This window comes from Camelina sativa, chromosome 15 (assembly GCF_030686135.1).
Source record: "Camelina sativa cultivar CO46 ecotype springtype chromosome 15, ASM3068613v1".
Lineage (NCBI taxonomy): Eukaryota > Viridiplantae > Streptophyta > Magnoliopsida > Brassicales > Brassicaceae > Camelina > Camelina sativa.
This window is the reverse complement of record NC_141894.1, coordinates 30,055,490-30,126,820: the sequence shown is the minus strand read 5'-3', so window position 1 is coordinate 30,126,820 and position 71,331 is coordinate 30,055,490. Positions and strand designations below refer to the sequence as shown.

General features: G+C 38.3%; 8 protein-coding genes and 2 non-coding genes across 11 annotated transcripts in view; 5 read left to right on the top strand and 5 right to left on the bottom strand.

Moving 5' to 3' along the window:
* Positions 1-5,694: 5,694 nt before the first annotated feature.
* Positions 5,695-6,132, bottom strand: LOC104748868 (uncharacterized). Its single transcript, XM_010470449.1, has one exon. It carries the CDS (start codon positions 6,130-6,132, stop codon positions 5,695-5,697), a length of 438 nt encoding a protein of 145 aa, XP_010468751.1.
* Positions 6,133-9,160: 3,028 nt separating this feature from the next.
* LOC104748867 (GDSL esterase/lipase At2g19010-like) lies at positions 9,161-12,506 on the bottom strand. Its single transcript, XM_010470448.3, has 5 exons — positions 12,177-12,506; positions 11,496-11,620; positions 10,059-10,283; positions 9,705-9,951; positions 9,161-9,573 (listed from the first exon to the last, which is right to left on the bottom strand). Exons 1-5 carry the CDS (start codon positions 12,415-12,417, stop codon positions 9,365-9,367), a joined length of 1,047 nt encoding a protein of 348 aa, XP_010468750.1. The 5' UTR covers positions 12,418-12,506; the 3' UTR covers positions 9,161-9,364.
* Positions 12,507-23,157: 10,651 nt separating this feature from the next.
* On the bottom strand, positions 23,158-24,072 carry LOC147927342 (uncharacterized). Its single transcript, XM_087486706.1, has one exon. It carries the CDS (start codon positions 24,070-24,072, stop codon positions 23,158-23,160), a length of 915 nt encoding a protein of 304 aa, XP_087342832.1.
* A 10,819-nt stretch (positions 24,073-34,891) lies between these two features.
* Positions 34,892-34,998, top strand: LOC147927341 (small nucleolar RNA R71). The gene has a single exon (XR_015583152.1). It is a non-coding gene; the product is annotated as a small nucleolar RNA R71 (small nucleolar RNA).
* A 2,655-nt stretch (positions 34,999-37,653) lies between these two features.
* Positions 37,654-38,310, bottom strand: LOC104747747 (uncharacterized). The gene has a single exon (XM_010469437.2). The coding sequence runs from the start codon at positions 38,299-38,301 to the stop codon at positions 37,879-37,881; it is 423 nt and encodes a 140-aa protein (XP_010467739.2). The 5' UTR covers positions 38,302-38,310; the 3' UTR covers positions 37,654-37,878.
* An 18,063-nt stretch (positions 38,311-56,373) lies between these two features.
* Positions 56,374-56,823, top strand: LOC147927340 (uncharacterized). Its single transcript, XM_087487413.1, has one exon. It carries the CDS (start codon positions 56,374-56,376, stop codon positions 56,821-56,823), a length of 450 nt encoding a protein of 149 aa, XP_087343539.1.
* A 444-nt stretch (positions 56,824-57,267) lies between these two features.
* LOC104747746 (thioredoxin domain-containing protein 9 homolog) lies at positions 57,268-58,813 on the top strand. Its single transcript, XM_010469436.3, has 4 exons — positions 57,268-57,388; positions 57,490-57,765; positions 58,229-58,387; positions 58,473-58,813. The coding sequence occupies exons 1-4, from the start codon at positions 57,368-57,370 to the stop codon at positions 58,647-58,649; spliced, it is 633 nt and encodes a 210-aa protein (XP_010467738.1). The 5' UTR covers positions 57,268-57,367; the 3' UTR covers positions 58,650-58,813.
* Positions 58,814-62,100: 3,287 nt separating this feature from the next.
* Positions 62,101-63,821, top strand: LOC104747745 (peroxidase 16). Its single transcript, XM_010469435.2, has 4 exons — positions 62,101-62,386; positions 62,487-62,675; positions 62,983-63,148; positions 63,235-63,821. The coding sequence occupies exons 1-4, from the start codon at positions 62,177-62,179 to the stop codon at positions 63,639-63,641; spliced, it is 972 nt and encodes a 323-aa protein (XP_010467737.1). The 5' UTR covers positions 62,101-62,176; the 3' UTR covers positions 63,642-63,821.
* A 4,321-nt stretch (positions 63,822-68,142) lies between these two features.
* Positions 68,143-68,885, top strand: LOC104747744 (transcription factor bHLH146). Its single transcript, XR_015582458.1, has one exon. It is a non-coding gene; the product is annotated as a transcription factor bHLH146 (transcript).
* A 950-nt stretch (positions 68,886-69,835) lies between these two features.
* The window catches only part of LOC104747743 (ATPase 1, plasma membrane-type-like), a 5,858-nt gene continuing 4,362 nt past the window's right edge, over positions 69,836-71,331 (bottom strand). For both annotated transcript variants that reach the window (XM_087488894.1, XM_087488893.1), the window contains 5 exons: positions 71,107-71,267; positions 70,810-70,983; positions 70,540-70,722; positions 70,263-70,444; positions 69,836-70,173 (listed from right to left, as the gene is read on the bottom strand). In XM_087488894.1, coding sequence (XP_087345020.1) covers positions 70,077-70,173; positions 70,263-70,444; positions 70,540-70,722; positions 70,810-70,983; positions 71,107-71,267 — 797 coding nt within the window. In that variant the 3' untranslated portion in view covers positions 69,836-70,076. The remainder of the gene's footprint in view (positions 70,174-70,262; positions 70,445-70,539; positions 70,723-70,809; positions 70,984-71,106; positions 71,268-71,331) is intronic.

Sequence of the window (71,331 nt, the reverse complement as noted above, 5' to 3'; positions counted from 1 at the left end):
GATTGAGCTTGGTAGAAAGTGTTAGGTTTGAACTGACAAGAGTAAGACCTTGTGTAGTTCTAGTTTGCATTTTTCAAACTAGATAGGACTAGGTGGTTCACTTGTTGGGTTTGGGACTTGGCTGTTATGAAAAGAAAAGAAAGAAAAGAGAAAGAAAAAGGGTAGAGTCTTGTGTTTAAGCAAAGTCTAGTGAAAGGATGGGAAGAAAAGTGTTGTTTAAGATGGTTCTAGTTATGAAAAGAAAAGAAAGAAAAGAAAAGTTTAGCAAAATGCTTATATGTCTTAAGAATAAGAAGAAAAGAGAACCATAGCAAATAAGTAAGAATCCCCCATCCCACTAGAAAGATCAAATAAGAAAGCATCTCCTAAGACTTGAAAACCAAAAGAGAAAAGGGTTAAAGAGAAAAGAAGAAGTAAAGGGTAGCACTAGGATCATTTGGGTTTAGATTGCTAGGATAAACACTTTGGGTGCCTTTGGGTAGACAAGGTTTTATTCTTGTATGTGTCTAGGTGTTCTTACCTTTAGCATTCTTCTAAAGCTCAATCCATTTTCATGAGAGAACCTTGATATTGACAAGCCCTACTCTAAAAAGAGACCATCTTTGTCTCAAAACCCTTTATTGCCAAGCCAAATGAGTTTAAGCATTGCATATAATTGATTCATGTTCTTGTTTAATGAATGTTAAAGGAAATGGTTGATTTGAATGCATGTGGATAACTAAGGCTCAAATCAATAAAGGTTGTGATATGCTTGTCTAAAGTCTTTTATTCCAGCTCATTCAACTTGCATCATAGTATTAGTAACTTGGACATTGATTCTAGATGGTCTATTTGCAAGCTTTAGGAGCTGAGATCCCACTTTCAAACCTCACTTACCTTCTTATGTCTTGCTTATTTGCTTGAGGGCAAGCAAAGACTAAGTTTGGGGGTGTTGATGTTCATATATTTTACCTTGTTTTCCCTTAGTATATTCACATCTTTTGCATCTTTTGCTATCCATTTTAACCATTATTGCATAGCTTTAGGACCAATCATGCATTAGAGTTTAGTTGCATTGCATTTGCATCTTTTCATGCATAAACAGGTGATTTTGGAGCTTAAGGAGCATGGATGCAATGCTGAGGAGAAGTGAAGCAATCATGAGGAGGAAACAAGAGAGTTAAGGCTGAAGAACCAAGGTCCAGAGTCCAACTCGACCGCACACTCGACCAGACACTCGACCATGTGCTGAGGAGGACTCGACCGAGTGGAGATTGCACGAGAGAAGCCAGCTGGACCTGCCACTCGACCGAGCACTGGTCGAGTTGACCGAGCCGTTGACTACTTTGACTTTTTGTATTTTAGGGCTTCCACTCCTCTCCTATATAAAGCATTGTACCTGCAGCCACCAAAAGAGTCCAGCTTTTTAGATATTCTCTAAACCTAGTTTTTACCCTTTTGGGAATTATTCTTTTTGCACTTTTATTTTTCTTAGATCTTGTACTTGAAAAAGACTAAATTCCTCAATATTGTTAGTTTCATAACTTTCTTAATATTGAGAATTTGAGTTTGATCCTTTGATTAATATTGAAGATCTTTGTTTCATCTATCTAATAATGCAAGTTTCAATATTTTCTGGGTTTTTGACTTTGTTCATCATGTATTGTTGTGAGTAGTTTGCTTAGGATCTTGAGGATGGGTTAGGATGGATTGATCTTGTGGTTTGTGTGATTAGGTCAAGCTTGATTGTTGTAGATCTCTTCTAGGCTAGATGTTCTTAATGCTGATCCTGAACTGAGAGGTTAGGATCTGATTTCAAGCTCCTTAGCATCACACCAATGTTTAAGAAGCATAGATAAGGCTAGATCTAGAGCTTACCATTAGGCTTGCTAAGAGATTAGAGGTCTTGTTTGGTTTGAGATGTATTGCTTAATGCCTGCTTGTGTAAATTCTTTACTGTGTGAGAACAAGTCTAGAATTGCATAGGTTTGATTGTTTCTTGACCATGAGAGTGGGAGAAACTTGTCTTAGATTTATATGTCTAGAGGTTAGCTCAAAGTTTGCTTGAGGTTTGTTGACCAAGTTAGATAACCACAATGATTAGTTCATCCCATGAATCCATCCTCAGGACCTTCTTTGTTTATTGATTTTAAAGTCTTAATCATGTTGCTTGCTTGTTGATTGATTCGTATTTGCATTGCTCTGTTTTTATTGTGTTGCTCTGTTTTCCGGATTTAGCTAACTCGACCTCTCACTCGACCTACACTCGGTCGAGTGCTTGCTCGAGTTCATCCCCAGAACTCTGGTTTATGATTTGTATTTCATTCCTGTTTCATTCCTGTTTCATTCCTGTTGCATACATTTAGTTTTCAGTTTATTGATTGTCTTGCATTAGTTCATTAGTAGTAGTCTCTATTTCTGTTCTTGCTTCATTACTGTTCAATCATTCAGTTTCATTTGCATCTAGTTCTTAGTTCTTGTAGTTTATTTTCTGCATTTTACATTTCCATCTTAGGATTGTTAGTGACAAGCAATCTTTACATTTGTCTTAACTTAGATTCATATGCATATCTTAATTGTTCACAAACACTCATTTAGGATTGATACTTCTTATACTGCAACAGCATAAGGGGAATTGAAACACACATCCATCATTCCATTCATATCACCATTGCTTACATTCATCATCATCATTCACAATTCACCACACAATATACTTGTTTCAGGTACTATGAGGGTATGAGTCCCCACTTTCAAACCTCACCCTCTTACTTCCTTGCTAGAGGACTAGCAAGAAATAAGTTTGGAAGTGTTGATAACTCTCTAATTTACATGTTTTATATACCCTTTTTCATCCATGTTTTGCATTATATATACCCTAACCTTAGCATTTTTAGGTCCTTAACCTTAGGAATTTGCATTTAGGCCATTTAGAGTGTTACATTGTTGCATTTGTGCATTTTGGATGAAAATAGGTGCTTTGGAGCCCAAAAAGGGGAAGAATTAGGTAAAACCCGATCATGTACCCGATGAAGTGGTCGTGTGAGAAGAACAGTCCCAACCCTAACCCGACCAAAGAGGATCTGAGAGCAGGAAGAACAATATGAAGACCTACCCGAGCATCCACACAACTCAAACCTCGTGCAGAACCTCGTGCAGACCTTCGGGCAGAGCTGGGAAGCTTGGTCAAAGGGGTTTCCATATATAAACTCCCTCCTTATTTTCTTGCCGAGAGGCGGCATACACTCACAAACCAGAGAACGAGAGCTTCTGAGAGAGAGAGAGAGAGAGCGCAATTTACAGTTTTCAAGCTTCGTTAGGATTTTAATTTTACTTCTTTTAACTACTTTTTCATTTCCTATTCTTATTTTTCATTACTTCAGTTTTCCTTTTTAATCCAATGCAATTCTTATTCGTTTATGTTTTCATATTGCTTGCCATGAGATCTGAATAGTGAATCAAAGTTTCTAAGGATGGGATAGGCGAGTATGTGTTTTTGATCGATTATGATATCTTAGCCTGATTGTTTTTATGAAATTTCCTTTCTAGATTGGTATGCTTAATGCTATTTTCAGACCGAGAGGTTGAGATTAGATCTAGGGTATTTTGCCATCGAGAGATGTTGTTGAAATGCTTGAACCAACTAATACTAGAGATTTACTCACTTAGCCTAAGAGATTAGATGTGTAAGGAGTTTATTGACAATAATGAATCGGATTTTAATGTCTGCTTAGTCTTGTTTCTCCAACGAGGGTTGGGTAGGGGAGTGATTAAGGTTGATTATTTCTATCACGAGAGTGTTTTTGCAAGGTTTAGAGATTCATTGTCTAAGGAATATTTTGCTTGAGGCATGTGAGACATCCCAAATTGATCAGGAGCACTTATGAGTCCATTACCCCATCCATAGGAGTTTTCATACTTGATTGTTTAGCCTTTTATCTATAACTCGACCCATTACCCGAACTGGTATTCGATCACCATCCTCGTGTATACCCTCGAGTTGTTCATCTTTGCGTTCTTGATTTCTTTTTTTATTCGATTACCCACTCGATCCGGTACCCGAATGCTTGCATCGTGTACTTAGGTCGTGTAGCAGTTTTTTTATTTACTTTTTTTATTTTTATTTTAGGTTGATAGTCGAAAACCCATTTTATTGCTTGGCTTGACTTGCAATGTTCTGATCATATTTTATCTGCTAACATCACAACCATTTGGATTGATAATCCTGTGTACTACAACTGCATAGGGAATTGATACCCTGGGTGAAAATCTTGTTATCACTTATCCTTGATAGTGACATTGTTAATCCCACGGTAGTCTATGCACAACCGCATACTCTCATTCTTCTTTCTGACAAACAATATTGGGGCTCCCCAAGGTGATGAACTTAATCGGATGAATCCCTTTTCAACTAAATCCTCCAATTGTGTCTTGATTTCAGCTAACTCAGCTGGGGACATTCGATATGGTGCCTTAGCAATTGGGATAGCACCCGGCTCCATATTTATAGTTAAAGGAAGACTTCTTTGTGGAGGCAATCCTTCCATTGGCCTGAACACGTCCTCATAATCCTTGATTATATCTATGTACTCAACCTTCAAGTCTTTTATGTCATCTCCCCCAACAGCGGTAAGAGTTACAAGATAAACGCTCTCCCCTTCAATCGAGTTCCCAACTCTTGAGGCTGATACAAAATATGCCCCTTTGCTTGGGCTAATCCCATGGAAGATTAAAGGTGGATGGCCTCCTCTCTCCATTATCACCCTACTCTTACTGCAGTCAAGATAAGCTTTGTATCCTGACAGCCAGTCCATACCCAAAATGACTTCAAATCTTTCCAACGGCAAAACCAGGAGATTTGCCGGAAGATTTGGTCATGCACAACCACTAACACTCCTTTCAATATCCTTTGGGTCTTCAACGGTGGTTGATTCCCAGAAGTGTGAACAACAACACTCACTTCCTCTTCCTCAAACCCTTTCTCAAACTGGTCGACCACCTCAGTTGTCACAAAACTGTTGGTCGTCCCAGAGTCGAAAATACATGCGCGGGTTACCACCCACCAATAATGTTCCTAATGCATAATAAAAAAAAATGCATGCAATACCAATAATACAACTACACAAACACACATAACAAGGAGATTAGAACCCATAAAAATCTTTTATGGGACCTTTTTGGGATCCTAAAGGTTTGGCAGACTCTATTCCTAAGGCATACACATTAGCCAGGGTTGCTTGCTTCTTTGTTGGGGGTTCCTTAATGGTCACCGCAAGCAAAGCTCGGGTTTTAGGTTGAGCGTTTGGCTTGTTTGGCTTCATAGGACATGAGGTCGCGTAATGGCCAGTCTCACCGAAAATGTAACATGTGACCAATGCATGTTTGGGAGGCTTGGTCTCCATAACTGTCGGCAGGATCGGGCAAAGTGTACGACCTGGCCGAACATGTAACATCCTCTCGAGTCTATGTTCGCTGCAATACGTCCACCTTGGTTCACAACCATACTACCTTTGCCACAGTTGTTATTCCTTTTTCAATTGATCTCTTGTTAACTCCTTCAAGAATTTGCCACCCTCCCTTGTGGCGTCATCTCTTCCTTCTTTTCCCGTACCATTCTACCTCTAGTTCAATCCCTTCTTCAACGTTTACGGCTATCTCTTCAAGTTTGGTGACACTTGCATAGGTCACAGCTTGTAGCCTACTCGACATCACTGGTCAGAGTCCCTTGAGGAATCTTCGAACGATGGAGGCTTCATCACCATTTCCATTATAGAAGTATTTCTGAAGTCTCGTAAATACTTGACCATAGTCTCGAACGCTCCTTTCCCCTTGCTCTAGCCCTATGAATTGCTTCTCCAAACGATCACGGGACTCAAGAGGAAAGGACTTGAGCTCGAACTCTTTCTTAAACGTTTCCCATGAGATTGGTAAGCAACGATAGCGAGAAGCCACCGTATCCCACCATGCTCCTGCGTCTTCCTCCAGAAGGTTAACTGCGATCCGCCTTCTGTACTCCACGGGACATTCTGACGTCTCAAAATGCATCTCCAGATTGCGTAACCATCGGTCCGCTTGCACATTGTTGGTCTCTCCCTTAAACTTCCGAACACCTAAATCTCTCATCATCTTCACCAGCTTCACAAACTGGCCCATTGGCGTCTCAGCTTGCTGGTCCCCATGATTTTGTTACTGCTGTTGGTTGATCATATGAGTCAAAAGATTTTGAATCATTGAGAGAGTCTGTTGAGTTTCAGACACTCTTTGCTCCCCATTATTTCCTCCATGATCTCCTTGATCTCTCCTTGCCATTGCTGGGTTTGAGTATGCAGTGAACCGCTCGATAGGTCTGTATTGCTGAGTTCGCGGATATGCAAACTCCGGTGTGTCATATTGCATGGACTCCATTGGAGAATACCTTGTTGTATATCCGCAATAGTTCCAATTGAACATGTCACTCACATTTGGTGTGTGATGATCATGAACAAAACCATAAGTTGGCTCATCACCGAAATACAGACTGCATTCTTCTGGCTCAAACGGCTGAACCCAACTATCCTCTTGACCAAACGGTTCTTCCCACCTCTCCTCTTGCTCTGTTGAAGAGTCTCTCGATCTAGTTCCTCTCGAACCTCAACCAAATATCTGCACTTATCGATAGCAAGGTAACTTAATCCCATCTACTTAAAGTGCTGAACAAACCGGATTTCCTAAGTGCCCTAATGGAACCATTTGACTCGATAAATCATTAAAAAATTATGTGTCCTGCAAGGCATCATAACCATGCTTTGACCACCGTTGTAACGCTTCCAAACCGTCATATGGCCAGAACGCCCAGAATGGCCCTTGGACGCTACTTTGGAAATAGTCACCAACGGTCCAGTCGAGGTTCTTAAACCCATTTAGACCCTTAGCCAGTCCGTCGGTGTTATTCCCATCACTTTAGACATCACTTAGGCTTGCCAACCCTCATGACGCCCAAGTGTTGAGCCGACCCAGACTAAGTAATTATCAGACATTACTCGTACACGAAATACAAAACCGATTTCTTTCATCAAGTAAAATATTTCACAAAGTTAACAAAAAGACTCGTAGAGTTTTGTGGCCAGGCCTAATGCCAAAGAGATTATACATGTTTTTAACATATAAAACATACTTTTCTTTACACAAAGGCACAAAAACTACTCTAGGCTCCTATCGTCCAACACGCCTTCTAGCTTCCCTCTAGTGGTTACCTGCAAGGCAAAATACTATCGTAAGTAATCTAAGATTACTTAGTGGGTCTCAGGGGTCCTTTTAGAGGATTAGATTCCCATCCCAACCCAAAGATGTCAAGAATCAATCACCACATCACAAACAATCAGAGAAAGGATGCGGAAGGTAATAAGCCAAGAAAATAACCATAAGCAAGCAAAACTTGAATAAAAGATAGTTTTTAAACAAGTTTTACTAGGGCTCGGATATGTTGCCTTCCATCCCACTTCCTTTTTATACCCGCATTACAACCACAAAGGCATGCAACCGGTACAAACACCAACTATATCGTCGTGTAGACAGCCTTAGCCAAGGTAGCGAACCAAGTCCATTGAGCTCTTCGCAACAACATGCAACACAATAACTAAGTCGAGGCTGCATGTTGAGACGATTCCACAAGGAAGGTCAGTCATATCCCTATTCTTAGTGCGCTTATGGCTAGTCGGACCTCCCGTCACGAACACCACGCACTAAGACCATCCAACAATTAACAAGTAAGTTTATGGTATTAAAGAACACATAAACAACAAGTAACAATGCAAAACCTCACATGCAATAGATCAAATGAACGGATAAAAGATCACAAACATGATCTACCATGGAATTCACTACAACACTTCACCAAACAAATTAAAATGCAAAACTTCAAAAAAATCTACCAAAAAAATCAAGAAGATGCAATCTAAATGCACATGCAAACCGAATCTAGAATGTGTTCTCCCAACTTCGAACTAGATCTCAAGCTTCTCCCTGAACTCACAGATTTTTGAAGAACTCAAGCTTCTCCAACTCAACCCTTGCTAGCTTCAACACTTCTCGCATACGCAGCTAACAATCAGTCCAAGCTTCTCACACTTAAGCAGAAATCTCTCAACTTTTCTCTACTCTCTCAAACAGCCTTTGGGCGAAAATTCTCTCTTTCTCTTCTCCAAAAATGAGAAAGACGGATGGTATTTATAGAGAGTGTGGGCAAGCTCCTTAAGCCACACACAGGGGTGATCTGTCACCACCACATTTCTCCACTCTGACACTTGTCATTTTTGTGGTGACACCTTGAGAGTGAGGTGTCACTCTCCTGCTTCTCCAGATCACAAAGTGGCGCCTAAGAGAATATTCCCTCCACTTTCTCCCATTTTGTGATCAATTAATCACTTAGTGGAATCTTTTGTACTTAGTACTTAATTTTTAATTGATTAAATCATTTAGTGGGTTCTCCTCCACTAGTTCTATTTTTTTATGATTTAAAAATCCTCCTAAGTGGGTTCCTTCCCACTAATACCCATCGCATCCCGGACATGGTCCAGTTTCGACGGCCTTTGGTAAGCTGACCTATCCGTCCCGCATACGCCTGTACGACCGACCATCTGGTCGATTTTCACATCGGGTTGCTGATCGATTCACTGATCGACTGCCGGTCGATTGTTATCTCTTCGATCATCTCTCGGTACTTCTTTTCAGTTTGGTTTGTCGTTACTTCCACATCCGTCCGGCCCGTACCACGTAGTACAGCTGAACTGTTCCAATAATGGAAATCAACTACTTGGATTAACAAAGATGATAAAAAAGAAAAAGATAATCCAAGTATGTGTATTGTGTCCATTAGTTTAATTTCAATGCATTACTTGATAATTATTAATCAAGATTAGGTTCAAATAAGATAGGGAATGAAATCAAATCACATCATGCTTCGACTAAGTTTCAAATGGTATAAGTATTGAAGGTGTGGTTCAGTTCTACTTTTCAAACTCAAACCAACAAGCATCAAAAAGCTAATAAGGAGGCATTGAATTTATCCTAGTTAATCAGCGAGTTTACAAGGCTATAGTCATCATAATCCCCAATGCATATATATAAACAATCCTGTATGTATTAATCTAGACTCAATCCTATAATGCATCAGAATTGCATTAATCTAAAACTAACCGTTAAATGTAACAACATTTCAACTTTTATGAAATTAAATCCATATACAAAGATGTGAGTGTTTTTTTTACTTTCCACTAAATGAGACGGAGATTAACCTCACAAAAACTTTTGTTATTGAGTTATATATACACATTCACTATTCCTTGTTAAAGATCTACCAAAATCAAAATGTCATCAAATTTTCATGTCAATGTGTAGGAGCTAGCCACTATTCCTTTACAAGTTGGGCGATGCTGTACGGTTTAGTTAGGAGTCCGTCGAACGAACCCTTTGCCACTACCATATTGGTGGCTTCCGAGCTATGAAGATCATCCCAAAAGACATACTCAGTCCTGTTTGCACAAACTGGCTTGTTGGGGACACAAAGTTCGTCCCCGGGGGTTACGGTGCAACAACCCTTGTGTCCAACCTTAAATCCTATATATGAAATCACAAGAGCGTGAAAAAATTAGTTCAACTGTCATATTAAAATTAAAATATTCTTATATAACAGAGGGAAGGCTAAGGGACCAAAACTTGTTATCAGTCATGAGTTCAATATGGTTTACCTAGAAAACTGTAGGCTAAGGGATCTCCACCGGAGAAAAGATCGACAAAAGTAAACTTTGAACCTTTGACCTTCTTATTAAAGTCCATGACAAGGTCGTCAAGGTTCATATTAAAAATCTTCACTGCTTCGTTCACTTCGCGGGAACAGCTATTACCGTCACTGTGGGACTTCATCATCTTTGGTGTGCACCCGATCTGACTGAGTCCGAAAAGTGCCACATTCCTGGCTCCTAGACGGTGCAAATTCTACATGCACATAATCAAAATAATTACAAATCAATATAAGAATATAATTGAACGAGTATCTTAAAATTATGTTAGATGACAAACATATCTAAGTGGTACCACTTTACCCTCAAGTGAGAACGGTAGATAATAATGAGAGAATATGCGTATTGTTTAGGAGTGTAGCGACGCTTAGTGGTGTACGGCTTTGACATGAAGTAATTGTTGATGTAATCGTTGCTTCCGATGTTGATTGCGTAGAGACATTGTTGCAGTTTTTCTGATGGTACATTTGCTTTCTTTATCGCCCTCTTGTGATTTTGTATTTGCTTTCTTAGACTGATTCTACCTCCCTATATATATAGCCAGATATCAATAAATAATTTGGGTTTATTCCTCTATAATTAGTGTTTTGTTATCCTATACTATATTAATTGAGAAGTACAAATATGAAACTAACCTTAAAATGTGTAAAAAATTACATTCAATTGCCATTAGAAAAAATTAATTAAGCTTAATTAACTAATTTAAATAAATATAATTAAAATAAAAATCAAAAACACTCACATATCAAATATTAAAAAATCTAAAAAAATATTTTCTCTTTCTAATAAATTATGGACGAAATTACTAATTACTTTTTTAGAAAAATATATAAACCAATCAGAATTTGAAAAACTAAGATTTTATATCCAAGTATATAATACAATTATTTTTCCCTATTTTTAATAAATAAATTCGAAGATTTTGTTAAGATTTACAATTATGATTCTCCTATCATATTTATTTTATTTTATTTACAAATTGTTTAGAACTTTCATATAATACTTATAATTAATAAAATGCATATTTTCTGCATATGTTATGATTTGAATTTTTTAAAATGAAGATATATTACTCAATGTATGAAAATGTGTGTTTTAATTTCCGTATTGGCGGGTTGGTAAAACTAAATTTACATATAGATGATAAATTAATAATTTTTATTTACTCACAATTATAATATTAAAATTATTATTTTATATTTCACAAAATATGATGCAAATACAACAAATAAACAATATAAAACTGTAATAATACGTCAAAAATAAAATACTTTAATATTCTAAAATAATTAGTATTTAAATAGACTAATATATTTATATAACAATTAAAAATAAATATTATCTCAAAACAAAATATTTTTTTTTTAAAAAATAAAACAATAATTTTTATTATTATATTATAATTTTTTTTGAAAATGTTAACCCGTTCTTTAAGCACAGGATATATCCTAGTTTAAAACATTAAAGTACTACAATTAAAAGATTCCATCAAAAGTTTACAGTTAATCCCGTCTGAGCAAAAGTAGTGTTACGATAGATAACCTCCGGGAAAATCCTCCCATGCATTACAACTTAAAAAAAAAAACTTTAACAATAAAACTACTGAAACTAAACAGTTTCCAAAGAAATGTGTGGTTAGAGCTAAGCTAAGTAAGTACTATAGTTTATGAGATTTTAAAGGCAAGTTATTTATCACCAAACGAAGTCTACTTATAAGTTTGTCTAGTTCTTACTTCTTACCAAATGTTGGCTAGTTTCTTCACGAAGTCCACCTCCACCGGAAGCGTAGTTAATCCCGGTGTGAGCTTGATTCGGTGATGAATCGGCGAATGATGGTATGAAATCCTTAAAACCCGATAGTTCACCTAACGAGAAAAAACATCATTATTCTACACAAACACATGTAAAGAATATGCATACGTATATATAATATGTGACATATAATTTTAAGAAATTTTAACATCGAATATAGTAATATAATACAAATAATAAAAGTATAAAACTGCATAGAACCTACAAGTATTTGAGCTGACTATATGCATGTATATGTCTCTCAAATCTCAATATACGTAATTATTACGCATATGAATGAAAGACAGAAGGTACGAAATGGAGAGACTGGCTTTTGATGTCACAGTTTAACTTTTTAGTGTATTAAAAATAAAAATGATACTTGAATATATGTGTTAACCTATTAAAGATATTTGTTATTCTCTTGTATCTGGTGACATTAGTGTAAAAATGGTTTACAAATATAATGTTATTTTATGAAGTATTTATTTGATGAATACCAATTCTCACGTCTCTATTACGATTTTTTTTTTCATTTGTTTATGATTTTTTAAAATCTTTTCTTTCTCAATTTTCAAAAACTATATAACGGATATATACAAACGTATACTGAATGAATTGGGAACTAACCGATAATATCCGGAATAGTGCGGCCATTGGTAAACCGGCCGGTCGGGCCATTGGGAAAATCAATACCATATGGTGAATAGTTGACTTTGGCCTTGGATTTCAAGTTATTATTGTTGCCATTATCGGAAAGTGAGTCCCCAAAGATGAAGAAACACGGCACTTGTTGCCCGTAGACCACCGTAGCCGCCGAAGACACAATGGCCGCAACTATCCAAAAAGCTTTAGACATTCCTATAACCATTTGTTTCAAAATTAGAATAACAAGAAACTGAACAGAGGAAATATTTATTGAGGAAAAGAAGTATGAACTGTATTTTTTTATTGAAGTTGTGATATAAGAGAGGCCGGAAGTTTAAGTTTAATTTTGAAATTGATTCTATGAAGAGTATTAAAAGGCTATTTAAAGGAAGGGGTAATGAGATAATTAAGGGAGACTACAATATTTTGTTTTTGGAGAGGATCTTTAGTTAACCTGATAATTTGTGATAGTGAATCTACTATGATTTTAATTGAAGAATTATCAAAATAATTTGTTTAAGTTATCCGTAATTCCGTATCATCAAAGCATACTACAAGTACTTTTTACTCATTTGTTTCACAAAAGTGTAGTTTATGTTCATACTAGCAATTGACCCGCGTGTAGCGCAATAGTTAGATTGACCCGCGCGTAGCGCGATAGTTAGATTAAGGTGTATTCTAAGTTTTGTTGTGTATATTTTTTTTGGTTTTTGTAAATTCATCTTTACGTTTATTTTTGTATTTAATTTTGGTTGTTTATGTTGTTTTGTTAGATATTTTAATAAAAATATGTTTTGTAGTAAGTATAATTTAGTTTGCTGGTTTTAAAGGAAAAATTGAGATCATCTTGTTTGTTTATAATGCTTTAAAAAAAGTTATTATTAGAAGTTAACATTGTTTAGTTGAAGTTGTTATTTTGCTATTTTCCATTTTATGGTTGGATTGTTATTTAATATTTTCATATGTATTTTGTAAACTGTTGGAGTAATTTTTTTGCCAATGTTTTAGTGTTTGGAGTGAAAAACATTGTGGATTTTATTAAGAAAAATAATTAAAATCAATAACTTACATTCCTCTTTTTAGGCTATTTTTGTTTGTTTCATTCGGACCCAATTTATATGTAAGGCTTATAATTTGTGGGTTTATTGGGCCATTATTTATATGTTATTGAGTTGAAATTGATTTGTTCTTTTTCAAAATCCGATGTCCTCGAGAAGAGCAATTTTCCGATCTAGAGGTATGTTTGAAGATTGAACTTATGTCTTTGATGTTCGTAATCATTTTTTTCAGGCATTCTTATCGAAATCGTTTTCCCTTAATTTTTTTTTTTTGGGGTTTGTGTATTTGGTTGATTCCTTGCTTGCTTCGCTTCTGTTGGGGATATTTGGTTATCCCCTGTTGATTTTGTTAAAGGTGAATGTGAATTGGGTTGCAAATTTGTTTATATGAAAATATGTTGGCTTCTTTAGGTTTCCTAATTAAGTTGTGAGTTGTTTTGTGTTATTGGTTGTAATTTTTTTTCCCGTTTGTCCTGTGAGTGATTTTTTCGATTCGATGTGATTTGTCTTTTGGGGAAAATTAATTTTCTTGTTTATCTTGCTGTAATTTTATAAAGTTCAGGTTGTTTTTTTTGTTTCTTTGGTTGTCTTTTTCATATAATTTTGTGTTACGGTTATCTGATTTTGGCATTCATATATCTGAATCTTTTTAGTTTATTAAATGTATGTTCATCTCTTTGCGTCTTTGTCTTTGGTGATGGATTTGTGAAGTGCTGCCAAATAATTTTAATTGATTTCTAGTTGTGTTTCCTTGATTCTTTGAAAGTGTTGCTTGGGTTGCCTTGTTTTGATATTTGATATTTTAAATTATGATCAGTTTAATAGAAATCTTTAACTATATTATTACCACTAATGAAAAATTATAGTATTGTTTTCTTGTTTTAACATTTAATTTATTTTACATAATTATTTTTATTGAAAGTTTTGATTAATTATAATTAACAAAAAATATGCACTAAATAAATATTTTAAAATATAAAAATTGAATTCATAGGATTTAAAAATAGTGATGGGTCTAGAGACTTTGAATGAAATAGTGTTGGGCCTACATATTTTAGATGAAATTTAGTTGATCAGTTTGTCATGTGTATGATTGTTTAAAGGGCTAATTAAAATCAGTAAGGCCCGTAAAATTAAAGAAGAAGTGGCTGACGTGACAGCTGAAGTGGCTGCACCAGAAGTGAGAAAAGCTAACTTTATATATATAGATTTACTATAATACTAGTAACATAATTATGATTTAATTTAAAAATTTAGTTTCGGTAATACTAAATTATAAATTTGGTTAAAATACTCATAAGAAAAATATTTAAAAATTATAAATATATAATTATATTTTCACCTAAAGAAATTGGTGATCTAATGACATTGACTGCTTATAGTATGCGCTATTTATTCTTCGTATAATTAGGTCACTGTGATCCGACAAAACAATTCAAATTAAAAATACTTATAGTATGCGCTATTTCTTCTTCATATAATCTTTTATCATATAAAGCATAAGTCACCTGATCAGTCAAAATCTGACCCATAGATTTTTATTTTATAAATTAATTTTAAAAAACAATATTAAACTAAATAAGAGATCGTGTAAAAAAGTAGAAAAAAAAACCAAAAAAAATTATATCATATTTTAACAGAGAAAAAAAAAAATAGAAACGCAATTGTAAACCATGTATCAAGCCCATAAACGAATAACCCTAGACCAAATATTTTATTTATCGTTTTTATTGTATTTTTGCTCATCGAGAATTCTATAAAGCTATAAACAAAAAAAACTGTAAATCATCTTTATTTCCCTAATTTTACTCCCATTAGTACCTCCGCATTCAATCTGACTTATAACTGATTCATCTCTTATTTAATTCCAATTAATTCGACTTCTTCTCTGTTTCTCTATTTTCTTTTATCTTTCTCTGTATAGCTCTCCATCTATGTTTTTGTGGTTACCATATAAACCTACAGTTAAAATTCTCAGGATGGTAAATGTTTAATTTTTTTTTCATATTCACTCATTTTCTCTACTCATATTAATTCGGATTTTATCTATTCAGTTGGAAGATGCCTCTCGATGATCTCATGTTTCACATCTAAACTCTATAGAAAAAGAATGGAAGATCGTTTGAAAAAAAAAAACAATGGAAGATCACATCTAATATCCCTGACAATGACAAGGATTGTTTTAGTAAATGGTAAACCTGGAATAATTCTCGGCATCAAGGTTATTATTGTAGATGAAAGGTTCATAAACGTTTGGGTTTCCCGCACATTTTCATTGGTATGTTTTATTTCTGTATTTTTACATTTCATTTTACACTGAAATTATTATGCATATTTTTATAAAGGATAACTGAAGGGGTAATGTGTAATTTTTTTCTTTTTTGTTCAGATATTATGGAGAAATTGTTGGTATGAGTGAGTTTACTGAGAAAGAGAATATGTAATATTCCGAAGTTGTTGTTATTCAACTTAGAGATCTCAGGTTAATCATATCATAACTTTTATGATAAAATGGTTATCTCAAATTACTAAACATTTTATTCTTTGATATCTCTTGCAGTCAAACTATCCTTGAATGTTGTACTTTTTCATGCTGAAGATGCCATGGTAAGTTGGTAACAAAGCCCACCGTATACTAATTTATCATATAAACTCTTTTGTATGTCACCGTGTAACAAAACATCTTTATTTTATAGGTAAATTATCTGTCCAAAACTACATATTTATGAATTAAAAATGATGTAAGCATATTCTTGGGTTCGAATGGTAACCGCGGATTTAGTAGTGTGAGACAAAAAATTTGCTAGTGCGATGCGGTTCGGTATGTGCGGAACAAATATATTTGCGGGACAACTGCGGTTAAAGCAAAATAAGCGGTACAAAATAATGTTTGATTGGTGAAAAACTATTTGTAGTGCGGATTTCATATTATTTTATTAATAACTAGTATAATTCTATATTTTAATTTATTTTGTATTACAAATTTTTTTTATATAGATATAACATAAGATATAATTGTATTATATTTTCATAGATTTTATAAATAGATTTTTTTATACAAAATATATCTAATATAAGTAAATATAACTGTATAAAACCTAATATCTCTAATTATTAAAATAAAATATTATTTTAATATTATATAACAATGATATGAAAGGAAAGAGAGTAAAAAAGAGATCCTAATACTAGATATAACTTATATATCTATCATAGAAGTATATATTAGTGGAAGAAAATTAATAGATATATAATATTTTAACAGTAACAAAAATTAAAAATTAAAAATATATATAACCAACTGCGTTATTTGTCCGACCGCTAGATAAAACTTGTTTTGCTTTCTAAAAGCGGTCCATAGCTTATTTGTCTTCCCAAAAACCGCACTCATCACACTTTTTTTTCTATTTTGCAAAACCACTAATTTATAATAAAGATGTTGAATGGTAAACAAAGTGCGTTTTTCAAAATCTGCTTTTCAATTCCGCAAATAGGAGGCTTCCATTCAAGGCATTGTTTGATAACTTAAAACGTTGCAGGATGCTCCATAGTGATTCTAACGATGCTCTTAGAGTTTCTCCAACTCCATGACACCTCTGAGCCAAAAAGTAAAAGGATTCATTCCCATTAAGCAGCTGGAAATCTATTGATCAGATTACTACAATCTAAGGTAAATTTGTATATTCATCTTTGTTTTATATAAAGGGGCGATATACTTATCTTATTTTTTTATTTCACAACACTAGGAAAGTACTTGCCTTACTTTTGCAAGAATTTTGACACATAAGTCTTTCATGCGACACTTGCAACAAACAAGAAACATCGACACGTAAGCTATTATTGGCCTTAACAATTTTATCAAGTTATGAGACTTTAAGAATAATGTTTCTTTCTCTTGATCAACAGGTACAAAATACAAGTTAAAGTAGTTGATCATACAGTAGATAAAAAAATTGGAAGACCAAGTCTAGCTGGTGCCTGGTGAGTCCGTTGTTTTTTTCCTTTTTGCAACAATAAACATGGACAAATTAGTTATTTTATAGAGTCTGATGACATAGGCTTAATTATAAATATATTTATTTTTTGTTAATAAAACTATAATATTTTGCGGTATTTTTTACTTTATCTAAGTTTATAGTAATAGTAATAATTTAAAATTTAAATTAATACCAACAGTGCCCATACGTAGTAACAAAAAAAAAAATTAAAGTTTAGCTGCAAAATTTTGCTTGCTACGTCACAAATGTGTCAAAAAATTTACTATATAGTAAAATAGCACACAGTTAAGAATTTATTATATAAGTTCACCAGTTTAAATTTCGTGCGTATAGACGGGTCAAATACTAGTCTGATATAATTAACATGAGGTTACGAGACTTTTTATTTTTTATAAACGGGGAGTGATCCAAGTTTTACTACCTACCAACTAATTTTAATGAGTCAATGTAGCCATCAAATAATCATTATTTTAAGTTTGGTGCAGTTAAATGGCATGTTATTTATATGATGAATATTTTGATGGCAGAACAAACTAAATAGATGCAATGAGCAGAATAAGCATTTACGAATGAAATGAAATGAATGGGTTACAGAAGTGAGAAGCCAGAAGGATATGAACAATAACTAGTTTAAGTTATCCGAACGGGTTAAGATATACTTTTTGGATATAATGATCATTTTCGGATCTCTCAAATGAACCTATATAAATAACAAATTTTATTTTTACTAACAAAGAACGTGTGCGAAACAAATGTAGGCGTTGTCTAGAGTTGGCTGTTTTGATTCTTTAACGTTTGTGAGACTTTTAACATTACATATGCTTACGAATCTAATGTGATGCTAATGTCTTGTTCATCCTTAAAAAAAAGATGAAATGAAACTCCTTTCGTATATAGTGCCAATCAATAAGTACATCAGAAGTTCAGAATCTTATTATATAAAGTTGGTTTTTGAAAATTAGTCATTAACAGGATTTTGAAAGTTAGTCATTAACAGGATTTTGATATGTGTCAAGTTTTTTTTTTTTTTTTAACAACAGCTAACAAGATTGGTTCAAACGAACCAATGCGGAGGGAAATTGTTTACAAAGGTAACTAAGTGCGGAATAGAACAAACACGTCGTGCCAAATTATTGCTTTACCATTCTGAGAACGAGGAACATAGACTAACGAAAACGTACAGCAGGCGAAGACACCATCTTCACCAAATCGAAGCAGTCGGTAAGAAAAATAACATACTCGTTGTCCGCCCCTATCATGCAGCGCATCGCCCAGATGAGAGCTTCTATCTCAGCATGAAGAGGTGAAAGGCTGCGACAAATGTTGGCTGCTCCCATGGTAGGGTCATCTCCTCTTGGCGAGATGCAGAACCATCCTCTCCCAGCAAACTGATCTTTCTCCTTCCATGAGCCATCTACAAAGCAGAGATAACTTGACAAAGGCCTAGAAACCCCATAACCTCCATTCCCAGAGGGTTGACCCACAAAGATGGGATCTACCGCGAGGCCAATGGCCTCCGCCTGAGCCATAAACCAGGCTTGAGCCTCGTCCTTCGCCAACCGCAACAATGCAAGCGGGTTGGAATCCAAATTACTAAATAGTTTATCATTTCGTGCCTTCCAAATGTACCACAATATCCATGGAAAAATCTCATGTGAAGGAATATCCTTGAAACGCCAAAAGAGGAAATCCAAATTAGTCAGGACAGAAGTCGAAGGGAAAACACCCTGGGCTGTCGGAAACTGTGACAAAGCCCAAACCTGTCGTGCAGGATGGCACTCAAAAAGAGTATGATTTATTGTCTCCTCCTCATAACCACACAAGCCACAAACAGGATCATAGCTTATACCACATTTCCGAAGATTAGCTATGACCGCTACACAACCCGAAAGCACTTGCCACATAAAGTGGCGGAGTTTTGGGGGACAGCGAATTTTCCACACGAAAGCCTGTAAGGGAACATAGTCCGGCCCAATGACTTTTGGTACTACCGTAGCCGGGATGTGTGACCGTAGGATATGATACCCAGACTTTACCGAATATTTACCAGACTTGGTAAAATGCCAGCCTAATGAATCCGGTTTATCCGGCTGTTGTAAAGGGATGGCAAAAATTATAGCCACATCTTCCGGTAAAAAAGTAGCCGTAAGCTGAGCCATGTCCCAGGAATTAGAATTCCTGTCGATAAGATTTTGAACGGAAAGCAGAGGATCACCGGGCAATCCTGTGCTTAATGCTGGTCTCAGGGATTGAGCAGGAATCCACGGATCGTTCCATACAGAAATGGAAGTCCCTGACCCTACTCGTTTAATAAGTCCTTTATTAACCAGAGAGCGAGCAGAAATAATACTCCGCCACCCATAGGACGGCGAGTATGACTTAATTGGATCCAAGGGATCAGAGTGTCGATAATATCGACCCTTAAACACACGTGCAAAAAGAGAATCTGGGACTGAGATTAACCGCCAAAGCTGCTTTGCAAGCTGTGTGGTATTGAAATCATCCAAGCAACGGAAGCCCAAACCTCCTTCACTTTTATCCTTGCATAGTTTATCCCATGCCACCCAATGTAAACCCCTGGATTGTCCAGACGAACTCCACCAAAGTTTGAAATCGCACTAGTAAGCTTCCTCGTAACCTTCTTAGGTAACCGAAAACACGACATCACAAAAGTCGGGACAGCCGTAGCAACAGATTTAATCATTACCTCTTTACCGCCCTTTGATAGAAGTCTAGCAGGCCAACCACTTGCGTGTGATTGTAACCTATCCTGAACATAAGAGAAAATTTGTGTCTTAGCCCCTCCTAAGCTTTCCAGAATGCCTAAATAAGAACCCATACCACCCAAATTAGTAATCCCTAAGATTCCCTTTAATTCCTCTCGGAGAGCATGGTCCACCGTATGGCCAAATTGAACCGAAGATTTTTGAAAATTGATTTGTTGCCCGGAGGCCCACTCATACTTCTGGACAATCCCGAGCACCACCGCACATTGTTCTTTTGTAGCCCGACAGAAAAAGAGACTGTCGTCAGCAAACAAAAGATGAGAAATGGCCGGACTAGCAGTCGAAACCTTAATACCAGTAATAAGTTTCCGCTGCTCTGCTCTATAAAAGTGTGCTATAAGCACCTCTGTACAAAGGATAAATAAGTAGGACGCTAACGGATCTCCCTGACGTAAGCCCCGACAAGGAGTAATAGAACCATAAGCCTGACCATTAATCAAGACCTTATATTGTACCGAAGTTACACAAGACATAATCCAGGAGACCCACTTATCACAAAAACCAAACTGCCGAAGTAAAAGCTCAACGGAAGACCATTCCACCCGGTCATAAGCCTTGCTCATGTCCGTCTTGATGGCCATGAACTTCCCTTTACAAGAAGGATTTGTCCGTAAACCATGGAACATCTCCTGAGCTATCAAAATGTTATCCGATATTAGACGACCCTCCACAAACGCCGACTGTGTTTCCGAAATTAAGGATGGCAAGATCGTACGCAGTCATTGGCATAATACCTTGGAAATAATTTTATACCCCACATTAAACAGGCTGATTGGCCATAACTCAGTCATCCTAGTCAGCCTATCTACCTTAGGGATAAGACATATACTCATTACATTTAATCTCTTATCAAAAACCCCATCATGCAAAAAGGAATTTACCAAAACGACCAGATCAGCTTTAACCGTATTCCATGCTTTTTGATAAAAAAACGGCCGTCATTCCATCCGGGCCAGGAGCCTTATCCGGATGCATCATAAACAAAGCCTGTTTAATCTCCTGTTCCGAAACTTCTCGGGTTAAAAAATCATTACATTCCGGCGAAATAGAGGGTTGAACCTCTGCCACCATCTCCTCAATACCCAAAGGATCCGAGGAGGTAAATAATTCCTCAAAATATGAAATCGCTACACCCTGGATATCACACTCCTCCTTCATCCAGGTACCATTCCGGTCATGAAGACCCGTAATGTGATTCCGGGCTTGTCTTTGCTTTGTTTGGGCATGAAAATAGCCAGTATTGTGATCACCAAATCGCATCCATCGACTTCTGCTTTTTTGATACCAGTACACCTCTTCATCCCTATATGCCTCTCGTAGTCGCCAAGTAAGCTCCGCAAGTTCATCCACCGACGTGGTATCATTTTCCTGAACTACCGCTAATTTGGCCTTTAGGTCCTCAATTGTTTACCGCCCATACAGGACTTGCACCTTCCGCCATCGAGAGATGGTCCGACGACAAATGGTTATTTTATCCACCAGAGAATCTCCAGAGGTAGCCTCCGACGTAGAATTCCAACCCTAAGCAACCGCCTCATAAAACCCTTCTTTATCAAGCCACCTGCAATCAAAGCGGAACCCACTCTTACCCCGTCGCACCTTATCCTCTAAAGTAGCTACCAGAGGCTTATGATCCGATGCAATCATGGGTAAATACTCCGTAAATGAATCTTTAAACAAATCATGCCATGCTTCATTCGCTAAAGCCCGATCCAGGCGACAGCGTATCGGCTTCTTATCCCGCCATCCTTTCCACGACAGACTATCTCCAAGAGCGGGAAACTCAAGCAAACCACAATGACGGATCATAGAATTAAAAGGTACAAAGGAAGAGGCATGACGCAATTTACCACCCCGCTTCTCATGATTACCCTTTAACTCATTGAAATCCCTAATTAAGACCAAGGATCATCTCTAGTTAACCCAATTCGTGTTAAACGTTCCCAAACCAAATCACGGTTCTTTGGAACCGGATCACCATAGACAAATGTGAGATAAATTACTCTGCCTTTGTACACAAGTTCAACATCAATAAGTCTGTTTGAAGCATATAAAACTGAAACATTATTATTGATATTATTATAAAAAAGTGCAAGACCACCACTAGAACCAATAGGTTCAACAGTTTTTAAATCAGAAAAACCAAAATGACCAACAAAAGACTCTAAACAAGAAAAAGACTGCTTCGTTTCTGACAGAAATAAGAAATCTGGCCGATGCTTCCTCCATAGATCCCTGAGGTACCCCACTGTTGCTTTATTGCCCAGCCCCTGGGAATTCCAACTCAATATCTTCATTTAAAAACTTTTGGAAGCGGTGGTTTCGCTCCACCCACGGTCCCCTTGTCCACCTCCTGTGGCTTCGGGTGAATAACCTGGCCAGAACCAACAGAGTGCTTCGGAGCAGGCCTCTTACGAGGGGTTCGAACATACACATTAAGCTTCTTAGAGCCCATACCTTGGATACCCAGTCCTCCCTTCCCTTTGTGCGATTTCTCTACCAAAGAACCACCATCAACAAGTTCCAGCCCCTGCATAGAAACTTCCGGTTCAGCAAGAGGGAAATCCCCACCAGGGAGAAACTCCTCTTCATGACTCTCATCCCCCATCAACTCCTCAGGACACTCCTCCTCAGAAGGATCCGCAACAACCCCACCAGCAGGCACCACTGTATCACCCACGGTTTCACCTACCGCAACATCGAGCTTATTCGCAGCCAACACTAGCCCTTCTACCTCTGGTAATGGCTTCACACCACCTACATCAACAATCTCATACCCAGAAATAACATCCACCTCCATCGTGCCCGAAGGAACCACGGATTCGACATGAGCCACAGTCGGAGCCTGCAGAATTAGTTCCTCCCTTGGTGGAGAAGAAACCGCAACCACTGGCATGACAGACTCCTTGGAAGGTAACGGATGCTCAACCATCACAGCAGGTTCCTCTTCACCCTGAAACAAGGCCCTACGAGCCATAGGAGCTGGCTTAGGAGCACTGTCAACCACTGGAACCACCTCTTTGACCGCAGCCTCACATGTCGTTACCGGAGCCTCCATCGAAGGTGCAGACTCAGTAGCGGATTGACGGCGATGGCGATATTCATTATATTGCACATACGACTAGAACCGACGCTGCTTGGCAACCGGTTCCCCAGCTGTAAAGGCAGTCTTACCCTTCAATCCCTGACCAAACTTTCCCTCAAAGGGTCGTTTTCCCTCCACCTGAGAGCCCTCACCGACCGAGTTGTGCTTGTGACCCCCTCGGGAACCACCCTCCAGTCCAGAACCTCGTTGTCTCTCAGCTTTGATAGCACCCTTATAGCTTTGAAGACGTCTATCAGCGTCATCCCTGGGTAAAACAACCGGAACCGAGTCATTATCCTCCAGAGGTGGGCAATGATCTTCATCGTGGTACAAACTAGAACACTTCTGACACACCCCATACAGCCTTTCATACCGAAGCGAGACTGTGGTTTCTTCCCCGTTGAAGAACTCGATCTCAGTCTCAAAACATAAAGGCTTGAGACCGTTGACCGTCACCTGAACTCGACCACCATCGATATCAACTTCCACCACAGCTCCCAATGCTTCTCCAATGCTCCTAAAGGTTGGAGCAGCCCAGAACTGGAACGGTACACCCATGACGCGAACCCAGAAAGTCAGAGCCGAAGGATAAGACGGGTCCACCGTTGGACTCCAGCGGACCATAGAGACCATCCAATGGTCAAAATGAAAAGGCGCCATCTTCAGAACCTCCATAATATCCTCCTCAACATCAAAATCGAACTGAAACTTGCCCATCCCAAGATCCGCACCAACCACTTTACCCTCAAGATGCCAGATTCTGGGAAACATCAAGAGGAGTGATTTCATATCCTGAGCACGCGGATTCATACACCGACCCATGACAGTCTTAGAATATCCCTCGATGAGTGCCGTGTTATCAAAATATTGAATCTTCACCTTATGCTTAGCCACCGAGGAAGCCGCATCCTTCGAACCGGAACATTGACCCAAGACGAGACTCTGAGACATCGTAAAAGACTTTGTGGCAGAGAAACTAGGAAAAGAGAACGAAGAACAATATGACCCGAGAGAGAGAAACAAATGTAAGATGAAGTGTGATTGCTCCTTGACCAAAGAGAGGATTTTATACTCCGGTTGAAACCAAATCCGCCATATCTCTCCCCCAAAGGAGCCATTAAAAAGCAATATCACAGGATCGTGAGGATAGCAGAATCCCCAAGCAATCGCTAGACATCCGAGAAACAAATAACCCCCGATCCGCCGAATCTGATATCTTGCAATCCCCAAAGACACAGAGAATCAAATCTGAACCAGATACCAAGCAAACCTCTTTCCTTTTAGCCTGACAGAACCAAAGAGACCCCATACAGACAAATCCCCAATCAGATCAAAACTCCGCCGTATCTACCCTGTTATCTCAGTCCGAGAAATCGTCCCTCCAATCTCCAACCCGATCTCAAGAATTAAATCCAGAGATCGCCCAGACCAGAACCAAATCGCATCCCAACAAAACCTCAGATCAACCCCAAAGAAACCAAATAAATTCCATATCACAATCCAATCGAAAGATCTCATGGTCGGGTCAAAACCCTAGAGATATCGCCATCGCCGTCGTCTTTTAGAGAGAGTTTTTTAGTATATTTCGATTTCACGTGTCAAGTTATTAATCTGAGATTTTGACATGTGTAAAAGTTAATATTTAATAGGATAAATTTGAGATAATGACAAAAAAAAATTGTTTAAACAATATTAATAATGAAAAAAGATAATTATCAAAAAAATTACAAAAATTAAACAGTTTTTTTTTAAATAATGATAAGGAGATTATATATTTAATATAATTCAAAATAATAACACTATTTACTTATTTTTAATTTTAAGTTATTAATTCAAAAAAATTAGAAAACAGATTAAGAAAAATGTATAGTTAATTATTAATTCTAAAAAATGTAAATACTCACTTCTACATAAACATAAATCGTCTCACATTTTTCATCTAACAAAATAATTTATTCTAAAACACTGCTTTAAACTTTGTTCTATTGGTAAAAAAGTTTTAATGGAAAGGTAAATTTATCTTATTTTTTTAAACCAATACTTTTTCCCTTTTTCAGTTTGGAATAGGTAAGAGATTAATATGTTGACCCAAACAAAAATGTAAGATTAATATATGCGTCTTCTTTTTTGAATACTGTATTTTAAATTTTATTGTAGTGTTTTTAGATTGTTTTATTTAATTTATTTTTTCATCTCCGATTTGAGATTCATATATTATCGTGCTTATAATTTTCTATTATTTCTTTAATTATGTCAAATTAATTTTCTTCTAATTTTTCAACCTTGATTGGTTGGTCATAGACCTTTTTTTATGCAAACATAGTTGTTACCATTCATTCAATCCCAAAGAAATATAAAGAGTAGAACCTCATCAACCTAACGGTTGGATAAAATAGGCTAATCAAACACAAGCTTACAACAAACATAGATAGATGGATTGAAAAAAACATAAACCGTTTTTGATAGATCCATAAGAGCTCGGAGATAGAGGCTACATCATGATGTGTCAAAGACACTTCCACAAATACATTGAGAAATATAGCATTAGTTACTATCAAAAGATTTTGTGACGTTGGAAAAGGGCTTTTAGTTTTATTGGTTGTCGGATCATGCCACTTTAAAATAGCTAAAAGACGTGAACATGTTCTCTCCGCACATGAGTAAGACAGAGCCAAGGTTATCTTCATGGTGGAAGAGGTTGGACGCCTGCAAGGTTATCTCCCCAAGGGAGGAAGGCAGAGCTACGGTTCCCTTCATGGTGGAGGAGGTTGGACAAAAGAATCTCTCCATAAGGGAGGAGGGCGGAGCCGAGGTTCTCTCTATGGTTGTTCATACACTATTTTGTGATACATCATTGATTAGTATACAATGTAATATACTTTTTATTTGAGAAGTTTCTCGAAACGACAAATTTAGTGATTAAAGAAACTATGCAAAAGTGAAAATAAATAGACGTATAATAGTTGGCTTAATGTGTTTATATAATATTTTCCTAGGTGGTGGTAAAGAATATATTTGTAACATACAATATACTTAGATGTAAAAAAATACACCTAATGGTTGGATAAAATAGGCTAATCATACACAAGCTTTCAACAAACATAAATAGATATATTGGAAAACTATAAACTGTTTTTGATAGATCCATAGGAGCTCGGAGATAGAGGCTATGTACATCATGATGTGTCAAAGACACTTCCATGAATACATTGGGAAATTTAACATTAGTTACTATCAAAAGATTTTGTGACATTGGAAAAGGGCTTTTAATTTCATTAGTTGCCGGAGCATGCCACTTTGAGATAGCTAAAAGACGTAAACATGTTCTCTCCACACATGAGGAGGGCAAAGTCAAGGTTCTCTCGATGGTGGAGCAGGTCGGACGCATGCAAAGGTTATCTTCCCAAGAGAGGAAGGCGGAGCCAAGGTTCTCTCTATGGTTGGTTGATAGACAGGTTTTCACCAAGGGTATCAATCCCCTATGCAGTTGTAGTACAAAGGGTTATCAATCCAAATGGTTGTGTATTGCTAACAGGAAGGATATGATCAGTACAATACAAGTCAAGCAAGGCAATTAAGGTTTGGGTTCTAACAGTCCTAAAATAAACAAAGTAAAAGAATATAAACAAGTAAGCCACACGACCTAAGCACTCGATGCAAGCAATCGAGTACAGGATCGAGTGGGGGTGATCGAGTATGCAAGTAAGTTATAAACAGCTCGAGGTATTACTCGATGCAGGTTATCGTGTACCTGATCGGGTAAGTGATCGAGTAAGTAAATAAAATGTAAACAAATAAAATACGAAAGTTCCTAAGTGTTCTAGACCAGTACGGATGCCTTACATGCCTCAAGCAATTATTTCCTAGATAATGAACCTCTAAAACCTTGTCACCACACTTTCGCACTAGCAACAATCAACCTTGAACATACTACCACACTGTCGCACTAGCAATATGAACAAGCATGCATTAAGAACAATTCATTTTTGTCAGTAAACTTAGACTCATCTGATTTTGTCACTCAGAGTTAAGCAAACCTCTAGCATTGACCTAGTCAAGCATTTTATCTACTCCTTTCGGCCTGTAGCATTGTAAACGCCCTAGATCTAATCTCCACCTTTCGGTCTGTTGAAAGCATTAAGAACATCAACCTAGAAGGAAATCTATCAATCATCACAATCAACTAAAGCATCCTAACCGATCAAGAACACCTAATCATCTATCCCATCCCTAGAAACTTTGCTACACTACTCGGACATAGAAACGAATGAGAAAGCAATCATAATAAACGAAAACGACATTATATTAAAAGATAGAGTAGAGTAGAAAGAGTATAGGATAAAGATCTAAGAAAACTACAAAATAAAAGTGCAAAACAAGAAGAAAAATGTTGAGTCACTCAGTTCTCTCACAGAAGCTCTCGCTCTCGCTCTCTGGTTTGAGGGTCTGCGGCGTGCTCGTTTGCGAGCTAGGGAAAGAGGGGGTTTATATATGGAAACCCGTTTGACCTAGCTTCCCAGACCTGCCCGATGGTCTACTCGATGGGGTACACGATGGTGAAGTCGGGTAACTCCTCGGGTGGATATTCGGGTTGCTCTTCGCGCTCTTGGATCCTCTTCGATCGTGTTGGGGTTCGGACTTGTTCTTGTAGTTTGATGGCTCCTTCGGGTACATGCTCGAGTTGTCCTTGTTTTCCCCCATTTTTGGCTCTTTAGCACTTGTTTTCATCCAAAATATGCAAATGCAGAAATGCAACACCCTATATGCTCTAAAAGTTGATTCCTAGAGTAAATGACCTAAAAATGCTAAGTTAGAGGTATGAACAATGCAAAATATAGACAAAAAAAGGATGCTAAAAACATGTAAATTAGAGTGTTATCATACCCTAAAACTTAAATCTTGCTAGTCCTCTTGCAAGGAAGTAAGAGGGTACGGTTTGAAAGTGGGGACTCATAACCTTAAGATGCTAACCGAAGGATTCAAGCTATAGTCCTTAAAGATAGTTTAATAGTGCTAAGATCAATCAACATACTTACAAATATTTTTCTATGCCTATTACCATGCATCGATCTAGCTCAACCTCCAACTAAAGATAAGGAACATCTCTTTCACATTCAATTAAGTGTTTGGCAAATTCTTGCAAATGGAAGGTGAATCAAGCTCAATTGGTTTCAAGGGTAAGGCTTTTTGATAAGGTGGTTTCAAGCAAATTCTTTAGGTGGTTTTCTCTCAAAAAGTGGAATGCTAGACAGTCGTGAAAACTATCTAAGACTGAGAACAATTTGGGCATACAAAGCTTAACTCTTGATGATCTACCCTTTTCTCATACATTCATCATTTTTTTTTTAAACCCCCTAAAATTAAACTACCCACATCCTTGATTTTAACTCTTTTTTTTTACTCCCTAAGGTTTAGACTTTTAGATTTTAAACTTCTAGCTCTTACTCTCTTTTTTTTTTTCTTTTTTTTCTTTACTAAACTCCTAATATACATATATTCATTTCTTTCTTTCTAGGAGACCATAGCAAGAACTTTTTCTCTTTTTTTTTTTTTTTTTACTTAGAGACTTAGAGCTAATTAATTCTAACCCTAGGGACTTTCTTCTCTTTTCTTTTTTTTTTCCTTTTCCACAACCCAACCCCAAATAAACATTCTAACCACCTATCTTTCAAAACCGAATCTATTAGCTAGTTCAAATCTAACTTAGCTAAATCAAGAGGCAGTTCTTTGTCGTTCTCAATACTCTCAAGATTTCACAACCTATAGCACAATGAAAAAGGCCTCACTCAACAATTCACAACAAGGTTTGAAAGAAAAATTTGGGTTCAAGGGTAGGACAAATGAATCGGGTTAAACGAAAAGATTGGTAAAAAGTGGAGTGCTAACCCGAGTTTTAGAGTTACCATGAGCAAGTATTCAAGTTCCATAAGCAAGACAATTAAAGTTCAAATCAAATCCAATAATATAGAGATGTCCCAATGTTCAAGAAAGTGGAGGAAGCATTCAATCGACACAAAGGGTCTAAGCAAAGATTTTTCATTTTTTTCCAAAGATTGATCTAGCAATAATGAACTGTGACTAAGGGCTATAGCTTCAATCCTAAGGTTTGATTTTAAACAAGGTGGTTTTAATCATTGTCCCCTAAGATGCATATGCAACAATCCTATATAAAGCAAATTAGACTCAATCCTAATATGTAAATGCAACTACATGAACACTCTTTAAATTTTTTTTTTTCAAAATTTTTCAAATTTTTTGGGTTTTTTAATGTACATAAATGCAAACTCAAATGAATAAAACTAGCATGCAAAAATTTGAAATAATAAAAATAAAAAAATAAAACACAATGTTAAATACATTCTAGGACCCTCCCCCAAACTTAAATTACACAGTCCCTGTGTAAATAAAAGTTGGAAAATAATCCAAGAATCACACAAAATGAATTAAACTAAATGCAATGGTATATACAAGTGTTGGATGAATGTGGTACCTCATGGGTTGGTGAAGAAGGAGGTTGCAGCAGCCTCCATACTTGCCAACGTATAGCCAGGGTCGTCGCTGGCTTCAGCAGGTGCCGGTGTTTGCTCGTCAAAGAGCTCAAATATGCGTACAGACGACTTACTCGGACCAGCATCTGAGGTGTTGATCGAGGGTGGGATCGTGTAGCTCATCGGATAGGGCAAAAAGACTGAGGAGAGAAAGCGCTAAAAACATGTTAATGATATTTACAAACCTCCCTTTGGGATTTCCTCCCAAGTGAGCTTGTTTATAGTCTCTAAGCTTGACTTTCGATTCATCTCAGACTGGCGCGGGGTCGTCGAGACGCAGAGATGATTCCTCCTCTGTGCTCTCGTCTGCCATGTACCTCTTCACTCGCTGCCCATTCACAGTAAATTCTTTCACATTGTTATCAAGAAGAGTGACCGCTCCATAGAGCAGAACGTCCTTAATTTCGAATGGTCCTGACCATCTTGACTTGAGCTTCCCAGGGAATAGCCGAAGCTGTGAGTTGAACAAAAGGACTTTGTCTCCAGCTTTTAAATCCTTGTGTCGAATTTTCTAGTCATGAAAAGCCTTGGTTCTTTCCTTGTAGATTCTCGAATTATCATAAGCCTCTAGCCGTATCTCATCGAGTTCGTAGAGATCCATTACTCTCTTTTCATGGGCGGTCTTGATATCTAAGTTGAGCAGCTTGGTTTCCCACATTGCTTTGTATTCTACCTTGACCGGAAGGTGACAGTTTTTTCCGTAAAGAAGCTGGAAGGGTGTTTGCCCAATCGGTGTTTTGTAGGCGGTCCTATAAGCCCATAGTGCATCATCTAGCTTGAATGCCCAGTCCTTTTTCGTGATTCCTACGATTCTGGCTAATATCGCTTTAATCTGTTTGTTGCTCACTTCCACTTGTCCGCTGGTTTGCGGGTGATAAGCTGTTGTGACTTTATGCTTGACTCCGTGCTTTTTAAGCAAGCCATCGAAAACCCTGTTGATGAAGTGGATTCCTCCATCACTTATCACTACCCGTGAGATTCCAAATCTGGGGAAGATAATGCTTTTGAACATCTTTATTACGACATTGTGATCATTCGTCGGACTGGTGATTGCTTCCACCCATTTCGAGACATAGTCGACCGCCACTAGGATGTACATGTTTCCATTCGAGGGTGGGTTGAAAGGTCCCATGAAGTCTATTCCCCAGACGTCAAATATTTCGACTTCTAAGATTGGTTGCTGAGGCATTTCATTCCATCGACCTATGTTGCCCATTATCTGGCACGAATCACATTTTACTATGAAGAGCTGTGCGTCCTTGAACATTGTTGGCCACCAAAGACCAGCTTGGAGTATCTTTTGGACTGTTTTGAAGGTTGCAAAATGTCCTCCATAGAAGGACCCATGACAGTGCTCCAATACTCCCTGAACTTCCTCTTCTGCTATACATCTTCTGAACATGCCATCCGTACCTTTCTTGTAAAGATAAGATCGTCCCAGTAGTAGTTGTTGACATCTCTGAAGAACTTTTCTTTCTATGAGCGTCAAAGTCCTTGGGAATTTCCCCACACACCATGTAGTTCACAAAGTCTGAGTACCAAGGGAGCTTAGCCGACTCGATAGCCATCAACTCGATCGACCCGGTTGACTCAGGGATCGAGTGGGCTATCGTGTGTCCGATCGTGTGGCTCATTTCCTCCAAGAAGGCGATGTGCATCAGTCTTTCCTCGGGCATTGAATCGTCGATTGGGAGAGGGTCTTCGATTCTCATTCTGGACAAATGGTCTGCTACTCCGTTTTTAATCCCCTTTTTATCCAGGATTTCTATGTCGAATTCTTGCAGAAGAAGGATCCATCTGAGGAGCCTGAGTTTGGTGTCCTTTTTCGAATAAATGTACCATAGGGCGGCATGATCCGTGTAGACAATCATCTTAGATCCGACTAAGCAGCTTTTGAACTTTTCGAACGCGAAAACCACAGCAAGGAGTTCCTTTTCAGTTGTGGCATACCTCGTCTGGGCATCGTCCATGGTCCTGCTAGCGTAGTAGATCACATGGAGCTTTTTATCTATCCTCTGACCCAGTACGGCTCCCACAGCGTAATCTGAAGCGTCACACATAATCTCGAAGGGATGGTCCCAGTCAGGAGCTTGAACTATTGGTGCGCTCACCAAGACCTCCTTTATCTTGTTGAAGGCGTCTAAACAGTCTTTGTCGACAACAAACTCCGCTTCCTTGCAAAGTAGCCTCGTTAATGGTCGTGCGATCTTAGAAAAGTCTTTAATGAATCGCCTGTAAATCCCCGCGTGCCCAAAAAAGCTTCTGACATCTCTTACTGATTTAGGAGGTTGCAGCTGGACCATTACTTCGTCTTGGCCTTGTCGACCTCTATCCCCTTTTCTGAAATCTTGTGTCCTAAAACTATTCCCTCCTGGACAATGAAGTGGCACTTTTCCCAGTTTAACACTAGATTGGTTTCCTCGCACCTTTTTAGCACCTTACAGAGGTTTGACAGACATGACGAGAAAGAATCTCCATATACCAAAAAATCGTCCATCAAAACCTCCACCATTTCTTCTATTAAATCAGAGAAGATAGATGTCATGCATCATTGGAATGTTGCGGGAGCGTTGCATAAACCGAAAGGCATCCTCTTGTAGGCGAAAGTTCCATAAGGGCAGGTGAACATTGTCTTCTCTTGGTCAGCAGGGTGTATTGGGATTTGGAAAAATCCACTATACCCGTCAAGGAAGCAGTAGTAAGGGTGGTTAGCTAGTCGTTCCAGCATCTGGTCTATGAAAGGTAGGGGGAAATGATCCTTCCTTGAGGCTGTGTTGAGCTTCCTATAGTCAATACACATTCGATGACCAGTTATTGTCCTCGTGGGAATTAGCTCATCTTTCTCATTCTTGACGACGGTGATTCCTCCCTTCTTTGGAACACAGTGCACTGGGGACACCCAAGTACTATCGCAAATAGGGTAGATAACTCCAGCATCGAGCAGCTTCAGAATCTCCTTTTTTACCACTTCTTTCAGGTTTGGATTTAGGCGGCGCTGAGGCTCTATACTAGAGTATGATTCATCTTTAAGGTTTATCCGGTGGGTGCACAGATCAGGGGATATACCCTTGATATCATCTAAAGTATAGCCTATTTCTCTCCTATAATTTCTTAATTGGGTGCAAAGCAATTGCAATTCCTTTTCAGGTAGGCTAGAGTTAACAATTACTGGATAAGTTGAATTAGGTCCTAAGAAAGCGTACCTTAGCCCATCTGGAAGGGGTTTTAGATCCACTTTAGGCGCCTTAGATTTCAGCCAATCATCTGTGATTTGGGGTTGTTGTTTGAGGTGATGCCCGATCACTCTACTCGGTGGGGCGATCGGGTCGGTGTCCGGATTGGTTGGTGTCGAGCAACTGCAGGACATGACATAGGAGTTTACAACTGACTTGTCCAGGCTCCTTTCGTCGAATACCATTTCCTCTTTGTCAGCTTCCCTCATGTTCTCACTTAGCTCTGGTTCGATGACATCTAGATAAGTATCAAGCAACTCTTTGTAGAGCTCCTTTTATTGATGCACGAATCACTCCTTACCATAATTTGTCAGTGCTGTTTGCAAACAATTCCCTATAGCTATCTCCTCAAATGACTCGTCACGCAATCTTTCTAACTCTTCTATCCAGAAGGTTTGCCCAGCTATTGTAGGTTTTTTCATAGTCTCCCGGATGTCAAACTGCATAGTGAGGTCTTCCCCGAGCTTCAGATCGATCTTCCCGTTCCTCACATCAATCATCGCTCCCGCGGCCTAAGATAAGCGGGTCCCTTGGCTCCACATCCATCTCCAATACCACGAAGTCGGTTGGTACGTCTACTGGCCCTACTTTGACGGGCAGATCTTCCAAAACTCCTCTTGGAAACCTCGTAGTTCGATCAGCCAGAACCAGCTGGATGTCGGTAGGGGTGAATTTCTCAAATCCGAGACGTTTAGCTACAGTGAGTGGTATCAACCTGACTGATGCTCCCAGATCGCAAAGACATCATCCAAACTTCAATGGTCCGATCGAGCAAGGTCAGGTAAAAGATATGGGGTCGCTAAGCTTCTTAGTGCGGCAGTCCTCTGGATTATCGCACTGCACTCATGATTGAGTATAACCATCCCATGTACTTGCTTGATCCGCTCCATAACTGCATCCTTCAGGAATTTCTGGTAAAGGGGAATCAAAGTAAAGGCATCCATTAGGGGCATGCGAAGTTCGAGTTCTTGCATCTGTTTTTCGAACAATGCCTTGTACTTCTCCAGGAGATCCTTGCGAAATCATCCAGGGAATGGCAGAGGTGGCTTGTAAGGTGGGGGAATGAATCTTCTTTCTTTCTGCTTTTCGCTTCCCGGGTTGTTTGCAGGAGGCAGAGGTACTGGAGGGTCAACCCGATCACCTGTCCGAGTAGTGAGGTCGGGTAGTGGATCGAATTGGACATCGGGTTGTCATGGGGAGTGGCTCTGTCGTTCAGCAGAAATGGTCGGTTCACCGAGATCCTCCCCATCTAGATCATTACTGTCCTCAGGGATGACTTGTGGTACTGTTCGAGGTGGTAATTGTCGGCCACTGCGTAAGGGGATCGCTTGTGCGGACTCCGTGTGACTGTATGAGGTGGAAGCCGAGTTATCCGTAATCACCTGAATTCTGGATCCCAACGCATCAAATCGTTTGTGCAGTTCTTGGAAATTGGCTGACAGACGACATGTCAGATTGTCGAATCGTGCATTAATGCTAATTGTGTCTGTCTTCTGAGTGTATAGGACTGTGTGCATTAAGGATAGCAAATCCATCGAGGACGAACTCGATGGGGGTATCGGGTTCTGCATCGAGTTTGTGTAAGGCATGGTCGGGTTCGGCTTGTAGGTGTTGTACCATCTGTTATACCCTCCATGGTTGTTGATGTAGTTAACATCCTCTAGCTGCATAGTCTCCCTATCTTGTTGTTGAAACTGCTCGTCCTCAGATATAGCATGTACATGCTCCTGCTGGTTGAGGAGCTGATCGAGCTTGTCATTGAGGGCTTTCATGCCCCTCATATACTTGGCATCTTCCTCTCCTGTAGATCGCACAGAGGGACCATATTCCTCATTGTAGTTGCCATCAGATTGAGCCAAGTTCTCAACTAGGTCCCAACCTTCATCAACATCCTTGTTGAGGAATTTACCATTACTTGCGGTGTCCAGCAACATCCGTATTTCGGAGACCACTCCTCTGTATAGTGTGCTCAGCAATGAAGCATTACTGAAGCCGTGATGTGGACATCGAGTAGTGTACTCCTTGAAACGTCCCCAAGCTTCGTTGAATGTTTCATTGTTCTTCTGTACAAAGCTGGAAATTTTATTTTGCAGCCTTGCTGTTCTGGAGTTAGAGAAGAATTTGGCGAGGAATGCCTTCTTGCACGCTTCCCAAGTGGTGATGGACTCCTTAGGGAGCGATTTCTCCCAGATGTGTGCTTTATCTCCCAAAGAGAATGGGAAAAGCATGAGCTTGAATCCATCTTCACTTACTCCATTTATCTTAGTGAGGCTACAGAGTCTATCAAATTCATCCAGATGATCCAATGGGTCCTCCATTGGCAGTCCATGAAACTTATTGCTTTGTATCATCTGGATGAGACTACTCTTGATCTCAAAATTTTTGTTCTGCACAGCTGGTGGCACAATGCCATTCCTCTGTGTGAGTAGTCGGAGCATCTCCTGCTCCTATGTTGGTTCTTGCGTGAGGAGCTGGTGGACCGTTCTGATTATTCATCGTCTCTTCAATGATTGCTGGTTCTGGGTGAACTTGCTGTTGTGTGAGTAGCCGAGGTCTGTCGATGTTGTCGATAAAAGGACTCAGGTTCTGGCTACCTCGGGATCGTGTTTGCATGTACAGGTAGGTATCCGAGTGTGTACACGAGGATCAACTAGATCCAGGTGATCGAGTGACGGGTCGGGTGGGTGCTCGGGTTGTACCTGAGATTCAAAACAAACAAAGGCAAAAGCAAACAAGTCAGTATCCGAAACAAATATAAACAAACGAACTTGATCTAGCAAGTCATGAAATCCTAAACGTAGCAAAATTAAAACAACCAAATGGCAACGGCGCCAAATTGATAGACAGGTTTTCACCCAGGGTATCAATCTCCTATGCAGTTGTAGTACAAAGGGTTATCAATCCAAATGGTTGTGTATTGCTAGCAGGAAGGATATGATCAGTACAATACAAGTCAAGCCAAGCAATTAAGGTTTGGGTTCTAACAGTCCTAAAATAAACAAAGTAAAAGAATATAAACAAGTAAACCACACGACCTAAGCACTCGATGCAAGCAATCGAGTACAGGATCGAGTGGGGGTGATCAAGTATGCAAGTAAGTTATGAACAGCTCGAGGTATTACTCGATGCAGGTTATCGTGTACCTGATCAGCTAAGTGGTCGAGTATGTAAAGAAAATGTAAACAAATAAAATACGAAAGTTCCTAAGGATGGGGGTAATCGAATCCTAAGTATTCTAGACCAGTACGGATGCCTTACATGCCTCAAGCAATTATTTCCTAGACAATGAACCTCTAAAACCTTGTCACCACACTTTCGCACTAGCAACAATCAACCTTGAACATACTACCACACTGTCGCACTAGCAATATGAACAAGCAGGCATTAAGAACAATTCATTTTTGTCAGTAAACTTAGACTCATCTAATTTTGTCACTCAGAGTTAAGCAAACCTCTAGCATTGACCTAATCAAGCATTTTATCTATTCCTTTCGGCCTGTAGCATTGTAAACGCCCTAGATCTAATCTCAACCTTTTGGTCTGTTGACAGCATTAAGAACATCAACCTAGAAGGAAATCTATCAATCATCACAATCAACTAAAACATCCTAACCGATCAAGAACACCTAATCATCTATCCCATCCCTAGAAACTTTGCTACACTACTCGGACATAGAAACGAATGAGAAAGCAATCATAATAAACGAAAATGACATTATATTAAAGGATAGAGTACAGTAGAAAGAGTATAGGATAAAGATCTAAGAAAACTAGAAAATAAAAGTGCAAAACAAGAAGAAAAATGTTGAGTCGCTCAGTTCTCTCACAGAAGCTCTCGCTCTCTGGTTTGAGGGTCTGCGGCGTGCTCGTATGCGAGCTGGAAAGAGGGGATTTATATATGGAAACCCATTTGACCTAGCTTCCCAGACCTGCCCGATGGTCTACTCGATGGGGTACACGAGGGTGAAGTCGGGTAACTCCTCGGGTGGATCTTCGGGTTGCTCTTCGTGCTCTTGGATCCTCTTCGATCGTGTTGGGGTTCAGACTTGTTCTTGTAGCTCGATGGCTCCTTCGGGTACATGCTCGAGTTGTCCTTGTTTTTTCCCATTTTTGGCTCTTTAGCACCTGTTTTCATCCCAAATATGCAAATACAGAAATGCAACACCCTAAATGCTCTAAAAGTTGATTCCTACAGTAAATGACCTAAAAATGCTAAGTTAGAGGTATGAACAATGCAAAATATGGACAAAAAAGGATGCTAAAAACATGTAAATTAGAGTGTTATCATTGGTCATACTGATGATACATCATTGATTAGTATACTATGTAATATATTTTTTACTCGAAAATTTTCTTAAACCAATAATTTTAGTGATTAAAGAAACTATGCAAAAGCTAAAATAAATAGACATATAATAGTTGACATAATGTGTTTATATAGATATTTTCATAGGTAGTGATAAAGAATATATTTGTAACATACAATATACTTTTAACGGTAACATAAACCAAAAATTTGTAAATGGATATAAATCAGTGTATTATAGCAAAAAAATTTTTTTTTTTATAAATAACATACAACAAATTTTAATATACTTTTGTTAAATTTAATCTTATTTACAAAAGTTTAAAACCCGCACATCGAGCGGGTCCTTATTTAGTCATATATAAATGATTAATTGTCATGCCGTGATCACCTTTTCCTTTAAAATCAGGTCATGTATAAGGCTTACAGATTCTTTCACACAACATAAGAAACACTAAGTTTTTTGTTTATTCATGATTATATTATATACATAGATAAATAAAAAGCTGCTAATCAAGAACCATACAAAGGATCGAAGACACAAACTCTCCAATACAACTGCCCCTTTTATCATATTCATATATATACATAGACTATATAGTGCTATAGCATAACATACCAAAATAATAAAAGAACATGCATGTAATACATATATGTACAAAGTAACATTTTAATTTGAACAAGATGCGGTACACTTGGTCGTACAGTCAAATGAACATCCTCCGCTACGGCTGGTGCTTTTATAACCATCCTTGTTAACGTTGGTTGATTTGTAGCACTGCTCGGGACACGTCAGTTTCTTACCGCTACAAGGTCCTTGCGCCGAGCAGGTATGTGTCGGATTCATCACATCTCCAGAAGCGAATCCTCCTCCAGAACCACCAGAGGTCCCCGAAAACCCATGAAACCCAGATTTGGATCCAAACATCTGACTGAATCCACCATCCCAAAGTTGACGACTAGCTTGAGATGCTGAGACGAAGATTATTATTAGAAGAAAAGGTAAAAGGATCGATTTTGTAAACATTTTGTTGTTCTTGTTGTTGTGCGTGTAGATTGGTTGTTGTGAGGTTATGGCATATATATATAACATATTCTGACTAGATATATGGCCTGTGATTTTCTTAAGCTATTTAAAGAAAGAGACAATGAGAAAATTTAGGCAGACTACAATTATTTGGGAAAGCTGTCTAATTTTAGATTAATTATAGAGGGTCAGATTATTGGCCGGAGTAGTGTATGCAACTAAGAAACTGTGTAAACATTCTTGTAATCATCCCAATTATAATAAAACGGAAATACACAACATAGTTTTATAGACTATATAGTTTTAATAAGTTGGTTACAAATAGGTTATAGATTACGTGATAGATTAATTGATTACAAGTTAAATACTGGATGCAACTTTAATTTATTTCCGAAAATCTTAAAGATTATATTTTAAAGAATCATTTGATATCATCTAACATACCATATTAATTTCTTTTATTAAATTATTCATCCATATTAACATCTTTTGATATCTAATTTAACATATTAATTTGTTAATTATCATTATACTTAACCTCTCATTTTTATATATGAGTCTATTTTGTGAAACAAATAAATTCCCATATTATTTATTATAATTAAAAATAGTTTTATTTCCGGATATAACATAAGTTGAATTTTTAAAAAACAAATATAAATTATCCAATCTATAAAATATTCAAGCTTTAGTAATATTATTCCTTAAAAATAATATCTATTGAACTAAAAATTTTACTGAGTAACAGGTTAAAATTTGAATATTTAAATTCAATTTCATATTTTTTGTTGAATTTTTAAATTTTATATAATATAATAAACTTTAAATAATTTCTTTTGAAATATTTTTAAAATATTGAAACTTGATATAAAAGTTAGAAACTATAAACACTCTAAATTGACTTTTTATAGCAATGTCAATAGAATATCACTATAATATGAAAGAATTTCAAGAAACCAAGTATATTAAAACAAAAAGTATAACAATATATTAAATTACTTATAATATAATAACTCACTTTTTAAAAAACAAATTTACAAAATTATGTCTTATAAGAACATTCAAGTCATGATGTAGAATATACATTGTTGAAATAACTCACATACATAAACTAATACAATGTATTATAATTTTATTTAAAATATAAAATATATAAAATCTATACTATTAAAAGGGAAGCATTTTTAGTAAAAAGACATAGGGTTAAACATTATTACAATGAAATGCCACTGAAAACAAAATAAGGATATGTAAAAAATGTGTATCCAAACAGATTGATATTAATAGGAGTCAAACAGATTGATATAAGTGGTATTAGCCGATTCAAAATAAAAGCATATAAATTGTAACACCCGCAAACCAAAACTGTGCATTTTGGGGGAGGGTGTCGGTCGACACCAAGGTGGTGTCGGTCGACACCAAGATGGTGTCGGTCGATACCAAGGTGGTGTCGGTCGACACCAATATTTCTGGTTCGGTCAGTTCGATTTAATTATCGATTTGGACCAGTTTGGTTTAGAGAAAACCATTGAACTGAGATATTAAAGTGTGGAAACGACCTAGGTCGTGTTTTTGTTTTGTCTCACGCCGTTTTTGAGAAAACAAAGAGAGAAAAGTGTCCTTGGGGTTCTAGAGAGAGATTGGGAGATTTGTTGGCTTTTGTTGGGAGATTTGGAGCTAGGAAGGAACTTGAAGCTTGATAGGAAGGTCGGATTCATTGCTGTTGGTCAGAATCTTCCTGCAAAGAGGTGAGTGCATGATCATGGCTGATCTAAGCATGTGATTCCTTGTTCTTGCTTGTTTGTTGCTGTTTTTGTCTGTTTTTCTTGCTGGGATTGATTGCTACAGGTTCCTACGGACGTATATGGCTTGGGTTTTGAGTATCGGGCGATTTGGTGGAGTTTGGGAGCGAGATTCGACTCTCGGATTCGTGTGGATAGCGGTGGGGTAGTGTCGGTCGACACCAAGAGCCAGTGTCGGTCAACACTTGGCTGGTGTCGGTCAACACCTCCCTTCCAACGAGATGATGTTTATTTTCCTGGTTTGTATGTTTTGTTTGTTGATTGTTTGAAACATTGGAATTACAGTTGCTTGTATGTATAGCCCAGTAGATGAGAGGATTGCCTCACTGGGTGTTTATAAAATACTCATGCATCTCAATTTGTGTTTGTGGTGCAGGTAAAGGCAAAGTGTGTGACCGTGGAATCAAGGCAATGAAGAGGAGGATGTTCTAGGGACTCGATTGGTTGTTGTCTGGCATTGCTAGGTTGCTAGAGTTGGGTCATTAGAAACATTACTAGGTTGCTGGTTCTATGACTCATGTTAGTTGAATTTTGGATATTGTTTATGTTATAATTATTGGATTATTATTAGATATTTATTGGATATTGGTATTGGTTATTTCCGCTGTTGATTGTGATTGTGTTTAGGTGGCTAGTGGGTATGGGACCACTAGTTGTAGTTTATTTATTTATTTCTTATTATTATTATTTATTTATTTATTATTTTAAAAAAAACGGGTCGGGTCGTTTCAATTTGGTATCAGAGCCCTTACGGTTCTAGGTTTGGGTTCACTAGGCTTTGTGTTGTAGATGTTTGGGATTTTCATACTTTGATTGATTATGTGAGTTAGTCAATTGTGAGTGGCATGGAGTCCTAGAATATTCTCTTCGAGCCTACTGTGTGATTCCACAGTGAGTTTATGTTTTTTTTGTTATGTTAAGATTGTTTGCTTAGTCTTCTGTTCATGGTAGTGCAGATGGCTAGAGGTGGTGTTGTTGCTGGTCGTGGACACGGACGTGTTCGTGGTAGGGGCAGAGGCCCAGCAGTGAGTAATATTGCGGACCAGAGTGTGACAGTTGAGGGTGTTGGAGAGTCGCAGGGTGTTCAGGAGGATTCCATGAGTGTGGCCGGAGGGGGCGGTATTGATGCTTGAGAGGCCGGTAATGCTAGGGTCCCGGGAGTGGGAGTTCCAGCAGGTGGAGTCCCTGGAGCTGATTTTGCGGCTTTGCTAGCACAGTTGTTGGAACGGTTGCTAGCAGTGGTACCGGCTCAGGCTCAGGTAGTGCCACCAGTGGTGGCGGAGGAGCGGCAGCCAGTGGCTGCAGATGCAGGAGCACATGGACGTTATTTGTCCATGCTCAAGGAGATGAAGGGCATCGAGACTGCACGGTTTTCGGATGGTACAGATCATACTGCTGCAGATGCGTGGAGAATGAGTGTGGAACGTAACTTCCAGACTCTGAGATGTCCTGAGGAGTTTTGGGTGGACATAGGGGTCCACCACTTGGTTGGTGATGCTCAGGTGTGGTGGAGATCAGTGGCTGCTAGGAGAGTGAAGAGGGAGATGACTTGGGCTGACTTCATGGGAGAGTTCAACTGCAAGTACTTTCCGAGAGAGGCATTGGACCGGTTGGAGGTGTAATTTCTTCAGTTATCTCAGGGGACGCGGTCAGTGCGGGAGTTGGACTTGGAGTTAAGTCGACTTCTATCTCATGGGGGTCAGGCTATGGAGTCTGAGAGGCTCAGATCAGGAGGTTTTTGAGGGCCCTACATTACGATTGAGGGTTCACTGTAGAGGGCGGAGCTATGCTACGCGTGCAGAGCTGGTTGAGACTGCGGCAGAGATCGAGGAGGACATCCAGGCACAGACAGTGGTGGTTAGTCCAGCAGTTCAGCCTAGTAAGGCTCAGCATCATGGAGGTTCTAGCAGGGGCCGCAAGCCTGTGCAGGGAACCAAGAGGAGGTGGGAGGCTATGCAGAGGCGGAGTGGTGCGAGTTGCTTTGGGTGTGGGAGCAAGGATCACAAGATTGCTAGCTGTCTCAAGAGGAGTGCCCCGAAGGCAGCGGCTCGTGAATGCTATCATTGCAGGGAGCCAGGGCACATCAGGCCCCTGTGTCCCAAGTTGCATCCGGTGGCAGTGGCAGCGTTGTAGCAGGTGCAGCCTGGAGGGCAGCAGGTGGCACGGATTGAGCAAGCGCCACTGGTGTACTCGACTGCAGAGATTGGTGGAACCAGTGTCTGGGCGATTACATGGACCTTGTTGGTGGGCGGGTTTAGTTCTCACGTTATGTTTGATTCTGGAGTTTCTCATATTTTCATTACTCCGGAGTGTGCAGAGAGCGCGGGAATCAGAGGGGATCTCGGGGAGCATACAGGAGCTGTCAGAGTTGCGGGAGGCAAGTTCCTGAGAGTTATTGGACAAGCTAGAGGAGTTGGTATTCAGATCGCAGGAGAGTCATGGGCAGCGGATTTGCTTATCAGTCCAGTGGAGTTGTATGATGTTATTCTCGGGATGGATTGGTTGCATCGGCATATGGTGCATTTGGATTGCCATCAGGGTAGAGTGGAGTTTGAGCGTCTAGGAGGGAAGTTGGTTTTTCAGGGTATTAGACCGACTTCAGGGAGTCTCGTGATCTCGGCCATTCAAGCTGGGAAGATGATCGAGAAGGGCCGTGAGGCTTATTTGGTTATTATATCAATGCCAGAGTCAGTGGGGAAGTCAGGTTGTTGAGGAATTTGAGGATGTGTTTCAGTCATTGCAAGGATTACCACCATCTCGATCTGATCCTTTCACGATTGAACTGGAACCGGGGACGATGCCGTTATCCAAGACTCCTTACAGAATGGCTCCAGCAGAGATGGCAGAGCTGAAGAAGCAGCTAAAGGATATGTTGAGTAAGGGATTCATCCGTCCTAGTGTATCACCTTGGGGAGCGCTGGTGTTATTTGTCAAGAAGAAAGATGGGAGTTTCCGGTTGTGTATTGATTAGCGGGGTTTGAACTGGGTCACTGTGAAGAAAAAGTACCCTCTTTACAGGATCGATGAGTTGTTGGATCAGTTGAGGGGTGCTACTTGGTTCTCCAAGGTAGATCTGGCGTCGGGTTATCATCAGATACCGATAGATGAGGCAGATGTGAGGAAGACGGCTTTCAGGATGAGATATGGGCATTATGAGTTCGTGGTGATGTCTTATGGGTTGACTAACACGCCACCAGCGTTTCTGAGGTTGATGAACAGTGTATTTCAGGAGTTTCTGGACGTGTCCGTCATTATTTTCATCGACGATATCCTGGTATTTTCTATGAGTCCTGAAGAACATGCAGTGCATTTGAGGGCAGTTCTAGAGAAGTTGCGGGAGCAGAAGTTGTTTGCTAAGTTGAGCAAGTGCAGTTTTTGGCAGCGTGAGATGAGTTTTCTGGGTCACATTGTTTCTGCAGAGGGAGTTTCTGTTGATCCGAAGAAGATTCAGACTATCAGGGATTGGCCTGACCGCAGAATGCAACAGAGATCAAGAGTTTCCTTGGTTTGGCAGGTTACTACAGAAGGTTTGTTCAGGGTTTTGCAAGTAGGGCACACCCTATGACTAAGTTGACAGCGAAGGATGTTCCTTTTGTTTGGACACAGGAGTGTGAGGAGGACTTTGCAAGCCTTAAGGAGATGTTGACTACTACGCCAGTGTTGGCATTACCAGAGTAGGGATAACCGTATGTGGTTTATACTGATGCATCTAAAGTTGGGTTGAGGTGTGTGTTGATGCAGCATGAGAAGGTAATTGCCTACGCTTCGCGGCAGTTGCGGAATGAGGGCAACTATCCTACTCATGATTTGGAGATGGCTGCTATAGTTTTTCCCCAGAAGATTTGGAGATATTATCTTTATGGTGAAAATGTACAGGTGTTTATAGATCATAAGAGCCTGAAGTATATATTCACTCAGCCCGAGCTGAACTTGAGGCAGAGGCGGTGGATGAAGCTGGTGGCGGATTATGATTTAGAGATAGCCTATCACCCTGGTAAGGCTAACTTAGTTGTAAATGCTCTGAGTCGGAAGAGGATAGCTTCGGCTCAGGAGCTTGAGATGGAGTGATGTGATCACGGGATCGGTCATGCGTCCGGGACGCTCGAGCCGGACCCAGGCACCTCTCGGACACGCGTATCACCCGTCAGACAACTTGGAGCCGGCAATCTTAGGATCATTCCCGGTGCAACCACTCGGACCAAAAGCTCATATAGGACTCCAAGATCAAGCACTGCGTTCAAGCGTTCATCTAAGAAGACCAAGAAACCGTTTCGGCCAAGGCAACCATCGGCTAGATTGTCCGGCCTTCGTCCTAACCCAAGGACGAGGGCTCCAAAGTTGTTAGAATCATGACTCGTACTCTTTTTCCTTACTTCGGGTTTTTCCCATTTTGTTTATCGAAGAGGGTTTTAACGAGGCGACGAGTTCTGACGCACAACGCCACGTTTTGAAGCCAATGAAGTGGTTCCCGCGTCCAGCCTAAAAACGTGACCTATTTTAGCTTTTTCCCTTAAGCTTTGCGTTTTGGACTTGTCCAGATCCTTCCTTTTTGAATGTTGGGATAGTGTGACGTGTGTGGCCTTGTTTAAACCACAAAGAGGGACGACGTGTTCACCGTCTGTGGAGAAGCGTCGAGGGCAAATGTGTGCGGACCATAGCGAGTCCGTGTGCCCTAGGCTCCCCCCTCACACTATTTAAACCCTTCTCTTACTTTGTAAAACTCAGACTTGAAGATTGAATTAAATTCACAAAGAGAGAATCTTTGTTTCTTGTCTCGCCTCTCTCCCTAGCCCAAGTCCGGGACTTGGCTACCGAGAAACCCTAGCCGATCTCGAACCGGTTTTGACATCGACAAGTTCGACCGTATCACGAGCCGAGCCATCTCTCGTGTGTCGTTGCATCATCCCACCCATCTATCTGTTGCGTCCGTCATCCATCCGTACGCTGCGTCCCATTCGACCATTTCCTCGGGAATTGATCGGTTCGAGTTTCTTACCAAGTCGTCCTCCCATCCGACCATCTTTCCCAGAGATCGCCGAGTCGAGTTTCTCATCGGTCGATCCACCCTCGTTCCACCTTGCGCACCACTCTCGATCTTTCCGCCTTCCCCCGTTTCGTCTCGGTCCATCCGCATCAACCCCCCCCCAGCGATCCGTCCGAGCAACAAGACCGAGGCTTCTGTGCATCTCACGAATCCTCGATCTCTCTCTCACAAATCTCGTCTCCGCTTCGATCCCATCGACTCTAGTGAACCAAGGTCAAGTTCCTCACTCGATTCACTAGCCGCCTACGACTCCCACCGATCTTTCCTCCGCATCCGTCCATCCGCTATCGCATTCGTCCCATCCAATCGATCCGTTTGTGGCTTCACGACCGTTCTCTCGATCGGCTTGTTTTAATCGCTTCAAACTTCATTTCCCTCGTTTGAATCTTCCCAAGATTCGACCCCTAGAAGCTTGACCGAGGAAAGTCTCACCAAACTCGACTTGTCCGAGAAAGCTTCGTCCAACCGTTCCGCATCCGCGTCCCTGGGTCACATCAGTTGGTATCAGAGCTCTAAAAGCTCCTGACTCAAAGCTTGTGTCTTTCTAACCCAGAAACTCATTTCTTTGTTTAAGTTTTCGTCTTTGTGTCTTTGCGATTCCTTAGTTTTGTCTTTGGCGTCGTTAGGTCCGATAGTTTTTGATTTACGCATAGTGGTCTCGATTAGGTCGTTGTTCTATCGTTGCTCTGTCTATTTATGGGTTTTGTTCGTCGTTGTTCTTGTCTAGGACTCCTTAGACTCATTAAGTAGCGTCTTTCATTTCTTGTTTGTGTTGTGGTCCCAAAGTTTTTGCTTTTTGTGTGTGAGTTTGCTTTTAGGCGCGTGTAGTCTCTTTTGTTTGGTCTTAGGTTGTTGTTTTGCCTTGCTGTCCTCAAACTTTGACTGCTGCCTAGAAAATATCTTATATGCTGACTTTTGACGCGTTTACTAACGAATATTCGTTTTTGTTTTGACGAGGTACCATCGCCACGTCTCGATCGATCCTTTGGTCGAGCCATCGGTCATACCGCTCACGTGACGTCTGAACGTATAGCCGTATCCGCGTATCATCGTCCAGCGAACGTATCAAGTATCGCGTATCATCGTCGAACGCTTGTATCATCGGACATCTGTACCAGCCGCCTGAGCCGTTGTTCGCACTACCGTCTGTACCAACGTCCGACAACCGTTGGCCGTCCGTACCATCATCCGAACATCACCGGCCGTCCGTACCAGCCTTCTATACCGTCGTACGTATCGACGCCGTCCACCGATTATCGTCCATACCATCGACGATATCCGACAGCCATCCGCACCATCAACCAAACTCCGTCCCAAGACCGCTTCCAAGACCCCGATCAACATGCAACGTTTGATTCCACACTGATCAAGCATGGAATATGATGGGAACGATTCCGAGTTGGGATCGGGGTATGATGAAGACCTTGGCCTAGATCCGGAGCAAGAGGCCGCCGAGGACGATCTATGGTACGATGAACACTATGGAACCGATCCGGAGCCAGCGACTAACAAGAACGCATCCTGGTACGAGGACTTTGAAGAAGACCCGGTACCAGAGGAGCATGAGCATGGATCACTAGACTACTATTGGCTGTCTATGTCATGAGCTACGCGCCATAGCGAACCAAGGGTGAATCTCTACGATGATTCCAATAGTGATGACTTGGGTTCTTACTATACACCGTCCGCATATCCTCGAGAGCCCAAAGAGACGTACTCGAGATGCACCCGAGAGATTCCGACCTGGTCACCGTACGCAACATCCAGCAAGTCAAGTGCTTACCGTACCCAGAATCAAGGTCTTCCGAGCTGGTGTCCGCGTGCATCACCGGTCAACCAGTCAAGCCGCGGTCAAGATAAAGCCAAGGTGAGCACTGAGGGTTCTCGGACTAAATCAAGGGAACACGCCTCAAGGAAGCCGATGCATTCTCCCGATCACCAAGCCGCAAGGAGAAAGGAGCCTTCTACCGAACCACTCAGTACCAGAGACGCTTTGATCTCTCTCCAACGCGGACTTCAAGACATCAACGACAGGCTTGACCGGTTTGAATCGACGTCAACTCGTAATCGGATTGAGAGACGCTCGAGTATCCACCACAACCGGAACCGAGAAATTCCTACTTGTTCTCCAATTGCGTCCACTCGGGAACAGATACCACGGCGCCAGTACCGTGAACCATCTCGTACGATGGCTCCGCGGTCAAGTCACAACTCGGTCTGTATTGAGCGATCAAGAAGGACGTATGTTCCTCCAGTCCAGTACCGAGAGCTGCCAACGCTGTACAAGGAACCGGCCCCAGGAGAAGTTCGACCCGAGGTCATACCAACGCCGAAGACGTCAAGGACGCAACAAGACCGTGAGCTGAACGTAGGACTTGATTTTTATCAGCAAATCAGTCCTAAGAAAGCCTTTGATCCGGGAGGAATCAAAGAGACGCCAGCCAAGCCTCCTGACCGCCAAGCTCGCGTACTCAGAGACACAAATCCCAGCCGATACGTGGAACAAGGTCAGTTCCTTGCTGCTCTTGACGACCGAGCCAACGCTCAACCGCCGCGTTTGGAGCCAACCATGGTACGTGAATCCTCATCCGAGACGCATACCGAGTCACTAGGCGAGGTCAAAGACGAGTCTGTCCGCGCAATCAGTTCCCTGTCCGGTAACCACTCGGTAATGGGGAGTTTCAAGTTAGGTGGGCCACTGGAGTTGGCCATTGATGGATCTTTTCACTTGGTATTGTTCATGACTACTTCAAGTAGAAAGCTCAAGCTGGGAGTCGCCTATACCGAGCCATCCTTCTCCACTCTTAGCGCCAAGGCCTTTACCGCACAAGATCCAATGGCGACGCATTTGTCCAACTTTGGTGCGGATCAAACCTTTGTGTGGCATCCAGGAGAGTCTCAGCAAGCCACCACGGTTCAAGAAGGGATCGGAGCAACGAACGCCACTGGCTTTACCGGGGAAGTCTTATCCTTTTCTCTTAAGGCCTTACTATTTCCTTTTGATCTCGGTAAATTAAACCGCTGTTGAACCGTCGATGCTGCTGATTCGGGTTTACTTATTTTGATCCAGGCGTTGAGTCGAGTTTTGAGGTCAAAACTTCTAGAAGAGGGAGGGAATGATGTGATCACGGGATCTGGCATGCGTCCGGGACGCTCGAGCCGGACCCAGACACCTCTCGGACACGCGTATCACCCGTCGGACAACTTAGAGCTGGCAATCTTAGGATCATTCCCGGTGCAACCACTCGGACCAAGAGTTCATATAGGACTCAAAGATCAAGCACTGCGTTCAAGCGTTCATCTAAGAAGACCAAGAAACCGTTTCGGCCAAGGCAACCATCGGCTAGATCGTCCGGCCTTCTTCCTAACCATAGGACAAGGGCGCCAAAGACGTTAGAATCATGACTCGTACTCTTTTTCCTTACTTCGGGTTTTTTCCATGTGGTTTACCGAAGAGGGTTTTAACGAGGCGACGAGTTCTGACCCACAACGCCGCGTTTTGAAGCCAATGACGTGGTTCCCGCGTCCAGCTTAAGGACGTGGCCTATTTTAGCTTTTTCCCTTAAGCTTTGCGTTTTGGACTTGTCTAGATCCTTCCTTTTTGAACGTTGGGATAGTGTGACGTGTGTGGCCTTGTTTAAACCACAAAGAGGGATGACGTGTTCACCGTCTGTGGAGACGCGTCGAGGGTAAACGTGTGCGGACCATAGCGAGTCCGCGTGTCCTAGGCTCCCTCTAAACCCTCACATTATTTAAACCCTTCTCTTACTTTGTAAAACTCAGACTTGAAGATTGAATTAAATTCACAAAGAGAGAATCTTTGTTTCTTGTCTCGCCTCTCTCCCTAGCCCAAGTCCGGGACTTGGCTACCAAGAAACCCTAGCCGATCTCGAACCGGGTTCGACATCGACTAGTTTGACCGTATCACAAGCCGAGCCATCTCTCGTGTGTCGTCGAATCATCCCACCCATCTATCAGTTGCGTCCGTCGTCCATCCGTATGCTGCGTCCCATTCGACCATTTCCTCGGGAATCGATCAGTTCGAGTTTCTTACCGAGTCGTCCTCCCATCCGACCATCTTTCCCAGAGATCGCCGAGTCGAGTTTCTCATCGGTCGATCCACCCTCGTTCCACCTCGCGCACCACTCTTGATCTTTCCACGTTCCCTCGTTTCATCTCGGTCCATCCACATCGACCCCTCCCCATCGATCCGTCCGAACGACAAGACTGAGGCTTCCGTGCATCTCACAAATTCTCGATCTCTCTCCCTCAAATCTTGTCTCTGCTTTGATCCCATCGTCTCTAGTGAACCAAGGTCGAGTTCCTCACTCGATTCACTAGCCGCCTTCGACGCCCACTGATCTTTCCCTCCGCATCCGTCCATCCGCTACCGTATCCGTCCCATCCGATCGATCCGTTTGTGGCTTCACGACCGTTCTCTCGATCGGCTCGTTTGAATCGCTTCAAACTTCATTTCCCTCGTTTGAATGTTCCCAAGATTCGACCCCTAGAAGCTTGACCGAGGAAAGTCTCACCAAACTCAACTTGTCCGAGAAAGCTTCGTCCCACCATTCCGCATATGCGTCCTCGGGTCACATCATGGAGTCTCTGGTAGGAGAGATCAGTGCTTTGAGGTTATGTGCTGTGTCTCAGGAGCCGTTGGGTTTGGAGGCGGTTGATAGAGCAGATCTTCTGAGTAGGGTGCGTTTGGCTCAGGAGAAGGATTTGGGGCTGGTAAATGCCTCTAAGGATGTTGATTCAGAGTATCAGGTCTCAGATAATGGTACTATCTTGGTGCACTGTCGGAATTGTGTGCCCTAGGATGAGGAGTTGAGGCAGGAGATCCTAAGAGAGGCTCATCCGAGCAAGTTTTCTATTCATCCAGGAGTGACTAAGATGTACCGTGATCTCAAGAGGTACTATCACTGGGTCAGGATGAAGAAGGATGTAGCTAGTTGGGTCGCGAGGTGCGATGTGTGTCAGCTAGTGAAGGCTGAGCATCAGGTTCATGTCGGGTTACTGAAGAGTCTACCCATTCTTGAGTGGAAGTGGGATATAATCACTATGGGTTTTGTGGTAGGATTGCCAGCGTCTCGGACTTTTGATGCTATCTGGGTCATTGTGGACCGGTTGACTAAGTCAGCACATTTTCTGGCCATTAAGAAGACTAATGGAGCAGCGGTCTTGGCTAAGAAGTAGTGAAGGAGATAGTCAAGTTGCATGGGATGCCAGCGATTATTTTGTCTGATAGGGACTCTAAGTTCACTTCGGTGTTCAAGAAGGCATTTCAGGCAGAGATGGACACTAAGGTGCATATGATTACAACTTATCATCCCCACACCGATGGACAGTCAGAGAGGACGATCCAGACGCTGGAGGATTTGCTGAGGATGTGTGTGTTGGATTGGGGTGGCCATTGGGCAAATCACCTGAACCTGGTAGAGTTTGCTTACAACAACAGTTATCAGGCGAGTATTAAGATGGCTCCTTATGAGGCTTTGTCTAGGAGACCATGCCGTACGCCGTTATGCTGGACTCAGGTGGGGGAAAGGAGCATGTTCGGAGCGGATTTTGTTCAGGAGACCTCAGAGAAGATTCGGGCTCTCAAGCTGAACATGAAGGAGGCTCAGGATATGCAGAGGAGTTATGCTGATAGGAGGATGAGAGATCTTGAGTATCAGGTAGGAGACAGAGTGTACCTCAAGATGGCTATGTTGCGGGGTCCGAACAGGTTATTGACAGAGACTAAGTTGACAGCTTGTCATGTGGGAAGGTTTTTAAAGGGTGGGGACCAGGGTTTGAGGAACGTCTGGCGCACCAATAACCTACTGGTAGATTAGGATATCCACAGTGATGGGTTAGGATCGATGCCCTGCAGGGCCAGCTTGGGGTCCATTGGGACTGCTAGCGGGGGGCTAGCAGGGTCCGCGGACCGTCTGTTAGGGCAAGCTAGCAGGGGCTAGTGGGGTCCACGAGATGGGTTGTGACATAAAAATCTCAATTGGTGACAGCTTGTCCTGTGGGAAGGTTGTTAAAGGGTGGGGACCAGGGTTCGAGGAACGCATGGCGCACCAATAACCTACTGGTGGATTTGGACATCTATAGTGATGGATTAGGATCGATGCCCTGCATTGCCAGCTTGGGGTCCGTTGGACGGCTAGCGGGGGGCTAGCAGGATCCATGGACGGTCCGTTGGGGCAAGCTAGCGGGGGGCTAGTAGGGTCCACGGGACGGGTTGTCACAGTAAGTAAGTTGGTCTGTTTGGCAAAATAGGTAACCTGAAACCTCTAATTGATTAAGAGAATTGGCAAATCGTAAACCATCAAAACCCTTTTTTCTTTACTCCTCTTTCACTTTTACGAAGTTTTAAACCAAAAAAATTTCTCGCTCGATTCAGAACCATTTGCAAAAATTGGAACACACTCTTTGAAACGACCGACCCGTTTTTTTTAAGTAATAAATAATAATAATAATAATAATAATAATAATAATAATAATAATAATAATAATAATAATAATAATAATAATAGTAATAATAATAATAATAATAATAATAATAATAATAATAATAATAATAATAATAATAATAATAATAATAATAATAATAATAATAATAATAATAATAATAATAATAATAATAAACACTCTACAACTAGTGGTCCCATGTCCACTAGCCACCTAACCACAATCACACAACAGCAGAGAACATAAAGGATAAAATTAAACCAATAAATATCCAATAATTAAATAACCAATATTCAATGTATAACAAATATCCAATAACCAAACAACAGAAAACATAGAAACAGCAACCTAGTAATGTTCTAATGACCCAACTCTACCAACTTAGCAATGCAGACAACAACTAATCGAGTCCCTAGAACATCCTCCTCTTCATTGCCTTGATTCCACGATCACACTTTGCCTTTACCTGCACCACAAACACGAATTGAGATGCACAAGTATATTATAAACACTTAGTGAAGCAATCCTCCCATCTATTGGGCTATACACACAAGCAACTGAGATACCAATGCCTAAAACAATCAACAAACAAAGCAAACAAACCAGGAAACAAACATAGTCTCGCTGGAAGGGAGGTGTCGACCGACACCAGCCAAGTGTCGACCGACACCAGCCAACTGTTGACTGACACTACCCCACAAAGTCGACCGATGCTCGCTCACTGGTGTCGACCGACACCCACCTGGTGTCGATCGACATTGCCTTTGCAATCGCGTTCCGCTCGAAGCTGAGAGTCGAATCTCGCTTCCTAACACCTCCAATCCGTCCAATACTCAATCCCAAAGCAATATGAATCTGTAGGAACCCTATATCAACCATAACATGCAACAAAACACCACAAACAACACCAAACAAGCAAGACAAAGGAAATCTTAAGTTTAGATCCGCCATGGTCATGCACACACCTTTTTGCAGGAAGATCTGACAACTAGCAAAGAATCCAACCCTCCTAGCAAGCTTCTAACACCTTCCCAGCCTCAGATCTCCAAAGAACAATCCAGAAATCTCACAATCTCTCTCAACTATCAAGAACACTTGTTTTTCTCTGTTTTCTCTCAAACGGCGTGAAACAAAACAAAAACACGACCTAGGTCGTTCTCCCACTTTAATATCTCGGTTCAATGGTTTTCCCTAAACCAAACCGACCAAAATCGACAATTAAATCGAACTGGTCGAACCAGAAATTAATGGTGTCGATCGACACCCACCCCCAAAATGCAGAGTTTTGTTCGCGGGTGTTACAAAAAATAACGAGTAGAACCTCATCAACCTAATGGATGGATAAAATAGGCTAATCAAACACAAGCTTACAACAAACATAAATAGAAAGATTGGAAAAACATTAATCGTTGTTGATATATCCATAGGAGCTCAAAGACTGTGACACCTTGTTTTGCGAAAAGGTTTAAAAGAATTGATTTGGCCACATGTGTCACCAAAATGTCCTTATTTTTCGGTCAAGGGTCTTGAGAGAACTTTATGATGGGTGACTTTTCTGGAAGTGATTGTTGGAATTGTGCGAGTGAGAACAAAACACAGAAAAATATCATTTATTGATTTATAGGGTTTTAAAGCCTCTTAAACGTAACAAACCAGCCATCGAATATGGATGGGTCCATGGATCGAGAATAGATATAGGGCCCACTTAAGAAGGTTTATTTATTTGTATGTGTATTTTAGGTAACAATAACCATTTTCAAACAAAGGTATTTGGACAAAAAAGATTTAGTGATCATTTATTTCCAATTTTCCTAGGGATTGACGAGAAAAATAAAGAAAAAATGTAGAAAAGTATTGGACGCAAGATGTCGACACTGAAAAGTATCCTTCTCTAAAAAAATAGTTGCATAAACTCTTGTAATCTTCCAAGATATGCATATTGTTCAACTTCAATCTCTCTATACTTATTAAATTTATTTAAGAAATGTAGTTAAAGTTTAACCCTACGATCATGTGGCATATTACAAAATATTTAATTAATTTAATAACTAACAAAACAAAAATTCATATTGGTTTATAAAATAATGAAATAATATTTTTGAAATTATTTAATAAAATTATTTAACAGAATCTATTTATTGTTTCAGAGATTTTAGGAAACAATAACAAACTATTTACAAAATTATAAAACTTAATTTTATTTATAAAACTAAGATTAAATATTTGCATATCTAAATCATTTAATAATGACAGATATATTTTAAAACTAAGATACAACATTACTTATATTTTAAAAATATTTCTATATATTTATTTAAATAATATTGCTAGAACTTTAACTAGCTTTGATGTGGCATATTACAAAAATTACTATTGCATTTTAGTTAATCTAATAACTAACAAAATAAAAGTTTATATTTTGTTTACAAAATAATAAAACAATATTTTTGAAATTATTTAACAGATTTTATTTATTATTTCAGAAATCTTAGGAAACAATACAAACTATTTAATTAGCTAAAACTTATTTTTTATACACAATATTTACTATATAAACAATACTAAGTGTATAATGTTGACAATATACATATACATAATCTAATTATAATTTTTACATATAAAGTTAATATATACTAACATATTATACCAATAACTGCAACGCTGTTAATATTAACACCAATCACTATTGCAAATTTGGTATATTAAGATTGTTAAACATGATCACATCAGTTTGTAATACCAGATCACATGTCAATACATGTTATGTTGGGTTTTTTTAAGACTTTACCGAATTTATAATTAACGAATTTGATATTGCATCCAAACCGAAATAGTAGTATCAACTACGGATCGAAATCCGAGTATGAAATTAAGTAAATTAAATATACAATTTTATAAAATATATAGAATAAATAATTTATTACTATTATTTTGTACCAAATAAATCCAAATTTACGTAAACTTTTCCCCACACTGCATCTTATCATTTGTAAGTCTACCTTTAACCTTTGTATCCTGAAAAACTATACTTATTCCACTTTGATATGTCTTATTTACAAATAATTCACCATTACATTGATATATATATTTTTGCAATGTTTTGCAAATAATTCACGACAGTAATAGGATCTTTGTGCGAAACATAGAGCAGATCAGGACCGGTACCTGAAAATTAAAGCAAAATTAGGCTCTCAATCACAAAACCCAAATTTAATGATAAGATGCAAAAAACAACAAAACCCACCAGCTGGCTTGTTGTGAGGCTTCTGAAGCTTTCTCTTCTTACGCTTAGGTGAAACATTTGCCCTGGCATTCCGTTGAGCTTGTGAAACCATCCTGCATAATCCAATAGAGAAACGAGTATTAAATCCTATTAAATCTAGTAAAGAAACGAGTATAATAATACTGAATAAACAATACTGATTCAAATTAAACTCATGATTGGAAAATATAAAACAAAAACTTAACGTATATCTAAATTGTGCAAAAGAATAGGCTTCATATAATTTTAGTGTATAAGACACATACTTTTTAAAATATTCACTATCTTATATGTCTCGATTGATTAAGCTTAGTATTTTCTTTTCAAATGATGAAGAAGAAGATTGTTCTAAATTAAAAGCGGAAAATGTCAGCTTTTAACACACCTAGTTACTTGTCCAAATTTGTTCATTTTCAGTGTACATTCTTAAGTTATTTGAAAGTATTGATTAATGGATAATCTTAAAAGAGCATACTAGATTATGTGTTATTATCAAAAAAATTTGATTCTTGAATAGTTGATAAAGATATGAATCTAAGTTGCTAACTCATATGAAAATTAAACAACTAAAATGAGATCATATATGTTATCAAACATGCATAAGTTTGTGAAAACCTCCATGTATTTATCACACAAGACTAAGGGTGCCACAAATTTTTCATATATACAGATTAGTAAACATAGATTCTCAAAGAAATAGTTGATAAAAGATCAAACCAAAGATAGTCATCAAATTGTTACAATTTTTTTTCAAATTTAAATGAATTAGATTACGACAAATATATTAATAATAGGAAATGGACATCACACATAATATATTAATAATAGGAAATGGACATCACACATAATACTAATATATGTTTCTCACCGGTTTTAATGCTCACTTAGTTATGCTTCTACAGTTCTACATTGACTCATCACTGTTACTATTATTTTATGTAATGGTAGAGATGTGTATATTCATAAATGACTTGACAAACAAAAATATTTAATTATTTCTTTTATTTTAGGTATTATAAGACGGAAAAAGCCTTAAATGATTTGAAAAACAAATTAAATACTGCTAAAAAAGAGTAATTTAAGCTAGAAACTAGGAAAACTTAAGAGGTTGTTCCATTTGTGTCGGATAATATTCATGGATTTCCAACATCACGACATATTTGTATTTGAGTCCGGTCATTATAAATAAGTTATTCATTCGCTCTACTAAAAACACAAATCATATGTTATTGAATTATTAATTTTAAAATCGTTATTAATTCATGTGTTATTGGTTAATATAAATTATAAATACTAATGAAATTCCTTTGTTATTCCTTTAGTGATTTGTTTTTAGATTTAAAAATTTCACATTATATTATAAATGGATTTAAGTGGATTTGAAAATTAAAAAAATAGATGGATTTAATTCCTAGATAGTACATGTTATTTTAAAATTCATATATTTTGATTTCACTAGTAATAAAAAAAAAAAAAAAAAAAAAAAATCTTACATGGATTTACGATAATCGAATAAACTTAAGCTAGTGTATAAACAACATTGGTCATTGATGTTCCCGTGGATGATGTGGTACATTTGGAAGGCAAGAAATAAGAAAGTGTTTAAAAATTTCTCTGAATCTCCACAAGATACACTGGAGAAAGCTATCCAAGAAGAAGAAGTTTGGAGAAGAGCAAATAACAGAGACTTAGCACCAGCGGTAGTAGAAGCATGCAGACCTTTGATCCCAATTCCTCAAGAATCTCTTATATGCTTTATAGATGGATCTTGGCATACAGAGGTGGATAGGAGTGGGCATGGCTGGATTGCGTCTATCGGTGATAGAATCCTGCACATGGGGCTAAAAGGATTGCGCAGAAGCTTATCCCCATTACATGCAGAGTTAGATACCCTTATTTTGGCGATGGAGTGCTTATTAGCGTTGGACTTGGATAAAGCTCTTATTGCTACGGATTGTTCAGACCTCCTAAGGATGACGTCTAATATTGAGGATTGGCCGACCTTTTCATCATAACTGAAGGATTTTATTCATTTCAGAGATAGATTTGCTGATTTTAGTATTAGATATATTTTCCGAGAGGATAATATTCGTACCGATAAACTTACGAAATGTGCAAGAGCACGAGATTTCTGTTTTTCCCATGTAAGCTCGTCGATACCTCAACAAAGAACAAACAACATACATGGGGTTTGATCGTCAAAAAAAAAAAACAAACAACATTGGTCATTGCTTCCGGTAAGAAACCACGTACATTATCTCAATTTCCTCAACATGGAGATCATTCATACTTTGAGCAGCCCATTGAATACAACTCACTTTGATTTTATGCAGCAATTAGATTTTATGTAAATAATTTCCACGAAACCGATTTGCTTGATTGAATGGGCCTCTTTTATAATCAATAGGCCCAATATTTCTTAACACTATTAAAGTCACGTGGACTGTCACGTGATAATCATCTTCTTCATAAGATACTAATTAAAGGTAGAAAAAACCTAATCTGCAAGATCTTCAGAAAATTTTGAAATCCTCAGAACTGCAGAAAAAAACAACAACCATGGCGAATCCAATTCAAGAGGTACAATTTCGAAAATGCAATTTTGATTCTATCTTATGCAATGGGTAATTTATCTCGATTTTGATTTGTAATTTGTTTTTTGTTTTTTAATTCCATGGCAGATTCTGGAGAAGCAAGTTCTAACGGTGGCGAAAGCCATGGAGGATAAGATAGACGACGAGATCGCTTCCTTAGAGAAGCTTGACGAAGACGATCTAGAGGTTCTGAGGGAGAGAAGGTTAAAGCAGATGAAGAAAATGGCCGAGAAAAAGAAACGTTGGATGAGTCTTGGACATGGCGAATACTCTGAGATCCATTCAGAGAAAGACTTCTTCACCGTCGTTAAAGCTAGCGAACGCGTCGTATGCCACTTCTACCGCGAGAATTGGCCCTGTAAAGTATGCATTCGTATCCTCTCGTTTCAATTTGCGAATGTGTATGATCTTTGATTAGAGATGTTAGGAATTCAAAAATGGTGCTTCTTGTTCATTGCCTCAAGACCTGTTTTGGTGTAAAAGATTCAAGTTTGTGAATCATTCTGCATTGCTTGATGATGTGAGTTTCTTAGAGCTTGGAGATGTGATGCAGGGAATACTATTATAAGCTTACAATGCTCATTCTTGTCTATTGCTTGTCTCTGTGAAGATGATCTTGTCGTGTGTGTTTTGGAATGATTGATGTTTATAAATGGTATATTGGTTTTAGCATAGCCACTAGACATGTTTTGAGCATCAGACTCAAGTTTGTATCTACTTGCATTGATGTTTAGAAAGCTTACAATACTTATTGTGTATTGAGAGTGTGTCGTGTTATTTATTTTTTGGGATGATTGATGTTTTATAAATGGAAATGTTTGTGTAGGTGATGGATAAGCACATGAGTATATTGGCAAAGCAACACATTGAGACGCGTTTCGTGAAAATACAAGCTGAGAAAAGTCCATTCTTGGCTGAGAGGCTCAAGATTGTTGTTCTTCCAACTCTTGCCTTGATTAAGAGCACTAAAGTGGATGATTATGTGGTATTGATAATGATAACTGCTTAAACACGAATGTTTTGTTATCTCTTTGGGATATGAGTTAATGTATGATCACTGTTGTCGATAGGTTGGGTTCAATGAGCTGGGAGGGAAAGATGATTTCAGCACAGAGGATTTGGAAGAGAGAATAGCCAGAGCGCAAGTGATCCATTACGAGGGAGAGTCATCTCATAAACCAAAGTCTACTACACAAGTCAGAAGGAACGTAAGGCAGAGTGCTCGTTCTGATTCTGACTCGGAATAAATCCCAAATGTTTTCAAACACTCTTATATTTCAGCATTTTCTTTGTGAGTCGTCTGTATGTGTGAAATGAGTTGTTGTGATGTGTAATACAAAGTAGGAGATGATGTCAAATGGATTTTGACCTTTTAAATTTTGGTCATTCGAAAGAACTTGTACTTGATGAACTTTGCCATTCAAGTGCCTGCCACCATCAAGTCACAGGCGCAAAAGCTTAGAATAAGAACTAAATTGTCAGACCAAAGACATTCACAACGTCAATGTGCCCATATATGAACTTTGCCATTCAAGTATTGTTTATAATAATAAATGAACACATATTCCCAATGTTGAACTAAAGTCCGATATTTCAAATGAACGAGATTTTATATACAAGTGCCCCAAGTAGATAGTTTAGGCATGAAATACAATACTCTTTTCAATGAAATTCTAAGAAGGGAAACACTCACAAATGGAGACTGTTTAGATATCTTGACAAATGCCAAGTGCGTTGGAAGGTACCTTTAGGGAGTTCGCCGGAGCTGCAGCCATAACTCATAAGATTATGCAGATGCAAGTGCGTAGAGCCTCCAGCCACAAGATTATCCACGCTCTTCCAATTTTATGTACAAGCCAATTAATTAATATAACAGCTCTCCAATTTTTTTTTTTTAAGTCAACTACCAATTTTTTTTCCTTTTCAAAAACTTTGTATATTCATGTAGATTACCAAAGTTTACAAATAGCAATTCCAACAAAGTTTACGAACCTAAATATATCTTACTTTTTTTATTGACTTTTAAAAAATACCATATTTTCGGCATTTTCTTTCCCCGACTCCTATATTATATAGATCACTATTTTCTCCGGGACTTTATTAAAATTACTAGGTTAGACCCGCGCGATGCCGCGGATATTTGTAATACATTTTTAATATATTTGATGTTAAATATATAATTTTAATTTTCTGAAATTATATTAATCATAAAAATTATGATTTACACAATGATAAAATATAGAAATGTACTGAAAACAAAACATACAATAGTTTGTAATCTCGTAGTATTTGTTATGTGTTTACATTTTAAGTCAGATAAATTTAATTGTATAATTGGCTTAATGAAAATTCAAACACTACAATCATCACAATAAAAGAAATCACATATCTATTTGTAGTAAATGCATGTTATAAGATAGACATATGATAATTTTTGTTTGATAATACGTAAAGTTTATGTATGTTGCTCCAAGAATCCAATAACTGATGTTTATCCTCCACACAGGCTTGAGAGATTAACGTAGCGCACTCTTAGAATGAAGTGTAGATTAAGCAATTGTATGGTTTTTTTTCTTTTTGGTCGAGAAGCAATTGTATGGTTTGTTCTCAAATTTAGAATACCAAAGCGTTGACAAAAATAAACAAAAGAAATGAATAATGTAACTAATCATAACTTGTTAATATCACAAATCAATACTATTGACTAATGATAGAAGTGATGTGGAACATAAAAGGATTTTTACAGGACATGAAATGTTTAACTGTATTATTTAATTTAATTGGCTATCTATTTTAAGATTTGACAAGTTATAAATGAAATTATAAATGTTAACTGGTATTTGGTTTTAGATTTTACTTGTTGATCAACTTGTTAAATGAATCATTAGCATGCAGGTTTTGATAACATTGACTTTGTTTGCATTTTTTATTGAATAAGTGACTTCTTGTGAGTTATATGTTTTTAAAATCTATTTTAGCAACTTTGATGCATTCTAAGTTAGACAGCTGTCAACAGAGCCTGCGAATGATACAAGCGAAACAAACAAGTGCTTGCGGCCGATTATTTATTAAAAAAATTTCGGCCCAAATATTGTGTAGCGATATGTAGTCTAGTTGTAGTGCTCAGTTTATTCTGGTCTTCACATTCTCAGTTCAAATCTCCAAAGGTGTTAATCTTTTATTATTATTTATTTTTTGTTTTTGTTCATAAATAATAGCTACAAATTATTTATAAAATATCTCTCTAATAAATATTACTTTTTTAGAAAACAACAGAAAAAAATCAATTAACCTAGAGATCATTTTTTCTTCTTCCTCTAGCCTCTTTACTGCACATACCCTTGTTCACTATTGTTTATTTCTCTAATTCTCTGGTTCTGAATTTGCCATCTTTTTTGTTCTAAAATCATCAACTTTGCCTCTAAATCATATACCTATTCTAGAGTTCATCTTATAAATTTAATTTGGTAAGTTTTCTCGTTTGGCTGTTAATTTTTGTATCTTTTTAGTCACGGCAACATATGTAATACATTCATACATGGAATAGAATCATAGAAACGTTTTGTGCACCATATTCAATTATATAATATCGATAATGCTCTGCCTCTTAGTCTATTGGTTCAATTATGTGTCCATGTAGACAAATAAAAAACTGATGTGTATTAATGTTATAATTTTATTGGTTAAATATTTTAATTGATGTGTTAACTTCTCCTTCAACTAAAAAGCTGAGGTGTCAACACTGGAAAGAACACATCCTATTTTTATTGTATTGATATATAATCAACGAGGGGGTAGAGGTTTTTCACACACAAAACAACAAAAATTTTAATGTGTTTATCAGTCAATACACGAAAACTAAGAACAGCAAAGAGATTATGTCACAGGCTGCGTAGTTTCTTCCTTGAATCAAGGTTTCATTGCATGTGATGAGCTGACAATTGTTTAGAGTTCTCAATATTTATATTAATATTTGTCTTAATCCATTGGAGAAATTATATAACAGACCAATCAGCTTAATTTACTGCATATATCTCATCTCCCGTGATGCGTTTTCATTTACAAAAAAAAAAAAAATCTTTACAATCAAAATACCAAAAGTCACTTTTCATCACTAGTCAACTTTAGATCTCATCCCTCGTTGCAAACTTAGATCTTGAGAGGGATGTAATTATGTAATATATATAGATCATATCACATGAGTTCTTCTTCTTAGTCCCTCTTGTTCAAGTAGTTGCTGCGAAGTGGTAACATGTCTTTGAGTTGGCAAAGATAAGATCATGATTAACATGAATTTATACTTGACACTGAGATTGGTTTAGATTTTAACAGGTCGAAAATCTTAGATTTTGCTTTTGGTTCAGAAAATTATATTAGTGAGAAAATACAATTTTTTTAATTGTAACTAAAAATAATTTTTCTTCATAATTATGTTTTTAGTCAATTCAACTCTTTTTTAATGCACATCTAAATTATATATATATATATATATATATATATATATATAAAAGCCGATATACAAGAAAAATATAATACAAGAAATGAAAATACGAGTGAGTGTGTGAGCCTCACCCAAGCCTCATGTCATATTGTCAAAATCTATGATTGAACATTACAGACTGTAACAAATTCATTATCATAATTGTATTCATCAACATCCTATAAAACTATATTGTATTGCATGTACCATACGTAACCGTTAATTAAAACATGATCCTCTCTATAAATAGAAACAAACACACAAGAAACACAACATTAACTTTCTAATTAAGCTATGAAGAACCATCGCAGCTTCTCCATTGCTGCTCTTCTTCTCATTCTCTTTTCTTCATCTGTCTCTGCTCAGCTTCAGACAAATTTTTACCGGAACTCATGTCCTAACGTCGAAACCATCGTCCGCAATGCCGTCCGCCAAAAGTTTCAACAGACTTTTGTAACGGCTCCAGCAACCCTCCGCCTTTTCTTCCATGACTGCTTCGTCCGTGTAAGATCTTTTTTTAATCAAACTACCAATAATCCTTTCTAAGACTCATTATCTTGAATATATATATATATCGTTTGACTGTTTAACGTTATATATATAGGGATGTGATGCTTCAATATTGCTGGCATCACCGTCGGAGAAGGATCACCCTGATGACGTGTCACTCGCCGGAGATGGATTCGACACCGTGGCGAAGGCGAAGCAGGCCGTTGATAGGGATCCTAACTGCCGTAACAAAGTCTCATGTGCTGACATTTTGGCTCTCGCCACTCGTGACGTCGTTGTTCTGGTATAAAATTATTTTTATTGTTTTGTTTGACATCTTTTCAAAATTCTAAGTACCATATTTGTACGTGACTGTTTCGTTTAACTAGGTAAATTATAAAGTATTAAGTAAATCAAATATCATGATTATAATTATACGCGAGTACCAAAAAAAAAACATATCCATCATGTTGGGCTCTTGGAAACCATTGTATTTACTAAGTAGGTGAAATAAGAGGACTCCGTTACTATTATTCTGTGTTCACGTTATAAACATTTTTGTCATTGCTAATAAAAGATATTACAATTTTAAAATAATACATTATTGGCAGACCGGAGGACCGAACTATCCGGTAGAGCTAGGGAGGAGAGACGGCAGACTATCGACAGTGGCTAGCGTTCAACACAGTCTACCTCAACCTGGTTTCAATTTGAACCAGCTTAACACTATGTTCGCTCGTCACGGTCTATCCCAAACTGATATGATTGCACTCTCAGGTACTTAAACTGAAGCAAATCGAGTTAGACCGATTTCATCAATCTCATATATTAATACCATTCTAACAGTTGCTTAATTGTTATAGGAGCGCACACTATCGGATTCGCACATTGTGGAAAGTTTTCAAAAAGAATTTACAATTTTAGTCCTAAACGCACGATCGATCCAACATTAAACATTCGTTACGCGTTACAATTGAGAAAAATGTGCCCCATCAAAATCGACCCGAGAATCGCGATTAACATGGATCCGACTACTCCAAATACCTTTGACAATGCTTACTTCAAAAACCTCCAAAAAGGGATGGGTTTGTTCACGTCCGATCAAGTTTTGTTCTCTGATCAACGGTCTAGATCAACTGTCAATTCATTTGCTTCTAGTGAAGTAGCGTTTAGACAGGCTTTTGTTTCTGCTATAACGAAGTTGGGTCGGGTTGGAGTTAAAACCGGCAACGCCGGTGAGATAAGACGTGATTGTTCACGTATCAACTAGTGATTTGTTGTTTGTTATATTTTACGTTAAGAATTTTGCATTTTTTTATTTAACATTTTTTTTGTATTCCGGTGGTTCATTGACGGAAAAAAAAAACTTCGACCACCTTATTTGGATGTTGGAACCGCATTTCTCAATGTTTGATAAAAATATTGATAATTCCATAATTTACATACCACATTTAAAAGTTGTGTAATATTGATAAGGATATCCACAATTTACATTCTATATAACCCATAGTGTTTATAGACAAATTGATCAAACTCAAACCATAACCCATAGTGTTTTTAGTAACCGGGTCGATAACTATCAGCCCTAACCTAAAGGGCTATACCATCAAAATATCAAATCCATTAGGTTAACTGGGATTGACTCATATAATTTTTTTAAATCCATCAGATGACTTGTTAAATTTAGGCTTATCATGGACTTCTAACTAAAAACCAATTGGCAATTAGTAGATTGACCCTAACTCTTTATATATTAATGATAGTCCCTTCAAACTTCAGATGTGGGACTTGGATTGTATCCAACAATCTCCCCTTCAATCCAAGGACCACGCCTCCTCGAGATGACAACTCCATCTCGAACCGATCCCACTTGGACCGATAATAAACCCCTTCTTGGGCCCCATTACTCGGGTTAACAAGAGGCATGTCCTTATCCACTTTTTCTAAATCCACCAGGATTTTTAACCTTGGGCTCTGATACCATGTTAAATTTGGGCTTATCATGGACTTCTAACTAAAAACCAATTGACAATTAGTAGATTGACCCTAACCCTTTATATATTAATGATAGTCCCTTCAAACTTCAGATGTGGGACTTGGATTGTATCCAACATGACTCTTCTCTCCCTCCGCCTTGTGCAAGTAAAAAACAGCTTTCACTTGGATTTTCAAGAAATTTAAAAATTGTCGTAATAATCACCAAATGGAAGAAAAAAAAATAGGCCCATAAATAAGAGACATGTTGGCAATACGTTTTATTATAATAAGAGCTGATTTGTTATTGCTTGAACTTGCTGTTTATTAGGCACTTGTCATCTTAAAGAATCTTAAATAATTCCATCATGTTCCATTGTTTATATAGGTCCAACAACATGCTTCATAAAATTAGTTCTTTTAGATTTCGACGACTACCAACAGGGAGAAAACTACTTGGGGCAAACTCGGTGACCACACAAAGCAAATCTCAAATATATACACTTATAAAAGAAACAAGCTAGCATTTCAATAACATTTCATGTTCATCTGGATATCTGATGCTTACAAATGAACATGATCACATCAGAATAGATATCAATCGAAGTATATGGTGTCAGTAAAGTGAAACATAGAACTCGAAGGAGGTGGAATTTTCTCACCTGGATTTCTTGTCTAGGTAGAAACACCATGGGTTTGTATAAATAAAAATCCACTTTATTTACCCCAATTCCAAATTTTTTAAAAAACTATAGTTAAGATTTGTCTGTATAAGCTTGTGTGGGTGTGTTACAAGTTTATTGCACGCGATGTACGTAAGATTTGTCTAGGATTTTTGTTTTGATAAAAGATTTCGAATTAACAAAACTAAAAAAAATGGCAAAAAAAAAAGAAAAATAAAAAAAAGATGTGAAGGAGGACGAGAGTCGTTGTTGCAATTCTAACCAAAAACGAGGAAATCTGGTCAAACTCTCTTCAGTCTCTCTATAATAAATAAAACCTATTAAAGGTTTTTTTGACTAAGTATGGAAAATAACATCATCCAATCTTTGACATATTGAATCTAAACTAAATCAGGATCGATGTCCCACTTATAAATAGCATTCTAAAAACTGCGTTGATGACCTCCAGCATTTGTGTTGCTTGTTTATATCAATCACCATAAGTTTCTTGAATACATACATTATTTTCAAAAATATCTTAAGCACTTGTATAAACAGAATCGTCTTCCTGTTTCAACAGTTAAAAGATACTAAATCATTTTTAAAATTCTTAAAAGTTAATGTGTTTTAATCATTCCAGTACTATGGTATACAAAGGATGTAAATGAGGGGACTTAGGGATACAAGTTGTAATGTGCATGCACGTGGAGGCATTTGTGGGAATGCATCCAAATTAAGAATACAAACAATGTACTTAATTCAATCCACATGCATGATCCTCCCGGCCCCAATCCAAAACCATATCTTTGGGTCACCTTTTTAAACTATATTTAATCAAATCAACAAATCATACATAACATGCCATTTACCATCACAGACTCTGTACAAAATTTCTGACAGTTTCGTACGATTTATCATCATTCAAACCGACAAAATAGTTCAATGTATCTCTTATTATATTATTGGTTATAACTGAATGTGCGGAATCAGATTTTCATGAGATCATATTTTATGATACTTAATTCGTTCGTTTGTTTAGAAGAATGTACGGAAATAGTTACTGTTGTCTTTTTAAAAAACTAGCTAGATTTTGAACTCTGAGCATATCTGAAAGAGGATCAAAGTGGTTTAGTAAGTGACATTTTGATAGATAAGGATTTTTATTTACATTTGATTATGTCAGGTTTAATAAATCTCACTTATCTCACAGTGTGGCTAAACATTTGAATTGGACTATATATGTTCACAGCAATAGACAAAAACAATTTAGAGATATAGACGAATACCATAAATATACAGTGTAATTTTGAATTTTACAGTTTTTATCGAAATATATAGGGAAATTTGAATACTCTGTTTTAAAGTTTGAGGATATTATATTAATATAAGTGGTTCATGTTTATTTTTTAAAAATGTAATTATGTGAGAATGGTTTATTTATTTCCAGAAATGTGATAGTTAACATGAGTACTTCCATCTGATTAACGGCCAAAACCCAAGTTTGTGAAATCATATTTATTATTACCAATAAACAGAGAAACGTTGAATTATATTTTTTAAGTCAAATCATAATTTTTGGTACGTAATAGAGAAACGTTGAACCTTCTGCGTTTTTTTTTTTTTTTTTTGTCGCCGAACCTTCTGCGTTTAAATAGAACAGATACGTTCAATCATAATAACAAAAAAAAAAACGAAATGAAAAATCAGAAACTGTGTAACAAAGCATATTAATTGGAAACTACTAACGCCTTCAGTCTTAACTTTCTTGTGAATGGTGAGCCAAAAAAGTGCAGTGTGGTATGAAGAAAACGTGATACTGTAGGGATTGTAATTACTATTCACCAAAAAAATGTAATTTATCTCTGGTGTATGTTTGAAGTACCATTCACAGTTTTTGTTATAATTTTTAAACTACACTTAAGCCACTTAAATTAGGAAGGTTCAAGTGCTATAACTATTCACAAATCACAATGTTGAAGAGATAAAATTCTTTTTTTTTTTTTTGTCAACAAAAAGAATCAGCTCAAACAAGCCAATTTGGTGGAAAATTAAAGAGATAAAATTGGTGTGCCATTGATTGTGATTCTGAACATAACGGTTACAAATCTTTGTCACGTTATTAATACAAACAAAGTATAATTTGGTGTTTTCAAAATTGCAAACAAAAAATGGAAGGATGTGGGTGGTGAAACCAATAATTCCAAGAGTCATCACAAGTGCAGCCAAAGAGAATAATCAAAAGGAGAGTAATTGATGAGGGTGGTAAAGTAGAGGTACAGGACAAAGATATAACAAATGGGTAAAATCTCAAGGACACAAACACATGCACACATGGATACATATATACATGACATGCATTCGTATACTCATACAATGTGTGGATGTAATTGAGAGAGAAGGGCATGTGAAGACATTAATAGGAGGTGGGGTTTGAGTGTTGATGTCTTCATAGTGTTGCAACGGAGCCACATGGTAATGAGGGAACTCAAGCCCCCTCTCTTTTAGGGTAGGTATGATTCATCCAAATTTAGAGCTCTTCCATGTGACTCCATGTGTTTTTTTCTTCCATCACCCATTTATTCACTTCTTCTTCTTTTATTTCCCTCTCTTTAATATCAATCTTGCTCAACTAGCTTCCAAAGATCGTATACCGAATATTGTTGATGCTAATCTTAAACCGAGGGAATTCCACTATACATTTTTATGCTTTTGATCTTGGTTAACATTTTCTAATTAATTTCAGAAGTTTTATGAAAAGAGCTATATAAGTATTCTTTCTTATTAGATCAAAATTTGGATAAAGGATTTTTGTTCACTTAAAGATTTTCAACCGTCATGTAAAATATGCTGTGACTAGACAAAAACGTAGGATTTATTTTTCTTCTTGTTAAAGAAAACATATATGCATGACACATATCAAATTTATCTTAAAATATTTATATTTATAAAGAAAAAAAGAAACTCATGAATTATATCAAAATTTTACTAGTTATAACCCTCTTTCACTATTTTCTACATTTCTTTTTTACGATTTTTCATATACTTGTGTTGTGCCCACACACATATTAGCTCATTTATATCCAAAGAAATAACTTCATAAAGTGTGATCGATCGTGTGAAATATCACATTACTTCTTCACATCTACATAATCAAACCATCATCTCTCTCTCTCTCTCTCCTTGTGAGTTTCTTGCTATATATATAAGTATCTCCTTTGTAGACTTCCTACGAAACAAACAAAGTATCACATGGAGAGGCCAATCATGAACAAGAGGAAAAGAGTCTTTTCTCTTCAGCCAAACAAGAATCCTAAGGCGGTCTTCGCTAGAAGATACGCGAGTCACTTGGTTCCAGCTCTCAAGAAGATCAACATGAACAAATCCTCATCACAAACCAACCACCAAAGTTTCGAACAAACCGTGAAACATGAACTAGACATGGCTTTTGTCTTATCTGCTCAAGAATTTGCGTGGAGCCGTTTCTTGCAACAGAAGCTATTACTTTCCCCTCATGATGATCCAGTAAGCAATACTTCTTCTTCCGAGATTATAGAAAGATCGAGCAAGAAGCAAGGAGGAGAAAAACACCAAGACCGCGACAACGGAGAAGGAGAAGAGATCAAGAAGAGGTTGAAAGAATTGCAGAAGCTTTTGCCAGGTGGAGAAGAGATGAACATGGAGGAGATTTTGAGTGAGATAGGAAGCTACATTGTATGTCTTGAGTTGCAGATGATGGTTCTAAAATCTATTGTGCAAGACAATTAATACTTCTTGGATATAATTTAATTCATTGTTTCATGTGTTATCTTTACATCAGAAGAAACAAAAAAAAAAGTTAGCTACGTAATTTCTAAGAAAATATATTATTATTACAAATTTACGATTGGGTTTTTATTTTACTTTTCAACAAGATCCTTAAAGCTAACTTAGCTACTTTTTCTACTTTTTAAGTAACGCTAAGAAGTTTTTCCTTCTTCGCTTAAATATGATAAGGATAATCACAAGGCAGAATTTATAAATCTATATAATATAGGTTATATTGACGTAAAAAAAATTGGTTGAAAGTTAGAAATTTAGAAGCTAACATATATATGAATAACAAGTATAATGCAGTTAACTTCAACATGTGAATTAAGGTGTGGTCAATAATAATTATTTATTTGTTGATGGTTTACGCATTTTGATTTGAAGTAGTTGTTGGTTGTGGTGACTTGTGATGCATCCAAAGATAGCATCAAATACTGAACTTTCTTAAGGAAAAAGAAACTAGACAAAACAAAGGTATATATATATATATATATATATCAGAGTACACCAAAACAAACCAAATTTTTGATAGTTTTTTTATTTGTTCGTTTTAAGACTGATTTTAATTAATTGTTCTTTGCATTGATGTGATGTATTCGTGAGTCACAAAATATGTATTATCTGAAATATAAGAAAATGATCGGTTGGCAAAACTAAGAAAATGATCAAATAATACATACTTTTAGATGAATGGTGACATAATAGAGGTAAGATCACAGCAAGTGTTATGATTTGAAGTCATCATCCATATCTTTGCACGTGACTCGCGAAGTCATTCTTTACTACAATCTCAATCTATCTCACAAGACAAGATAGACATCTTGATTATATGTAGAAGTATTGTATATATCAATTATATTTGTAAAACTAAAGAAAATTCTCGCAGACTAGAATGAAATTAGATATTATCTTCAAGATGAAATTTATCAGACAAAATAAGAGAAAGAAGAGTGACAAGATCACATTAGGCCATTAAAAATGGTGGTAGCCAAAGTGCCAAAACACAAAGGCAAAGGCCTTGTTTCTTCAAAGGCAAATTTTCAAAGCTCAGATCGAGTAGTACAAGTTTAAGAACAATATGACTAACAATAAAGAAAAAGAAAAAAAAAAAGAGTTTTGGAAGAGTTATGGCAAATACACAAGAGTTCTCTTCCCTCTACTGTAATGACATTAAAAGAGATATTTGTGAAGAAGACAAAACAAAAGAGGAGTCATGGTGAGGTTGGGTTGGTAGTAGTAGTGTTTGTGTTGTGCAACTGCAACTACACAGTGTAGTGATGTCCTGCGGTATCAATGTCCAATCCCTTTAGCTTTGCCACTGATTCCACATGTCCCTTCAATGTGTGAAGCTCCCTAAGCCTGTCACAACATTACATCAAGCATTCACCAATCAGAATCAAATCAATTGCAATTGCATTTTCGGTTGAGATTTATTTAACACTACTTACCTAGCTATCTCGGCCCTTCTCTTGGCTTGCTCTGCGATCTCAGACAACTCTCTGTAGCTTCCTTTCTCTGGGAAGATGTTAACGTCTTCTTTCGGCTGCAGACCATGCAATGTCCTTTGAGCAAGTGCCCACTGAGCTTCTCTTTCTCCAATACCGTAATCTTTCTTGGTCGTGAAAGCGGTCTGTTAACGTAGCAGAAGAGGTGATTAGTATGTTACCATCAGGTTGTAAAAAGAGGTCTCTATAGTGGTATAGATATAGAGTTAGTTATATGTACCCTGTTGTCAAACAAGCTGGTCCAAGCCTTTCCACTCAAGATGTATCGAATGGCAAACTTCAAAAGGTCTTGTGGGAAGTATGTTACGATACTGTAAATCCATATAACACCAGCCCATCCCCAGCCGATACCCTTCACCTTTGCAAATGTCCAGTCGGCATAAACAGCAATCAATGTCGCAACCTGCATTTGGATGGAAGAGTGAATGAATTCAATGGGTTTCTTTTACCTAATAGTATTCTAGAAAATATGTGTACTTGATGTTCTTACCAGTTGTGCAATGACGAATGCAATCATCAGAAGCGCCCCAGGACGTTCCACAAATGACCAACTCCTGGACCTGGTGACAAAGATTAGAGCTTGACTGATGATACTGACTTGTAGATACACAGCACCCATTAGTTCATCGTTATTGTCCCTGATTGACCTCACTCCAAACTTGTCCTGCAAATTAAAGGTAATATAATTTTTTAAGATTCGGAGCAAAAGGCCTGGCCATATCTATATAATCCCTGAAGCACCTGTAGCCAAAGAGCAAACGAAATAAGATAAAGTGATGATGATTACCGAGAAAAAGTCGGTCTTGTGAGCAGCCCAGAAGAAAATAACACTCATAATGGCTTGGTAGCCTCCCAGCACAATTCCGGTGGCGAAAATTTCTCTGAGCTTCCAGCTATCAGGTGTTGGAGATGGCTTGACTCTGTCCTTTGATATTGTCATGATAGTACCTACGAGATAGTGATCACATAATACCATAAGATATAGTTGATAAAGTATCAAGGCGTGGTATAG

Coding starts and splice junctions, on each gene's coding strand:
- LOC147927340 (XM_087487413.1), top strand. CDS start 56,374: ATGTGGTACATTTGGAAGGCAAGAAATAAGAAAGTGTTTAAAAATTTC.
- LOC147927342 (XM_087486706.1), bottom strand. CDS start 24,072: ATGTCTCAGAGTCTCGTCTTGGGTCAATGTTCCGGTTCGAAGGATGCG.
- LOC104747746 (XM_010469436.3), top strand. CDS start 57,368: ATGGCGAATCCAATTCAAGAG. Junction 57,766..58,228: donor GCGAGAATTGGCCCTGTAAA/GTATGCATTCGT, acceptor ATGTTTGTGTAG/GTGATGGATAAGCACATGAG. Junction 58,388..58,472: donor CTAAAGTGGATGATTATGTG/GTATTGATAATG, acceptor TGTTGTCGATAG/GTTGGGTTCAATGAGCTGGG.
- LOC104747745 (XM_010469435.2), top strand. CDS start 62,177: ATGAAGAACCATCGCAGCTTCTCCATTGCTGCTCTTCTTCTCATTCTC. Junction 62,387..62,486: donor TCCATGACTGCTTCGTCCGT/GTAAGATCTTTT, acceptor TTATATATATAG/GGATGTGATGCTTCAATATT. Junction 62,676..62,982: donor CTCGTGACGTCGTTGTTCTG/GTATAAAATTAT, acceptor CATTATTGGCAG/ACCGGAGGACCGAACTATCC.
- LOC104747747 (XM_010469437.2), bottom strand. CDS start 38,301: ATGTTATATATATATGCCATAACCTCACAACAACCAATCTACACGCAC.
- LOC104748868 (XM_010470449.1), bottom strand. CDS start 6,132: ATGGGCCAGTTTGTGAAGCTGGTGAAGATGATGAGAGATTTAGGTGTT.
- LOC104748867 (XM_010470448.3), bottom strand. CDS start 12,417: ATGGTTATAGGAATGTCTAAAGCTTTTTGGATAGTTGCGGCCATTGTG. Junction 9,952..10,058: donor TCTACCGTTCTCACTTGAGG/GTAAAGTGGTAC, acceptor ATGTGCATGTAG/AATTTGCACCGTCTAGGAGC. Junction 9,574..9,704: donor CTTAGCCTACAGTTTTCTAG/GTAAACCATATT, acceptor TTTCATATATAG/GATTTAAGGTTGGACACAAG.